The sequence below is a fragment of the Akebia trifoliata genome, chromosome 4 (genome assembly GCF_017979445.1).
Source record: "Akebia trifoliata isolate Shusen 1 chromosome 4, ASM1797944v1, whole genome shotgun sequence".
Classification (NCBI taxonomy): Eukaryota; Viridiplantae; Streptophyta; class Magnoliopsida; order Ranunculales; family Lardizabalaceae; genus Akebia; species Akebia trifoliata.
Genome location: NC_141378.1, coordinates 2,159,327 through 2,211,925, shown reverse-complemented (window position 1 = coordinate 2,211,925; position 52,599 = coordinate 2,159,327). Strand labels below are relative to the sequence as shown.

General features: G+C 34.9%; 4 protein-coding genes across 5 annotated transcripts in view; all 4 read left to right on the top strand.

Moving 5' to 3' along the window:
• The window catches only part of LOC147402886 (F-box/RNI-like superfamily protein), a 1,916-nt gene extending 1,734 nt beyond the window's left edge, over positions 1–182 (top strand). The window contains exon 3 of the mRNA XM_086438270.1: positions 1–182. This exon is cut by the window's left edge and continues 243 nt beyond it. The gene's annotated coding sequence lies outside the window, so the exon portion shown is untranslated.
• A 5,265-nt stretch (positions 183–5,447) lies between these two features.
• TOP3A (topoisomerase 3alpha) lies at positions 5,448–31,815 on the top strand. 2 transcript variants are annotated; one of them, XM_086438268.1, is made up of 23 exons: positions 5,448–6,247; positions 6,335–6,407; positions 6,986–7,108; positions 7,252–7,373; positions 7,464–7,536; positions 7,648–7,764; positions 8,393–8,476; positions 9,886–10,065; positions 10,210–10,338; positions 11,472–11,546; positions 11,670–11,759; positions 11,910–12,014; positions 12,840–12,874; positions 14,089–14,218; positions 16,119–16,171; positions 16,248–16,347; positions 19,536–19,574; positions 25,279–25,357; positions 25,521–25,592; positions 27,631–27,708; positions 29,266–29,439; positions 29,686–29,806; positions 31,277–31,815. In XM_086438268.1, the coding sequence occupies exons 1-23, from the start codon at positions 5,775–5,777 to the stop codon at positions 31,518–31,520; spliced, it is 2,769 nt and encodes a 922-aa protein (XP_086294394.1). In that variant the 5' UTR covers positions 5,448–5,774; the 3' UTR covers positions 31,521–31,815. The 2 variants fall into 2 exon arrangements, with proteins under 2 accessions (XP_086294394.1, XP_086294395.1); XM_086438269.1 differs by having other exon boundaries at positions 6,178–6,247; positions 6,335–6,403; positions 31,277–31,814.
• Positions 31,816–41,937: 10,122 nt separating this feature from the next.
• Positions 41,938–45,856, top strand: LOC147402884 (protein kinase STUNTED-like). Its single transcript, XM_086438267.1, has 10 exons — positions 41,938–42,302; positions 42,751–42,848; positions 42,949–43,192; positions 43,270–43,989; positions 44,068–44,316; positions 44,395–44,558; positions 44,650–44,729; positions 44,815–44,962; positions 45,056–45,205; positions 45,282–45,856. The coding sequence occupies exons 1-10, from the start codon at positions 42,122–42,124 to the stop codon at positions 45,522–45,524; spliced, it is 2,277 nt and encodes a 758-aa protein (XP_086294393.1). The 5' UTR covers positions 41,938–42,121; the 3' UTR covers positions 45,525–45,856.
• A 6,504-nt stretch (positions 45,857–52,360) lies between these two features.
• LOC147402883 (uncharacterized) overlaps positions 52,361–52,599 on the top strand; it is a 1,866-nt gene continuing 1,627 nt past the window's right edge. Inside the window, exon 1 of the mRNA XM_086438266.1 lies at positions 52,361–52,599. This exon is cut by the window's right edge and continues 610 nt beyond it. Within this exon, the coding sequence (XP_086294392.1) occupies positions 52,464–52,599 (136 nt within the window). The 5' untranslated portion in view covers positions 52,361–52,463.

Genomic DNA, 52,599 nt, shown 5'->3' with positions numbered 1-52,599 from the left:
AGGAACCAAATAATAACCAGTTCTTCTTTCCATCCACCCCTTAAGTTCCCCTCACTTGTTTTAATTCAAATTGTTGGATGTCTGATGTCATTGATTAATGCTTAACTTGTGATGTTCTTCACTCCAATTAAATTGAAAGTTGAACATTCTTTACTTGAGTGGTTCATCTGTTGTTCTTTGAATTTCTCTTTTATCTCTCCCCATTTGTCGGTAGCAACCAAGACAGATTGATCGTACCACCTTTCGATTTGTATGCCAATTTAATCTGCACTAGTTTCATTATAATGTTTAATGGGTTTAGAAGGAAACTGAAGTTAAGTTAGGATTTAACTTTGCATCCTTTAGGATGATAACAATTGGGTAGATCCAAAGGATAGCTTCCCATACTGTTTGGAACAAATGTGGTTTCAAGGATAAAGAGAGTAAGAACATCATTTCAGAAATTGTCTTAACTTGTATGAGCGAATTTTATGAACTTATGTGAACCAGAAATGGCATGATTGGGGATTGTAAACTTCATTTACTTTGACCATTTGCCATATTTATTATAAATTACTTGAAACATTGAATAAAATTTACTTGTTAATTTTATCAATGGAGAGATTAGTAAAGATAAACTGTTCAACGAAAATATTTGGGAAGAATAATGACGAATGCACGTGGTTTTTGTGTACGGTTGGGTACATTGCTGATGTGGCAAGGGCACACAAAACCATAGATCTTTTTCATTGGGATAAACTGTGTGCATTCATCACGACTCATTTGGGAATCGTACGAGTAGCTTCAATAGGTAGTGAATTTACGATAAAATTGGTAGAGATGTTTTAAGCATGTTCAATGAAGGTCATTTATAGTCTCAATTAAAAGAAATATTTAAGTTGAAGGATTTAAAAGTACGAGAGGAAGACCTCGAAGAACTTGGTTGGAAATAGTAAATCAAACATGATCTGAATCGGTGTATAATTACGTTGGTTGGGGGTGGACTAATGAGGAACTTCCACGTGGCCTCAAAAAGCATAAGAAGATTGAGACACGTGTTGTGTCATTAAAGTTAGTAAACATGCTCAACAGATATTTGGTTTAGTTGAGATATTTATGTGTCAACTTAATTGAGTTCTCAAAAGGGCCCAAGTTTAGTGAGATGTGGTAGAACCCAAAGCACTCATTTGAATATGATTGAGTGATGAGTTCATTAAGGAGAAATCATGGAAATAATAAGATACAATATTAATAACAAAAGATATTTTGGACAAAGTGGAATGGAGGAACATCAATTTATTTAACCCACTCCAAATCTTTGGGATAAGGCTTATTGTTGTTGTTATGAAAGAGTTCTCCTTTACCCATTTGAGTGTTGGTGTGAAGATGGTAAGCTTCAATCCGTTTTTACTCATTACATGCCTTGGTTTTAAATTGAAGACATAAAAATTTGACAAAACACCTAAACAAAGCATTACTTTAACAAAATTTCAATGTGATGACTCGTGCCTGTTGAACTTTTTCAAGTATTGACTAATTAATTTTCTATGATATGTGTGGCAATGGGTGCAATCATACAAGCATTAATGCACTGAATCCCATTAGAATTCCCCAGTTAAGTGTTTTTAGGCGAGAGTAATACTAGCCTCCTTTGAGCCACCCTCCAAGGTTTGATTGATCCTCGACTCAACAAGTTTCACCCATAGTAACAAATAAACCTGTCTTGTACCTCTGATGATTAAAACAATTAAAAAAAAAAAAAAAAAAAACATGATGTTTTGAAAAAAAGTCGCATTTTTTAATGTATTTTAAAGTCACATTTAAAAAAAAAACAAACTTGTTTTGTATGTTGTAAAACAAGCTTTTTTTTTTTTTTTTTTCATTTCGATAGTTCATTTTTTTCAAAGTTTTCCTTTGTCGTTTTAAACCCATACTCCAACTTTGTGATTATGGTTGCACGTACGACTTTCTCAGATGGTGGTGTGTGTGATTAGTCTCACCCAAAGGGTGTGGATACCTATGATATTCACAGAAAAAAAAAAAAAAAAGATGTAGTAACAGGTGAAAGCCTAATAAAGACTATTTTACCAAATTGGGCAAGCAGGAGGCCAATATCATCATGTCACATGCATTCGAATGTTGTAGAAGATTGTCAAATGATCGAGATTCAATCAAAATGATTTGTTCTGGCAGAACAAAACCCAGTAAGACTAGGTTGTTTCCATAACCACTGTATAAGGGGGCATTTTCAGATGCAAAGACACATGATGGGAGACTGAAAAAAGAATAGCGAGGAGGCAAGGGCGGAGCCAGGATTTTACTCATGTGGGGCAACTAAAGAGTGGAAATTTTTTTGTGGGGGGCAACTAAGAGTGTAAAACAGATTGTGAGGGTAATAACGGCATATTTCTTTATTCGCGACTATCATCTGTCGCAATAGCTCATTGCTCTACAGAAAATTTGAAAAATCTTATGGGGGCAAGTGCCCCCATTGCCCCCACTCTAAATCCGCCCCTACGAGGAGGTATTGTTGGTTGATCCCTCTGGGAGTGACAAAGTGCTTTCATGTGCTAGTACTTGACGTAGAATGAAATTTTGAAAAATTATTTAATGCCTCTTGTGGGAGTAATTTCTTTCCCAACTTTACCCTAATTTTTTTAGTGCTAACTTGATGGTCCGTTTAGTAGATTTTTTTCTTTCTTAATGCCCCCTAATTCCCATTTCAATTGGTGACATTGATGGTTCAAATTATAGAGATGGACAGAAATGGTTGAATTGACATTTATAATCATCAATCTCAACATTTAAATTTTAATTATCAAGATCAATAATTTAATTTGTTGATCTAAATGATTTGAATCTCCGATTTTGTTGGGCGAGTGACATTAAGAAAGAAAGAATTCAATTAAATGGGTTGTTTGGATATCAACCCAACTCAAAACTCAAGGAGCATTTAGAAACATGTTCACTCCCATTAGGTTCCATCAAGTAATTTTCCCGAGTTATTCAAATTTAAAGACATTTGGATAAAAAACCCATGAATTATTGGGGGTTTCATTAATGTATATGTTCCAGTGATTGAAGAATGAAAAATTAATACTTTATAACAATTGAATGGATAACAAATTACTCAATAAATTAACGAGGAAAAATTAAAAACTTCATTTTTCGTGAAACCTCCAAATAGTTAGAAACTCAGTTATGACATGGTTTCCTTTGAGAAACATTTTCCTTATTAGCTTTGTAAGATTTTAAGCCTTACTAAGGGTCGTATTGATCCAAGGTTTTGAAAATGGGCGGTTATTGAACTTCCATATAACTCCCAAACTTAAAATTAGAATTAAACGGTGAAATATATATATATTGTTTTTTTTGCATTTTTTTCCTTCAAAATTCGTCCTCTACAACCTTGAAGCGGATCGTGGTTTTGATGCCACAAGATGAGTCCAAGGACCCTTAGTGAGGGTGAAATCCTTACCAACTTAGTAAAGCTAATCAAATTCCTTGAGAAACATTTTCCATACTGACGTAGGCGGTGTTTATTTGAGTTATTTTTCAGCGTTTATTGTTGGAAAAAATAAAATTCAGTATTTTTTTAATCAAAATAACACATTTGTTTACTCATATTTTTAACGCTTATAACTGAAAATAAGTGAAAAAAATTCAACACTATTTTACTACTTAATTTTTGCGTTGAAGCGGTAAGGACTACGTTTTTTTTTTGTACGGACAAGTATGCCCTTATACTTAAAAGAATATTACTTCTTATATCTTATAGATAAGTATATAAGCACCCCATAAATTAATAAACCCACATCATGTCCAAATTATTCTGTCTTATATAGGTAAAAAGTTTTGGAGTGAGTTGATTTTTTGTGAGGATGATATACGTACAATGAGGAGATCATCCTCGCCAAGAATCAGCCCATCCCGAAACTTCTAACCACATCAAAACAAGTTCAAAAATCGTAAATCGTAAATTTTTTAAAAAACTAGTTTTGACGTGGTTAAAAATTTCAGAATTGATTGGTTTTTTTTTTATAAGGATGATCTTTAGACCATATAGGTTATTCTTACAAAAAATTGGCTCATTCCAAAACCTTTAACCCATATAAGACAAAAAAAAATATAAATATGATGTGGGTAGCCCTTATTAATTCGTTTTATGCTTTCATAATTACACATCCTTCATTTCCATTGAAATTTATTCATCCCAAATTAAGGTCTTTCAATGTTGATTTCAAAATTTGGTGACTTGCATGACATTATTATTTTTTATTTGAAATTTGTGGGCTTTTAAAAATAAAAATTATTATTTATAAATTAAAATTTTGAGTATTACTTATTATTAAAAAATGAATTATATTTTAATTTTATAAGAAATAATATATTTTATTGTGTTTGATAAAAAATAAGCATTTGAAACATGTAAACAATATATAATATGATTGTAAAGGTAAAAAAGATAATTTACTAATTTCAGCAATGTGTAACAAACATTATTTTTCATCTAAACAAACAACTTTTTCAACACTTAAATTCAATATTATAAGTTTCAACACTAATTTTTTTGGAAAATTTATTAAAAAAATAAAAAAAATTAATTCATAAAAAAATCAAAAATTTAAAAAATTATAAACATGAACCTTTTTCGACCCTTTAAGGGTTGAAAATGTACAGAAGGATAAAAGCCCAAAAATTTCTCTCTCCTACTACTTTCCTTATGTTCTCTCTCCTCATTCATTTTATCTCTTTATTCATTTTTCTCTCTTACTTACACCTCTTTTTTCTCTCATATATTGAGATATTGATCTTAATCAATGTGATCATGATCCGTATTTTAGGACAATCATGATCATGATCAAGATCTCTCATATTTCTCTCTTCGATTTATTTGTTGATCGATTATAACAACAACACGATCATGATCCTGATCGTGAGATATTGATCTTAATCAACGTGCTCATAATTGTCCTACAATACAGATCATGATCTTGATCTTAATCAATGCGATTATGATTGTCATAAGATACGGATCACGATCATGATCATGTTGATTAAGATCAAGATCTCATGATCATGATTTTGATCTTGATCAAGATCTCACGATCATGATCTTAATCTTGATAAAGATCTTAATATATGAGAGAAAATAGGTGAAAGTAGGAGAGAGAAAATAAAGGAGGAGAGAGAAAATATGAAAGTATGAGAGAGAAAATAGGAGAGAAAATTTTGCCTTTAAAGAATCCAAAAATGTTTGTGTTTATAATTTTTAAAATATTAGATTTCTTTTATGAATAATTTTTTTTATAATAATAATAATTTTTTTTTTTTTTCTTTTCAATTTAACAAACTAACACCTAAGTAAGATTTTAAAATGGATCACCATATCAACAATCCTACACCATAATCCTTTAAGTTCCATCATCCCATTAAAAAAAAAGAAAAAAAATAAAAAAGAAAACAATTCCTTTTGAGCTCGAAGATCTGAACTTACACATTACTCCCAAACTTAAAATTGAAGTCAAAGGTGAAAAAAAACCTCCGATCATCTTTTTGGATTCTACAAGGTGAGCCCAAGGACCCTAGTGAGGGTGCAATCCTTACTATCTTAGTAAGGTTAGCCGGACTCTTTCTAGTTAGGTCAAAATGGCGGGAAACCAAAAACTCTCTTTTATACCCTATAAACCATCTCGCAGAAGCACAGATACATACAGTGACGATGGCCTTGTTGAGAGAGAAACCGAATCACCATTTCTCATACGAAGCTAAGTTGTAGAGAATCAGCATCAACCATGTCAGGTGGACGTACCATCCGTGTCCTGAACGTGGCAGAAAAGCCATCAGTGGCCAAAGCCGTGTCAGGAATCCTATCTAGAAACCAAGGTCTTCGTGTCCGAGAAGGTCGGTCTCGATACAACAAGATCTTCGAGTTCGAGTATTCGATCCGAGGCCAACGATGCAACATGCTTGTCACCTCTGTTACAGGACACCTAATGGAGCTGGAATTCGAAGATCGGTATCGAAAGTGGCACTCCTGCGATCCAGCCGATCTCTACCACGCCACAGTACGGAAATCTGTACCACAGGACAAGTTGGAGATAAAGAGGACATTGGAGGAGGAGTCGAGGTGGTGTCAATGGCTTGTGTTGTGGCTTGACTGTGATCGAGAAGGCGAAAACATCGCATTCGAGGTGGTTGAGGTTTGCTCTGCCGTAAACCCTAATCTTAACATATGGCGTGCTCGGTTCTCCGCGTTGATCGATAGGTGATTATTTACTCAATTGGATTCTTCTTTTATGTTCATTTCTTGTTTGTCAGAATTAAATGATGTTTGGTTATGTGTGAATGTTAGGGAAATTCATGAATCAGTGCAGAATCTTATTCGACCAAATCAGTTGTTTGCGGATGCTGTAGATGCTAGGCAGGTGAAATCTCTTTTATGTTTTCTCCTCTCGTTTTTGGTTCATTTAGAGAAAATGTACACCTGACTCTATAATTGATTGGGTGTTTGTAAATTTACTTGATCGAAATTTTTTTAAATATATTTGGGAGTGTTCATCAATACCTATTCGATGTACTTAGATTCTCAGTTTCGGCATCTTGGTAAGCAAGCAAATGGATTAAATAAAGGTAACAATTGGATACAGAAACTCAGGGGCATACCTCTTACAGTATAACTTTTAGAATTCTGAAGGAAAACAAAAAACTGAACATAAATCTACTCAGACAAATCCAAAAGAAATTCAATAAGTCATCGATTACATAATGACACGTTTGATTACATGATGACACAAAGGGTTTTGACTCGATCCTTTTAGATAAGATATTAAATATGAAATCTAATGGGTACTAAAATAATTTTAATTACTAAGAAGGGCTCATTACAGTGAAACATGTGAACTTCTATGGACCTCCCACCTTAGCTGGCACATAGAATAATCCTAGTCGTGCGGCAGTATTACTCTTTCAATAAACATTCAGGTTGATTTTGAACTTTCTGCAGGAAATTGACCTACGGATTGGTGCCTCATTCACCAGGTTTCAGACCATGCTGTTGAAAAATGCCTTTGTTATTGATTTCACAGGGGACGACAGGAGTCTTGTTCTAAGTTATGGTCCTTGTCAGGTTTGAGAACCATTTGATGATCTTGACTACTATATCTAATGTAACAAACTTGATGTACCTTGTGGCTCTAATGCAATTTCTCAATAAAAAAAAATATTTACTGACAAGTTGGTCTTATTAGATTCCTCTTTTATGCTATGTAGTTCCCGACACTTGGGTTTGTTGTAGAACGATATTGGGAGATACAAGCACATGAGCCTGAAGAATTTTGGATGATCAATTGTTCTCATACCTCAGAGGAAGGCATTGCTACTTTCAATTGGATGTAATTTGTTACCGCTACTGACATATTATAACTCTCTCTCCATTGTTTGCAATCATAGTTCTTATCTCATTTATTGTGTCATTATTGCAGGCGTGGACATATGTTTGATTACACTTGCGCTGTTATAATTTACGAGATGTGTGTGCAGGAACCTACTGCCACTGTTAAGTCATATATGAACCAAACACTTGAATGTGATGCTAAGTTCCACACATCAGTTGTTACAAAATATGATTACTTTTTGAAGTTTATATTGTCTTTTTTCTATTTATAGGTTACAAAAGTTAGGGATCAACAGAAACTGAAGTATCCCCCACATCCTTTGAATACGATTGAGCTTGAAAAGCGTGCATCCCGGTACTTCCGAATGAGCTCTGAACACACTATGAAGGTTAGCTTTTTTCCATTTGGCACTTGCTTCCACCAGCCTCACTGTGTTCTGGTTCCATGCTTATTCCTCTTTAAACTTGTATAATTTAAGTGACTTGAACACTGGAATATCAAAATGTATGTCACAACTCTTTATAGTTTCGGCCATTGTAAATTGAAGTATAAAGATGTGGTTAATCCATGCTTACATTTCTTGCAAACCTAAAGTTGATTTCCAGGACTTTTGAATTTTCGAACAACTTCATCTTGATTTTTTTAGCACTTGTGTAATATAGTAACAGGCTGCTTCAGAATCTTCTATTACCTTGTTTTGGTTTATATATTTAATATCCGTTAATACCTGATATTTGACATTTTGTTTTCTTTGCTTGTGCAATAGTGCTTATTCCCTTGTTTTTGTCTCCTTTACTGTTTCTACGGTCTACCATATCCCTTGATGCGATCTTCGATATCATATGTGTTCCATACTATCTGCTATTTATGCAAACTTTTAAACTTACAAGTTTTTCTCAAGCATATATGTTAATTCACATCATCATATTGTACTGATGTCAGTATCTTCTTAATAAACTTAAGTTTCTTATTTACAAATTTTATTCAGGATTGATTCTTGTCTTGCATTGTTTCAGGTGGCTGAAGACCTTTACCAAGCTGGTTTCATCAGTTACCCTCGTACAGAAACTGACTCTTTTTCAGCTAGGACCGATTTGCATGTAGGTAACTTAACAACTTGTTGACAATCATGTTACAAGTTCTAAGAACAATGGTATTTTTAATTGTTACTTTTCTCAAATGTCATCAGCTAATTATTTTTTCCCTTTTCATTGAACACTATACTGATGATTATGAAATTGTGATGATATTTTATTAAAACCATTTACCCTGAACCCATGAATTTCAACTGAAAGTCAACTTGAAGTCATTAGTTGCTTTCTCCTTGGCCCAAAGGCACTCGTACAAACCTTGAAGTAATAATTGGAAACTTAATGTCTGGTGCTTGTGATGCCATACCTCACAATCCTATAGTCTGGTAAAGCTAATATTGGAATGTTATTCATGGTTAAAGTCTCCAAGACTAAGGAGGGTCTATTGGACCAAAATATGGCCATAATCTCTAATACATGCACATTCTATCTAATAACAATTGATAGCCTTGCACTCTTGCGTTGACCACTACAATCATGAAAATCTGCCCGTTACACTTTTTGCAAACATGGCAAGTTCTAGAAAAGAGAGATGATTATCGGGAGTCATCTCTGAGAAATTGGATGATTTTAATTGGGTGGTCAAGTAGAAGATTGCGAGCTAGATAAATGGTTTAAAGTATCAACATAATTTGTATCTTGTATTTACTTGAGTTACATAGTGAAAGTTGTGATAGTCAGTGGCCATGGATGTAGCCCTTAGCGGTGAACCATGTAACTATTGTCTCTTTTGTGGTTGTGTGCTTTGTCTATTTCTTGCTGATAGTATTTCTTGAGGATTCTTTGATTATTCCACTACGCTGGGGACTATGTTCCAACAACTAGTAGTGGAGTGCGAGTGAGCAGGGTCTCATCTCATAATAAGCCAATACCATGGGTTCGGTCGAGCAAGATACCAGTTTTTTGTTTTGATCTCAGCATTGCAGTTCTGCAAAATTGCTTGCTTGCTTTGTCTATTTCTTGCTGCTATTATTTCTTGGGGATTATTTGATTATTCCACTACATGGAACTATGTTCCAACAGCTAGTATTGGAGTGCGGGTGAGCAGGGTCTGATCTCATAACAAGCCAATACCATGGGGTTGGTCGAGTGAGTGACTAGTTTTAGTTTTGAGCTCAGCATTTCAGTTCTGCAAAATTGGTTGCTATTCAAGATCTAATGAGTTTCGTGGTGTTGTCTTTCCAATGGTTTAATTTGGTCATATTTGAGTCTAGTTCTAGTCATTGGTACTTCCTGTCCATTATCAGAATTTTCTGTATTTGCAATCTGTTGGTTTCCGCTGTCTACTCTGTTGAATATTTGAATGTTGGGCAATTTTTTTTTTAAACTAATGTTGGTTCTTGTGTACTTATAGGAATGATTGCTCATTTTCTTTCAATGAATTGAAGTATCATAAAGTCCTCTTCAATTTGATGTAGGCAATTGTGCAAGAACAACAAGGACATCCTGAATGGGGATCATATGCACAACAACTTTCGGATCCTGGAACAGGACTTTGGAGAAACCCCAGTGATGGTGGACATGATGATAAAGCACATCCACCCATTCATCCAACAAAGTTTTCCACTGGAGAATCTGGATGGAGTCAAGATCACTGTGTAAGTATGACTTACCATAACCGTGAAGAGATGAAAGTTTTGCTGTGAAAACTCTTAAGATATTATTCTCTTTTATCTAGAGTGAAAGAACGTGGTTTATAATGTTTTTCTGGAGTTCTAAATTACTATCTTGATTGTATCCAGAGATTGTATGAGCTTGTTGTTCGCCATTTCCTTGCCTGTGTCTCACAGCCAGCTGTGGGGGGTGAAACTACTGTTGAAATTGATATTGCTGGTGAATTGTTTTCTGCATCAGGACGTGTAATTATAGCTGTAAGTGTTCTAATGCAGTATTTGTTTCTCCATGTGTTTTTTGAGGTATCTGATAACAAAGGCAATATTCAGAGAAAGAGACGTAATGACTAGATTCAATAATCGAGTCAGTCTTAGATCCAATCAGCATTTTGGGTTGGATTATAGGAGTACTGTATTAGAGCAGGTTGATTAGTCTATTTTGATCTGTACTAGTGGGTTCGTGGGGGACCAGGACTTACTAGTAATTATTGACAAAGTTTAGGGTCAGAGGTAGTACAGTTGTAAAATTCAATGGTTCTTCAATAGAACTATCTTTCAAGTTGGTATTTTTGCAACTTAGCAAGAACAGATGATATATGTCTCCAGTACCCCCTGTTTTACTTTCCATTATAATAAGTAGAGTGCTTATACACTAGAATTTGTTGTTTTAATTTGCGTCATATGAAGCAAAGCCTATGGGTAAGGTCCAATGCATGTGTTGTCCTCCCTGTAAAGGTCTCTGATACTTCACCTTGGATGTCCACTTTTTAAAGCTTTATGTGTTGCGAACAATATTTCTCATAGTACCGATAAAGTACCATAGCTTTTGAGTCTTTATCCTATTCATAATAACTTACTTTCATTGATGTTTTTTTTTTTTCTGAAGTATATTCATTAAGTAGAAGATAATCTTTTGTAGGAAACCTTTTATGACTTATCATTATTATTTTTGCAAATGATTTCTTAGGAATAGGATATATGAATTAACATTCCATTCCTTCCCCCCCCCCCCCCCCCCCCCCCCCAACTAAATATCATCATATATTCATAATTAATGACATTGGTACTTAAGAATTGTTTGACAGCTGATATTCCAGCATGCTTCCACTTTTTATATTATTTTTTCAAGAATTCTCACTATCGTCTTCAATTCCAATATATTTTTAATGCTTTTATGTGGAGGGATCCCTATGGTGGGCTTTTCAGAGCTTTTCTGGATTGCTCATTTGTGGACAATACTTTCCTCAAGTCAACGTATTAGGTTCCCCTTCTATGTACTCTTGAGCTATGGTATCATTATCCTTCATGAAGGAAATTACTAAAGGCTTTTGCTATCAATCTGCACATCTTTGGGTTTCTGTTACTTAGTTTTGCCTCTGGATGTTTCCCAGAAAAATTATTTGGATGTGTACCGCTTCGAATCTTGGGGAGGTTCTATGATCCCAAAATATATATTTGGGCAACAGGTCTGTTATCGATCAGCACATTGTACGTATGCATTTTCTTATGTGACTTGAAGAACTGTTTTGTGTTTGCATTTCTGGTCTCTAATTGGGAATGCTATTCCTAACTTATTGGCGATGTTGCAGTTCACTCCAACAACATTGACTCTTGATTCTGGTGTTACAAGGCCACCGCCTTTGTTAAGTGAATCCGATCTGCTGAGTTGTATGGACAAGGTCAGGATGATTTCTCTGTTTTGGATCTACCTCGAATTGACTTTAAAAGATGTTGCATTTTCTAATTTCTACTCATACACCATAAGCATTTTATATGTTGTTTGTAGTACTTCTATAAAAAATTTGCATTTTGTTTGCCTGATTATATAGGCAGGCATTGGCACTGATGCAACAATGCATGATCACATAAAAAAGCTTCTTGATCGGTTTTATGCAACTAAAGATGCAAATACTCGTTTCTCACCTACCAATCTTGTAAGTGGTATTCTCTTAGAAAGTTAATGACACATTTTTTTTTGTTCCCTATATGCATTTGAGTTTTTTTTGTGTGTGTCAACCTGAACCTTTTGAGGGTAAGACTGCGATGATGATTCTTTATGTATGTATTATGTGAATCATTTGGTCTGATGAAAGTGGATGGCTTTATGTTGGAGGGCGACTTAGATTCAAATTGTGTTCCTGAATGTCCCATGATTGACTCATACATATATAATTTCTGATGGAGGCGTTTGCGTAGTTATGTAAAGTTGCAACCATACAATGCTGTTAAGTAAGATAGGCACATAATCTCTCTCCCCTCCCACCCATCAGAAGGGTGTGCAAAAGTATTCACATCCTCATGGGTATCTTCAAGTAATGTTATGTTCTAGCTCTAGATATCCCTTCAAGACTACTAATTATCGCCCTCAGAAAAAAAAAACATTCACTACTTTTTCTTTTTAATGGTTAGGAATGGAAATGATCTGTGGCATTGATAACTAATAAGAAGGTTCCGTTGACTCAAGAATGACACAAGATCTTGACCGTGTAGATACAAAATCCAATGGTTGAAAATTATCCTTGAGATGAGTATCATCAGGATATGTACTGTTGAGATACACATAAAAATCTCAACTGTTGGATTTTGTGTTTTCATTGTCAAAATCTTGTGTCATTTCTTGAGTTAATGGTACCCAACCCATATATGTTGTCTCTCCGTCTCTCTCTCTCGCTCTATATATATATATTGGCTAAGTGTATATGCTGTGTATTTACAACACAATGATTGTTTGGCTGATTATGGGCTTTATTGAATTGTAGGGCGAGGCACTGGTAATGGGATATGATGACATGGGGTATGCCTTTTCCTTTTGTTGTTCTTTTAGATTAATTCCTCAAAACATGCAAATATTTTCTATTGGACTGGTTTATTGAAAAGTATGTTTATTTGTCAGTAGTGGATAACTAGTAGGTGGTGTTCCTTTAGATTTCTGGCTCATTTTCCATGTGCATATATTTCCTCTCTCAGTTTGGATGCCCCATAGCTGAGATGGATACATTTACTTCTTGAGCTTGTGAGTTTCTTCGTTTGCTGCCTTATGTCTTTTGTTGGGACATATTGGAATGCAACCGAATTTTAGATAGTTAATGGGAGACTTGGGGGAGGTGTGCAAGGCTATTAGAAATGAATTCTGGGAAACTAAGGATCTGTATGATTGCGAAATGAAATCAGTGGGAAAATGATTTTCCCAAGCGGGTTATGTCTGGTATTTGTACTCAATACTCTAGCTTGAGTTAATTGTTGAAACATAGGAGTTGTAAATGTAACAGTGTCAAAGGTGCCACTGGGGTGAGTTAGTGAAGTAATTATGTTGTAATACCACATAGCTGGGTCAAAACCTACTTTCACCTACTTGGCAATCTAAAAAGAAGAAGAAACAACATCATCCGGATGATAACACCATGACAGATGCAACTTTAATGGCAAAGCATTGGGTTTAGGGTGCATGGGTTTCACACTATTTCTTAGGTTCATTATAATGGTCAACCTTTATGGATAATAGGTATTACTGATTGGTTGTTTCTTGAGACTAAGATGTTATAGATGCAATTGACATAAATGTCTTGATGTCCATATTTGATAAACTACACAAAAATACAGAGAAATCTTTGCTACCAGTCCAAGCTGTTTACATCACTTTGATGATGATGATCTGATCTATTTTATTATACCGCAGACACATGGATCCACTGTCTTTGTTTTTAAACTTTGAATTGTGTTGAACTTGATGTATCAAAGAACAGCATTCCAGGCAATGATATGTTTCTATTTGTAGTTTGACTCAGTTTGAAAGGAAGTTATTACTTTTAGAATTATATTAAACATGTTATTTTGATATCCTGGTTTTCAGATACACACATATGAAATGGATATAAAAGGGGAATGATTGATCTGTTCTCTTTCTGTTGATATAGACATCTATGGACTCTAGTCCTCCAGGTTAAAAATTATATTCTTCACCATTTGGGTGTTTATTTGTTGTGATGATATTTAGAATTATTGTTTTAGGTATGAGCTTTGGAAACCATACCTTAGATCTATGATGGAGTGTGACATGAAAGCGGTTAGCATAGGGACAAAGAGAAAATCTGAAGTTTTGGAGACTTGCTTGCAGCAGATGAAAGCTTGCTTTTTAGATGTAAGTAGGTACAAGACCTGATTTTGTTAAATTAATACTGAATAATTTTTCTGTGAAGTCATCCTTTAACTTTTAATTTCTCCTTGTCTGTTTTTAACTGTTCTTTCTCTGTTTTTTTTTTATTGATTCCATGATGGGCTAGCTCTCTCTTTTCTAATTTTTCTTTTACCAATCTTGTGCAACTAGTTGAAATGTCCTTCATACCCTATGTGCTTTGTATTCTGAGCTGAAATTGACCAGGTAAACACTTAATAAAAAAAATTGGCCAGGTAATATGCTTATATCCTTGTTCTATTCTTCATAGTTCCTGTACTAATATAAAATACAATTTTTCTCACCCACACCTCTACTATATCAATATTTAAGTGCGCAACAAACACTTCTAGAACAATTTTCTAAATTACATATGGACTTGATTTAGAGGTCATGGGCTGCATCTAGTGATGGATTTTTCTTGGATCTAAAAGAGATGAAGCATCCCTTTTGTGGATGAGTTTGATTCGAGTCCTAATTAGAAAAGCCTAGAGATGGATTTTTGAGCTTTTTTGTCATTGAGATATATTACTTATAGCCACCAGTTTCATTCTTCATAATTCTTGGCAAGGGTCTTTGGTTTACTTTAGGTTTCATATTGAGAAAACCCCATGGGAAATTTAGCGGGAACAAAAAAGGGAAAAAATAAAACCAACTTAGCCAAAAAAGGAGTATATTTAAGGCTATAAATGCACATTAGGCTTTATATGAAGTTTATAATAATCACTAGAAGTTTAAATTACATATTAACTTAATAAGAGGTTCATAATTTCATATGATGATTTATGTAATGGATTGAGCACTAGAGAAGGTGAGAAAGATGCGTACAAGCTGGCATGAGAGAAAGAAAAACTAAGGGCCTAGAAAATGGTAGGTTTATTAAAGGCAAAGATGGGAGAGTATTGCTACGAAATGAAGATATTTGATGAAGGTGGTCAGGTTATTTAAAAAAATTATTAAATGAGGACTATCGAAGGGTCATGGGGTTAGTAATGAATACATGGGAGATCCAGACCATTCATACTAACCTAGAATTAAATTTTCACTAGTGAAATCAGCCCCACCAATGATGAAAACAGGTAGGTTTTTGGACCAAATGGTATTTCGATAGAAATAGGGAAACACATGGGAACTTTTAAATTGTCCTAGCTAACTAAAATATTCGATAGTATTTTAAATATTAAAAAGATGCCAATTAATGGAGAAAGTGTATTGTAGTATCTATATATAAGAATACACGAGACATACAAAACTGTACCAACTATTTAGGTATTTAACTTATGAACCAACTATGAAACTATGGGAAAGAGTGATCGGACAAAGGTTAAGAGTTAAGGCAAAAAATTAATATATCGGAAACCAATTTGGTTATGCTGAGTAGATCAACCATCGAGGCAAGTCTTTCTACTTTTTTTTTTTTTTTGAATAGTATAATATATTGAAAAGTGGGAAAACAAAATACAAGGAGGCCGAGACAGCCTCACACAGATCAACAAGAAAAAGAGAATGAAAAAAACTAAAAAACTACAGAATCATGATAGAGAAATATTGACATATGGTTTTTATTGACCTAGAGAAAACATATGAAAAGTACTAGAGAGTACTTTGCACTGTATGAAAATTTCCCATTTTCGGGAGATTGAAATATATCTTGACGTCAATATTCAATATCTTGGTTCTATAAAATAAATATTTGATTCTTGATTAGGTTGTCACTTGTTCACCACCTGCTTTTTTCTGAACCTTGAGCAACTTATGCATTTTGTTTTTTTTACTATTGTCAGACATTGTATTTCCACTGTAATTTGAAGTATTTATATGTGTGGTTAGATGTGAATTGTCATAACAAATTTGGATATGTTTGCAGGCGAGGGTGAATAGAGTTAAACTCCTAGAAGCCATGGCGATTTTTTTTGATAGGTTCGACCTAACCTTCTCTAGCGATTGGGGTTGTTGTTACTTTTATGGATTATTTAACTTCTATCCTTATATTCAGGTCTAACCGACCAGGTGGAGATGAGCAGAGTGTTGTTGGAGATATTGTTCGACCATGTGGTGCTTGCCATGAATCTGATATGACGCTAAAGCAAAGACCGGTAACTATCTTATTAGCTTTTACAGGAGCTACATAATGAATCCTTCTTTGGTAAAGGAATCATAAGTTTCCTTTTTTTTTTTCCTCTTTTTTTATCATTAATCATAACTAGTCATTTGGTTTCTATGAATTCGTAACACTTGTCTTGGAACTTTATGTAGACTATAGTGTCCATGTGCTAATGATATTTCTCATCTAATGTATGTTCTGACCAACTCATGAGCAGAAAGCTATGAATTATGCAGGTGCAACCTACTTGAAGTATTTTATTGACTACATTGTCTATATGTTTTAAAATTACAGTCATGTGACTCTAGTAGTTACTTAACATCATATCACTGCAAGTGTAAGTTGTTGCATTTGGGAATAATGATATTCTATACCTGTGTCAATTGTCATTATTTCCATACCCGATTGCTTGCTTTGAGGTGTTATTTTATTAACTTACCAATGGACTATGATGTGTAGATATGCATATGGCAAGGTTTATGTTCTTGCTTATTTTCGTTGTCTTGGTCAGCTGACGGATTCAGGTTGAACGAGATGAGAAAAAAGCATTGGAATAATAATTATATGTTTTTATATGCAAAGTTATGGATATATTACAAGAAATCATTCTATGGTTCATATTAACCTTTGATTTTTCTACTTGAAATTTCCAAAACTAGTCATGTTTTCATCTTATACTTCAAAACTTCTGTCTTGTTCTTGAAGGTTTAAGGTTGAAGTAGATAGAATCTTGAGGTTGAAGATGTCCTTAGATGTTGAAGACCAGTGTTGTCAAATGAGATCGCTTATGCTATTTTCTATGAGTAAATCGCATATGCCATCATGGCATATGCGATTTAGGGTTTCTGGTTCATTATGCGATGGCATATTACTCCAATAGGCAATGATTTGACTATTGGAGCACTAAATTCAAGTTTTTTTTAAATTTATCTTCTCCTACAACTACCCTATTTCCACCCCCTATTCATGCACTATTCTAAGCTATTTCTTTTATTCTTTCACTCGCATCTATTCACTTTAAATCTTATTTTTAGTTTATTTTTTCAAAATATTGAGTTTATGCATTCTAACATAAGATCATAATATCCAATGATTAAACTATTAAAGCAAAATCCACTTTAATTATCTAGAACTAGAATTTGATAATTAAAGTAGGCCACCTTCGTATCATGAATAGTTTATATATTATTGACTACTTAGCTTCTTGAGTTCTTTTATTCTTGTTACTAAATGACTAAATGTAATCAATGTTATTCAATTTGAAAAATGAGTGCTATCCAAAATCCAAATATATTGTTGTAGGTTTGTTTTTATTTTCTTATATTTTTCTGATTTTTTAAATATCCCCCCCCCCTTATTTTTATTTTTTACTGTATTTATTTATTTATTTTAAATAAAAAAATATTTTGTGCAATATGCGACCGCATATGCTATTTGATAACATTGTTGAAGACAGTGAGTTACATGGTTAAGATGGGGGCATTTCAGTTAGTTTTCATTACTTTAGTTAAAGTTTGCAAATTCAAAACCCTAAGTACAGGGCGTGTAGTGAAGTAATAAAATACACGAGAGTCCGAAGTCAATCCCCAAGGATTGGTATGTAACCAAAACTATCGGATTATGAAATCTAAAGGGAGAATAATAAAAAAAATCTGAAATTTGAAATTATTTTTGAATGAAAACTAAATCTAACTATAAAAAAAAAAAAAAAAAAAACTAGAAGTCAATTTGGGAAAAATGTTAAGGAGTCAAAAAACCCACCACAAAATTATAGCAGATATTTTTATCACTCGATTAAATTTGAATAAAAATTCGATTTAATTGGAAAATCTAGAATTGAGATTTGCACCGGTTAAGTTTTCCATAAAAAAATTTGAATTTATTAAATATATTTTTTAAACAATTTCCACCCTTAATTTACTACAGGGAATCTCAAGCATCTTATGTAATCAGAATATACATCAAATCAATAGATTTTATAGGTAAGTTAAATTACTAGTACTTAAATCAAACAATAATTTAATAAATTCAAGAACAATAATCCACTAATTTATGCATACAAAAAATTCAATTACAATCCTGTGGCTTCCTTCTCCCCTTAACAATGATTTTAGCCGTCCATCTTAAAATGTATCATTTTTTTTTATTGACTTAAACAAATAAAATGACAATGATTCAAGTACGTGTCTCATTACCACAATGACCCAAGCACAACACTTCCAACACTTCCTCCATTACCATCCCTTTGTGTCCATCATATAAAGCCATTCCAATGAACCAACTTTCACTCGTGGCAATTGATGTTCAATCCCTAAGAGGCGGATGAGATCTTCAGATACATGTTTTTTATGATCTGATAAAGGATCAAACTTATTCCAATGTTCCTGCTATTCTATATTTTCTTTGGGAATCACTCAACCTATAGGAACCATTCATGATACCTAAAGGAGGCAGAGGTTTTTCAGGAACAAATCTTCAAATTAACAAGGTTTCAGCTTGTGAAAATCTACCTGACCTATTTATTATTTTTAATACACCCTATATCTGGAAAATAGGTCAATAGCTATTGACATTTTCCCAGAATTTTTCGTAGTGAGATCACCAGTGAATGCTACCCCAACTTTACTGCTTTCACTTGAGGAACCCTCATCAATGATGTTTAACCAAAGATTGGCCTTCTCTATGAGTATTTGATCAATGTAATGGCCTCTGCTATACATATTTGAAGACTTGGAATATATACTGTAGGAAAAGCAACCTTCGTCGGTTTCTTATGTAATCTATGTTGTCCAACAGAACGTGTCATGGTAAATATCTGTGGAAAGTTTCATCATTGGCATTATTTTATTAGGTTGTTCCCCTGGTTCTTTGTTTGTATCACTGATGATTTACTACAATATGGAAACATTTAAATCTCATATTTTTCTTTTTGATCTGGACGTGCTAGAACTTTTGGTATGGCATGTTTTGTTTTTTTTGCATTAGCAAATTCCAGTAATGTATCTACCTTTCAGTTGATATCTGTAGTTTTACTTGTATATTCTCTCCCACGCGCAATCATTCTTGTTCATATTTTGGATGAGTTGCAGTTCAAAATAGTTTTACTTTTGAAGTAAATTTTATTTTACAAGTAACTGTTTCCTAATTTCATTTTTGTACAATGTTCTTTCCCTTTTGCAGGATGGTAAATTTATGGTTGGATGCTTGGGCTTTCCACAGGTTGGTTTTAGTTGGTCCTTGAAGTCTGCTGTTTCTAGAATGTTATACATCCAAATGAAATATTCAGTTAACTTTTACAAATGAACTAGCTAGTTTTCTTGTTCATTTTATGTTTTAACATGATCTATGTGATACCCTATAAAAACATTTGTGTGTGTGTGGGGGGGGGGGGGGGGGGGGGGGGTATGCTATCTTTATGCTTGAAAACTATGCCACCTGGAAACTTAGATGTGATCCAACGTATTTGTATCTACAAAATATGATATAATAATTCTAGATTTTCTATCGATATTTTTACATTAAAAATTTCTCGTTTGATATTGCACTCTTATTACTTTCTTAACTCTTAATGATTTTCTTGTTTATTGTATCAAAACAATGTATACAAGTTTTTTTTTCATGACATAATCCCAAAGTAATGATGCTTACCTTACAAAGCTAGGAAGTAAGGAACATTAGCACAATATTACATGGGATGTCCATTTGTGCCTTGGTGTCACAATCATGGACTATTTGGCAACGGAGGGACCATGTGATGCACTAGTCATGGCTCAACTATCGAAAGCCTTGACTGCCTGTATATGCCTACTACCTGATACGATGTTTTGATGTTTCATGCAACACTCACATACGCGCAATGCTATGTTGAGGGCTCCCCACACCCATGACAGTGTAATTGGCCATAACCCTAGTATTGATGCAACATATGCATGCTATGTTGAGGGTTCCCCCACTGCCTTCCTTTTTTTCTGATAAAAATAATAAGGTATGTGGACTGTATCAACAACATAAGTATGAAGGAGTAGGGAAGAGAATCCCCTATGTTCAACAACTCCATGTGCACAATCATACCATAACCAGGACCCCAAGCTATTGATTTGGGGGCCATGACATCATGGTCAGAGGTGAGTTATGACATGTTTGACCCAGGCATTTTATTTGCATTGAAGTGTATTTATGATAACTACATATTGTAGGAAACTGAATTTATTGATAATTCTTTTTCTATTGCTATTACAAATGCCTTAATAGGGTATTTATAGACCAACTATCCTATTACAAGAATATTCTAGAAAACTATCTTATTGTAGAAGATTACAAGAATATTCTAGAAACTATCCTATTGTAGAAGATTATAAGAATATACAAGAATATTCTAGAAACTATCCTATTGTAGAAGATTATAAGAATATACAAGAACATTCTAGAAAACTATCCTATTTTTCTAAAATAAGTGTAGATTTTTCAGCACTCCCCCTCAAGCTGGTGAATGTATGTTTTCCATTCCCAGCTTGCCAATGACCTTTTGAAATGTGGTTCCAGGTAATCCTTTAGTTAGAACGTCTGCCAGTTGCCCTTCTGTTGAAACGTATGGGGTGCAAATTAAACCACTGTCTAGTTTTTCCTTTATGAAATGTCGATCCACTTCCACATGTTTTGTACGATCATGTTGCACTGGATTATGAGCAATATTGATGGCTGACTTGTTATCACAATACAACCTCATTGGACTGTCCCAGGTGATTCTAAGATCTTCCAGAATTATTTTGATCCACAGAAGTTCACAAATTCCTTGTGCCATTGCCCGAAACTCTGCCTCTGCACTTGATCTTGCTATAACCGGTTGCTTTTTACTTCTCCATGTAACTAGATTTCCTCCTAGAAATGTACAATAACCGGACGTCGATCTTCTATCCACCACAGACCCTGCATAATCTGAGTCTGTGTATGCTTCCAAACGCAAGTTTGCTCCCTTTTTAAATAAAATTCCCTTACCTGGACTACCTTTTAAGTATTGGAGGATGCGGTATACGGCTTGCAGGTGTATACTCTTAGGATTGTGCATGAATTGGCTAACCACACTAACAGAATATGCTATGTCAGGCCTAGTATGAGAGAGATAAATCAGTCTTCCAACCAATCGTTGATACATCCCTTTGTCTACAATCTCATCTTCTGGAGCTTCACTTAGCCTATGATTTGCTTCTATCGGTGTCTCCATGGGCCTGCAACCTATTTTTCCAGTTTCCTTGAGAAGATCTAGCACATACTTCTGTTGTGAGACAAATATTCCTTCTTTGAACGAGCAACCTCTATACCTAGGAAATACTTCAACTTGCCTAAGTCCTTTATTTCAAACTCTTCTGCAAGACGTTTCTTGAGTGCTCCTTCTTCCTTCGCATCATTACCAGTGACAATAATATCGTCCACATATACCAGTAGTGCAGTTACTCCCCCAAAGGCCGAGTGTTTTATGAATAGAGTGTGATCACTTTGACTTTGTTTGTAGCCCATTCCTAACATTGTCTTTGTAAACCTTCCAAACCATGCTCGTGGAGATTGTTTCAACCCATACAATGCTTTCTTCAACCTGCATACCTTCTTATCTCCTGAATTGTCATCAAATCCTGGAGGCCTCACCATATAAATTTCTTCCTCTAGGTCTCCGTGAAGGAAGGCGTTTTTCACGTCGAATTGGTGTAAACTCCAATCTAAGTTGGCTGTTAATGACAACAAAATCCTTACTGTGTTCATCTTAGCCACTGGTGCAAATGTTTCTTCATAGTCCACTCCATAGGTCTGTGTATAACCCTTTGCAACTAACCTGGCCTTGTATCGTTCAAGTGATCCATCAGCTTTATACTTCAGAGAAAACACCCATTTGCATCCAACAGGTTTCTTTCTTTTGGGTAGCTCTACCAACTCCCAGGTTTTGTTCTTCGCGAGTGCATCCATTTCCACTTTCATAGCATGTCTCCATTCTTCTTTGCTTAGGGCCTCGGATAGTGTTTGTGGTATGGTTGTGGAGTTTAGATGGGTGAGAAAGCTTTTGTGTGATGGTGACACTTTTTCGAATGACACAAAATGAGACAATGGATATTTTGTACAATTTCGGGTACCTTTTCTAACTGCAATGGGTAAGTCAAGATCATTTTTTTCAAAAACTTCAGAAGACAAGTTGATGACAGGGATATCAATATTTACCTCATTTCCGAGAGTTGGTTCAGACGCTTGAGTTAGCTTCGGCTTAGCAGTGGAACCTCTCTTCCTTGAGTAAACTTGCAATGGTTTCGTGATAACTGATTCAATACAAGTATGTCCTGGGGTTATAGGTTCAAGCTGTCCAACTTCGGGTTGTTTTGAAGGCTCAACTTGTTCTTGTTCAAGTTGTTTTGGTGGTTCAATTTCAGGCAAGGGAAATGGTGGAGTGTTTTGGGTTGGTGGTTGGCTAGCTTGAGCAGGAAAGTCCATTAGAAAGCCATGATCCCCTTGATCCTTATCTTCACTAGTAAGTGTCTCCCCCTGAAGAGAAGGTTGGAAAAAACTTTCACCTTCAACAAAAGTTACATCGGCGGACACAAAGATTTTGCGAGATGGTGGATGATAACATTTATAACCCTTTTGAGTTGAGGAATACCCCACAAAGACACACCTAAGAGCTCGAGGATCAAGTTTACTACGACCATGAGAATGAATATGAACAAACGAGACACATCCAAAAACTCGAGGTGACAATCGATTGTGAGATGCAAAATCAGGAAAAAATTTGGAAAAGACCTCCCAAGGACTTTTAAAATCAAGAACTCGAGATGGAGTACGGTTTATTAAGTGGGTTGATGTGAGAACTGCTTCACCCCATAAGTATTTGGGGACATTCCGTTGGAATAACAGTGCACGAGTTGTTGACAAGAGATGGCCATTCTTTTTTTTTGCCACTCCATTCTGTTGGGGTGTATCTATGCAAGAGGATTCATGTATTATCCCCTCTTTTTGAAAATATGGAGATAATACTTTATTAAAATATTCTCTTGCATTGTTAGATCTTATTTTTTTAATTTTAACCCCAAATTGATTTTTGACCATGTCATGAAAGATAGGGAGAACCGTACAAACATCAGATTTTTGTTTTAGCAAAAAAACCCATGTGACACGAGTACAGTCGTCAATAAACGTGACAAACCATCTAGCCCCTGAAATATTTGAAATTCTTGACGGTCCCCAAATGTCACTATGGATTAATTGAAAAGGAAATGAGGATTTTTTATTACTCAAAGGAAAAGAAACTCGTTTGTGTTTGGCAAACTCACAAATGTCACAATGAAATTCACGAATATCAATATTCTTAAATAAGGAAGGAAACATGATACTCAAAGTCCTAAAGGAAGGATGTCCAAACTGAAGGTGATAAAGCCAAATCTGGTCTTTTATTGGAGATCTTGTATTTGACAACAAGGAAGATGGATTGTCAATCCTGCAACTCTTATTTTTATTCTGCACATCAAGGTAATAGAGGCCACTGCTTTCCTTAGCATGCCCAATCGTCATCCCCGTAACTTGGTCTTGAAAAATACAAGAGGTGGATGAAAATGTCAAGCTACAATTCAAATCCTTTGTAAGATTTTGGACAGAGACTAGATTTATTGTAAGTTTTGGAACGTGCAAAACATTTTTCAGAATTAATGAAGGACTTATGTGAATATCTCCTTGACCTGCTACAGTAGCAAGTGACCCATCGGCCAATGTAATTTTTCTATTACTAGAACATGGACTATATGTGGAGAATATAAAGGAGCAATGAGTCATATGGTCGGTTGCTCCTAAATCAATGATCCAAGAGTCGAAATAGTTACTATCCGAGACATTAAAGGCATGAGAAGAAGAAATCATACCTGAATGTGCAAATGAACACATACCCGATGGTTTCTCCAAGGAGTTGAGAAGTGATCTTAGCCATTCAATGTCTTCTTTGTTGATCTCCTTGCTGTTAGAATTCTCTTGAGCACCCGAGCCATCACTGCCGGTTCGTGCCAGATTAGCATGTAACTTTTGTTGCCAATTCTGTTGCCAGTTTCTTGATCCTCCATCATTTCTACCAGAAAAGTTTTGTGGTCTTCCATGAAGTGTCACCATCACAGACTGATTGGTGGCTCTTGACTCTTTTGATATCGTGAATTTAGCAAAGATCACAAGGGAAAAATAAAGGGAGGGTAAAAACAGATGAACAACGAACAAGATGGAAAAAAAGAAAAAAAAAATCGATTCCTCGGATATGAACTTAAGGCTCTGATACCATGTAGGAAACTGAATTTATTGATAATTCTTTTTTTATTGCTATTACAAATGCCTTAATAGGGTATTTATAGACCAACTATCCTATTACAAGAATATTCTAGAAAACTATCTTATTGTAGAAGATTACAAGAATATTCTAGAAAACTATCCTATTGTAGAAGATTATAAGAATATACAAGAATATTCTAGAAAACTATCCTATTGTAGAAGATTATAAGAATATACAAGAACATTCTAGAAACTATCCTATTTTTCTAAAATAAGTGTAGATTTTTCAGCACATACCCCTAGAGAAATGATGGCATTTGCAACCTAAATTCTTTAATGAACGCTGCGTACATGTAATGAATAATAACTGATAAAATAGCTAAATTTAAAATTTTCATGGCAAGCATGATGACCATAGCTACACATTTAAATAATGATAAGTGCAAAAGAAAGGTTTTCTACATGTATCTGTCGGATGTCATACAAACATAGGGTGGGACCTAACATGCATAAAGTATTCTTATAAACAGAAGGTTTCTTTTTTTTATGAAGCCACTGGAACTTTTATATCATTCTCAATGACTTCTTCTGTGACAGTTTCTTTGTATTAAGTGTAGTGACAGTTGTTTCCTACCCCTTTCAGTGTAGGAATGTTGTTTGGCTTCCAGGATCCACATCAGAAGCAGCTGTTACCACTCAAGTTTGCAACTCATGCACTCCTGGTACATATTTGCAGTTCTTATTGTTCTATTTCTATTCACCTCAATTAACATGGTGTGGTTTTCACTGGCATGTTCCCTTAATTCTCTATTTACTTCTTGTACTTCGGCCACTCAGTTTCTGTTCCAGATCTATTTACATTGTCTATTTAAAATTTGTTTCCAGGTCCTGTTTTCATGATTCAACTTAAGTTTCGTCAGATGGAGATACCACCCAACTATGATACTGATCATTTGGGTATGTGCACCATTTACATTCTCTCTGCATAATTCAATCTTTGCATGTTGTTTTCAATAGATGGAAGACGCATCCTTATTTTATTTTGTTGAAGTTGTAGACCATCATATTGTAAAAGTTTTAGCAATTGATCTTGACATTTGGTACTCCACATGTCAGTTCTCATCTTACTTTTTGGTAGTTCATGGCTATAGATAAATCTTTTTCATGAACACAGAGAAGGTGGTTAAATGCCAACCAAGCATAGAATTATTAAATATTCTACTATTGAAAGAGGCAATAAGAACATACATGGAATAAAATCCAAAATTTGTATCTTTTAAGACAATTCTAACCGTTTTAGGTTCTAACAAGATTTTTCGTTTGGTTGGTGAAAAGTAGTGTCAACTGCCAAAATCAATGGGACACCAGTCAAAATCGTCCTGATGGAGCAATTTTTTTTTCCATGGTTAATTTGATGGAGTAATGGAAAATTGCTCATCTAACTAAACACCCTACAAGGCCATGTGTATGACATCCACATCACCACTAGATGGATTATTGTCTTTCACTGACAGGGTACCTTTTCAATAAACTAGTAAAAGTTTACATGCATTGCAGTTGATAATGTGGGTCCGCTCGCGTGGGTGGAAAAACAGAAATTCTAAAATGCATATTGCGTTAGGACTAACATGCCATGGGTAATGTTCAAAGTAAGCACGGAACACAAAATTTCTACATAAAATATTGGACCTTACATAGAGGTATTGGAGGTGTTTCCTTGCATAAAATATCTAGACGTTTGGGTCTAGGGGAAATGTGTATTTGTAAGATTCTTACGCTCTATAAGGGGATATTGAAAGGAGCACAATTGTTGAATCTTTAAAGATCGTAGTCAGACGGTGTGAAATGAGATTTGCTACAGTAAATGTGGAGGGGGGTTAGGCTTTGGCCTTCAAGGAGGTGGACACAACTCTGCTTGAAAGTTGCTTTGGAGGTATGGTATGGAGCAGAAAGAAATAGCCTTTGGAGAATGTTGGTTATTCTTATCAAATATGGTAATGAGGGTAAGGAGTGGTACCTTGAAGGTACCACTTTTCATTTCTGATGAGGCTTGCTAGGGATTGTGAAGCAGTTGTAACTTTCAGAAATGGTATTCAATTCAAAATAATTTCAGAGAACCCCTTCAGGTTTTGGGAGGTTGTGTGGTGTGGTGAATCTTCATCGAGGCTGGCACCCCATCAATTTTTTCTCAAATGGAATAAGGGAGGATCTCCTTTATGTTAAAGATTACGAAGATTGACGATATGGCTTCATCTTAGGACTTGGAGATCCGGAAAAACCTGAACAATTGGGAGATTGTTGTCATGTAACCCTTCTTGATGGATCAGTGGATAGAACTTACAGCCACTGGAAGATTGTTTGTTCCTTTCTGATGAAATCTTCTTCCGTCGATAGAGAAGAGTGCTATTTGAGAATGGCTCTGTTTCTTAATGCAGGAAATTCAGTGAGGACAACAATGCAATTTTTACTTAGCAAGTTAGAATTTACTGGACTCAAATAATATTATTATCTCATAATATACGAAAATATACATTGTTAGGCTATATTGATTTGTTGTGTATCCATGCACTTTATTGTCATGTTTTGCCCAGAAAGTCAATGTGTAAAAGCATCTATTATTCACGGCATTCTGAGCTCGTCAAGTAACTGCTAATATGGCACAGTTGGGATGGTTTGTGCATGTAAACTGAAGACAATGACAACACTTGTGTGAAGTATTGATTTGGTGCAAGCTGAGGATTCTAAAAGACATGAGAAAGGATGCGAATGAAAAATGATACGAAGGCAGATGTTTTGGCTGAAGATAGCGCTAGATGTAGTTGAATGATGAAAATAGATTCGTATTGTTAGGGCATTGGTGATGTTGATTTGTAACTTGTTTACATGGTTTATTTTCCATATCAGTAGTTATTAACTTAAAATGTTCATTTTATTTAATGATTTTGTGGTATGTAATTGGCATCATTACTGAATTACTCACATATCTTGTTGTCAGGTTGCATTGGTGGCTGCGATGAGACACTTAGACAATTGATAGAAATTTGCAGAACAGGTTCCCGCAATACTGTCCCAGGTCTGTGTTATAACCTTATTTATTCCCCATGTATAAATCTTATACGAACTAAGTTGTTGGCAACCTATGTGCTTGACCAAGTTTGAAGTATTACAACAAATGAAACTTATTTCTAAAGCCAAAACAGTTCAAACTTAGTTCTAAAACTCATTTTCCAATCTGAACCAGGAGTTGATTTGCTAAATCTACTTCATCTTTGCTAAAGAACTATAGATAACTGCAAGTTTGGGAACCCTTAATTGGAATGTAATATGCCATACTGATGGCTTGTAAGAACTATGATTTTATGTTATTTCATTATCTTATCTTTCCTAGTCGAGGATAAATGATTCTCGTTTGAGATAGCTTTTCTTTACTGAGATATGACTTCAGTGATCAATATGACTGTATCCTGAATCTAAGTGTAGCTTGTCGGATTTTTGCAAGTATTTGACTAATTCATAGCTCAAGTTGATATGGCTTGATCTAGTACATCCTGACCTTTTAGACAAACAGTTGCAAAAAAATCAAGGATTACGTATTCCACTTCAATGTTTGTTCTTTATGGGATTTAAGAGTTTTGAGGGTCTAATTTTTATTCTAAGCAGAACTTCATATCCTTCTCCTTCCCTTCCTCTTTATTATCTCATGTTTCTTGACTTTTATGGATATGTTAGCGAAGAAAATTGCAGTTGTATGTGACTCGTTGTGCTTTTCTCCAGTGTAAAAAGTAATTGTTTCGTGTAAATCTGAGGATCGTGTCAAATGAGCAAAGAAAATGTAAAGCTGAGAAATTGAGTTCATAGCTATTATAATCTTTGGAAACTTAAAACTAAAGATAGAGAAAGTTTCCGTCAGTGTGTATATAGCAATCACAAGGCATATATTTTTTCTAATTGGAAATAAATGATCTATTAACTATTTTTTTTAACGTTCATTGCTATTGTGCCTTTCTGTAATTCTGTCCATTCCCTCTTATTTTTTCTACCATTTTGAACATTTCCATTCGAGTTTGTGTGGATTTAATCACACAAAAGGTTGGTTTAAAAGCTTTCATTACCCAATACAATATGGTAACTTGCACACCATCAGAGCTGAAGAATAAGAGGAAAGCAAAGTGCCAGTTGTGTGCGAAGTGCATGCAGAACAGGCACTTTTGGAGCTAGGGTGAAGTTCCATTATTCAAGTTCCTATGATTTAGTGACCAGTGATGCCACCATGGTTTAGTGACCAGGATGCTTCTTATAACTCAGATAAGCATAAGTCTAGTTGGCATAGTGAGCTAAGCCCCCCAATGTAAGACACTTGACTACGTCATACCCAAATACAAATTTAACAGCACATTTGTAATGCCAAAGTGTAACATTTTTTGGTGCTGGCTACTCAGACATGGAAACAGAGATTCTTAATTTTGAGTGCAATCGTCTTGAATATGATAATCCCTAAAATTCAGGGTACAAAAGTCATAGATCCACGCTGTCAGAATTTTTTGAGAATACTATATCATAGTTAGGTGGGGAGGGGGTTAAGTAGTACTTTTAAGATGTAATGCACAAATCTCTGACTATTTTTTTACAGTTAATGCAGCAAGAGGGCGTGGACAAACAACATCCTCCAGTAATGCCCACAGAGGGAGCACAAGGCAGAGTGCTTGCATCCACTGCAGGCAAACAGGGCATTCTTCAAATGATTGCCCTTCCCAGGTTCCACATTCCTCGAGTGTTCAGTCTCGCAGAAGAAATTCACAAAGTGGTACGATAGATGAACTACCTTAGCTCCTTTGTATCATTTTGAAGATCCGTAGAAGCACTATCACATGCATGCCCCAATAGTCATTCCTTAAGAAGGCATTTGCCAATACATTTATCTCAGGAGCTTTGAAAACTTTGAGAACTCTTCAATAACCTCTGCTTCATGCTTACATTTCTTTAGTAGCATCTTCTTCCAAAACTATAGAGGTTGAACTGAAAAGCTGATCTTGTGTTTCTGACAATGTAGGAGAAACTTCGATCCCATGTAATATATGTGGAACACCATGCTCTGTGCGAACTGCTAATACAGCTAACAACAAGGGAAGGAAGTTTTACTCATGTCAAATACGGGAGTGCAATTTCTTTGTGTATGTATACTTACTTTTTCTCTCTGCTGACCTGTTTTGGCTTCTCAATCCTAGCTCCCTTTTTGGTTTCCCCCGTCTTCCAGCAATCAATCCCGTCCAGGGACTTAACACATATAAAATGCTCATAGTTTTAGCTTGGTTCCATCTTTTGTTACATTCAATACCATGGGATAAAATGTGACATTTTCATGAAATTTACCAAAAATTTCTATTTCCCCAGGCCTCAATAGGTAGTTCAACTGACATCTTCTTTTTGTATATAATTAGGTAGAGATAGCTGTTCATTTCGTTAAATATTTCAATAAATAATAAATTTTGACTGATTTTCTGAAAAAAATATTAATATAATTTATGAAGTAGCAAGCAATATATTAGAAAAGACTTTTTAGTTACTCATAATATTCATTAATTAGTAGAGGTGAATAATGATCAATTAGTTATTCATACTTACTTAGATTTATTATAACGTACATATGCGTAATTTAAAATCTTGTCTCGAGACCATGTCGGTTAGGAGAAAAGTAATGTAATTAGGGAGTGATTGTCATTTGTAGCTTGTTGTTTATCAAAAAAAAAAAAAAAAAGGTCTCAATTTAAACATTTCGAAACAATCAATGTTTTGCTTCAATCTCAGTTGAAATCATAATGTTCTTTCAGAACATTCCAAAATGAGATGAAACTTTGGACCACGAGCACCCACATACAATCATTCATGTTCAATTAATTACCTTTATAGGTAATTTTTTGTACACATTTAGAAAATAAAAATAAAAATAGTAAGGCATGAATGGAGTACTTAATAATTTGTTAACAAGTATTTTACTTGTAAAGGTGTATATAGTTAATGTGACAAGATAATTCTCATTTCCTTGTATACTTGTTTTTAGTGTCATGCTCTTTAATTCTTGCATCATTGTGCATTAGAATGTTATTAATCTTCATTTCCACTCTCCATACAATTGTTTCTATTATAGTTTGGCGACTTGTTTGTCTGTTTTCATACATGTTTTTTCATTTTCTGCAGTTTCATCATTTCCATGAAAATGGAAATGAAAACGGTACTAATTTTCACTGATTGAAAATTCTCTACAAAATGTTTTCATTTCAAAACTGGCAAAACAGACACTGAAACCAAAATTTTATACCTTGGTCAATGTAACATGACAGAATATGTTTGTCTTTATTTGAAATATGCAATTCCTGACTCTTTTAGGTTTCTCCATAGAAATTGTACACTTCAAGTCCCTTTCATATATCTCAGTGTTCTATATTTGGTGGTTTTTGTACATATTTCATGGTCAAATGACCTCTACTTGCTTTCTGAAACATTCTGATCGGCCAACTTGCAAATCCTGTTATTTTCTTGGTTGGAGTCTGGATTACAGATTTGATATTTTTAAAAAGTAATTATGAAGAATTGAGGTGTTGTAGCTGACCAATATCATATATGACATGTTGTATATGGTGCAGATGGGAGGATAGCATTAACAACAGCACAGCAGGAAGTGCACCGCATGCAAACAGTGGTAGGTCAGCTTCTAACACCAGATCCAATCCCAGCAGGAGGGGTGGCCGTGGAAGGGGTGGACGCAGTGGACAGAACACAATAGACGCAATGTTTGTGTCAGCAACAGGTGACCCCATTTCTGGTAGGTGTTATGTTTGTGGTGATCCATCACACTTTGCAAATGTGTGCCCAAATCGTGGTACATGACCTATAGCCCACAGGATACAATCAAAGAAATTTCCTGATTATCTGCTTCTAATACAAGGAAACAGTTCAATTTGTCACAGACCATTGATGGTTTCTTGTGGACTTAAATTAGAAAGATCTATTGTTATTGGTACTTCAAGTCATATCATACATGACCTGTTGTATATTGTTATTGGAACTATTTTAAAGCGATGACTGTCACAATGTTCCCATCCTTGCATGATGTGAGAAGCATTCTTTGTAATTGAGAAACCTTGTATCAAATCTTGAAAATAATAAAATCTAAAATAAACAAATACAAAATACAGTAAGACTTGATGATTTTGCAGTGCCTACGTCCACAGATGTATGTGTAGGAAAATAAAATTTTAATCCTGTCGTTCGTTCTATTTTATTTTTCTCATACAACTCCGAAGGACCGCTTGTGATTAGGGCTGCAACCTGGGCTGGCTGGCCTGAGCTCAACCCAATTGATGAGTGAGCCTGGGCCGAGTTATGTAGAAGATAAGTTGAGCTATCTTAACCCGAGCTCTAACTTATTGCAAGAATATCACGTTTAGTGGGGTTATCCAGCAAGCATGCAAGTTTGGGAAGTAAATCAAGCTCCTGTTGACTCCACGTGAGAGGATTGATGTGGTACATCTAGTTCATTCATGTTTAACAGGATCAGATTAACCTCGACACTCAAAATGCGAAACATACCAACTTCCCAGTTTGTAGATTGACTAGTGGGGATTGCAGATTTTGTCTAATTTGTAGGTCAAATCACTGTGACTTGAAACAGAGCCCATTTAGGAGAAGAGAGAGAGAAAGGGGCTGGGCTTCTTGTCAATTGAAGTTTGATATGAAGTGACGCAATACATATGAGGACACAGGTGAGAGATTTATTTTCAAGCTTCTTGCATCAAGAGAGGCCTACAAAGGGTAATGGACTTGTTTTGCAAAGGTAACCCATGAGTGTAAGTGCACGTGTCAAAGTATCAACCCTAATATGTGTGGGTCACAAATACTAAAATGAAATAACCTCAAATTTTAAAGTATCTTCATCAACCGACACTGGTCCCTCAAGAGAAACATTATTGATGCCCTACACACACCTGTTCACTTGAAGTACTAATAAATGTAAAATGCCCCTTTTAATACAGTAAGGAGTCCGTATCCCATGATGCCCTTGAAGGCCCACCACCCATATCACGCACCTCTCTCTCTCTCTGTAATAATTTTGACCAAAATGTAATTTTGTAACAAACTGATTGAAGGGCACATGAGAAGAGCTTGTGAACTCCCTATCTAATGATGGACCTCCAAATCTAATCGGTGACTGACTGCCAATACACACACACCTCAACTCCTCCCAACCGACAAATATTATATATTTATTATTATAATATCCCACCTTATTATTCTTGATATATCTCAGTCCACAACCAAACAAGGAAACGTGGCGGTGGCTCATTGGATATTGTCCAACTAGAAAAAGATTTGATTTCGAGGCAAGCGAAGGTCATTTTCATTTTCACTCATACATTACTTCTGCCTTCGTTCATTTGTCCTTATCTAATGGACATGTATGCATGGACATGGACCCCCCTCCCCTCTCGGAGTAACGGTTTCATCTCCTTTATTTCCTTTTCTTAGTTAAGAAGCGTTGGAGTTTTTATTGTTAATCAGTCGCTTTGTCCACTTAAACAAACTATTGAAATTGAAATTTATTAAGCATGGAACCTACTTACTTCTTAAACATCACCATAATGAAAAACCTCTCGCGCGCTTTTAACTAATGTTTCCTAATTTTCCGCCAAAATTCAACTAAGCTATATTGCTTTAATTTTATTTAGGGTGATTTATAAAGCTGCTGAGATTGCATTTTAGGTGATGTGATGCTCTAAACCTAGGGGAAAAAAAAAAAAAAAAAAGAAGTTATGTTGGACGACACATCATCAAAATAGGAACCAATATCTCGAAAAGTCCAATTGTGGATCACTAGGCCTGACGGAAGGCTTAAAAGGAGAATAGTTGTTGAATGTTGGGACCCACTCAAGGGTAGGAGTATGAGTATCTACGACCAAACGATTTGTTGCATGGTGATGGGGGGGGGGTCCATCCGTACATAGATAGATTTATGTGTATCAACATACATGCATAGATCATCTTTCAATTATTACTACATATAAAGAAACACAATTTCTCTATCATAAAAAGTACAGATGAATCTGAAGCTTGAAATCGTTTTATTAAATTAGTACGACCACCGACGAGAGAAATGACAAATCCCATCCCACTTGATTGATTTGCCGTGGGGCCATTCATAACGTGCGCTGACGCATGTTAGATCGTCCTCGTGTGTTGCACTGTATAATTAAGAAGAATAACTTTAGCAAAACATAGTTATTCTAATTTTTAAGGACCCAGAGTAGGGGCTGTCAATGGGTGGTTGGTACAGGGCTGGATATGGTTTATGGTTGATCCCTGACCCAGCTCTAATAAGACGCGTTGTACTTTAGACCAGTCCAATCAGGCCTAATCATCCTCAAAATCCAATCCGATCCTAACGCGCATGAATCAGGTTTGAGTTGAGTTTTGAATTTTTTTATAATATTATTATTTCTTATCCATATTGTAATTTTTTTTATTATTAAAAAAGTCTAATCTCCGTCTTAAAAAAGACTTAGGGATGAGAGTGAACTTATTATTTATAAAAATTATTATTAACAGGTTAGGCCAGTTAAAATCAAGTTTCTACCCTCTATCTCTCTCTTCTGTTTTTTTTTTTTTTTTTTTTTCCGGGACGGATTGGTTCAGCAGGCCCAATTGTGATACACCCGTTGGAAGACGTAACACGTGAAGATTGATGGTGGTGAAACCAACGTACATGTCTGTGGGATCCACTGCACTCTACCGTTTATTTCTAATTTTTGTGTGGATTTTAACTGTTATATACTTTTTATGGGTCTTTCTAACGTGTGTCCTTAAGGCACTTGTTTAAGGGTAATAAATACACTTTGGAAATTGGAATTTGAGGGTACTTTGGTAAAATATAATTTTTGGTACAAAATCCAATTTCCAAAAGTGTAATTACTGCACTTTAATGAAATCTAGTTTTTTATTTATGTATAAACGAAGGTAAATACATATTAACTCTATCACATCTGGGGTGACACAGTATTTACTATGATTCTCACAATTCTGACGTGGACATGCATATATAATCGTAGATGATTTTTTCTCGTATTGAGAGGAAACACATCTATGGTCATGTGCACATTCCTCGTCAGACTTGTGAGAATCGCAATAAATGCCCTGTGTCATTCTAGCATTTTCCATTTTTTTTTTTAAGTAATGAATAAACATATAACGTGGTCGTCTTCTTGTGGAACACGTGTTGGGACAATGGTTATATTATTTTTAGTCAGTCTAGCCTAACAACCTTGTAAGATTTCAAATCTGACTAAGGTGCGTGAGCTCACATTTTGACATTCAAAAGCATGATCCGAAGTTAGAGACTTGGAGAGGACAAAAATTTTAGAACTTTAAAAAAAAAAACATTAATTCTCTCCATTAAATTTTAATTTTAAGTTTTGGAAGTTTGACAACATACTATTTTCAACACATTGGATCAAGTTAAAATTAAAAAAAAAAAAATTCTTATTTTAACCTGAATTTTTTCATAAAATCTAGAAAGATGTTATGTTGATTGCCAATGTGGTTATCCATGTGGGTTCAACTAGTAAAATTTGAAATCTAATTAAATTAGTAAGAATAGTTTTTTTTTTTTTTTTTTCTAAATGAGTTGAAGTAATTTAACGTAATTGTGTATGGAACTTAGGATATGGGTACGAGGCAAAAGAGGAGCGTGGGATGTTAGTGTGAGCGTTAGAAATTGGACCACGAATAGACTACAAGAATACAAGAGCAGAACTAGGATTTTCTTATAGTGGGGGCAAACTACGATTAATTATATAGTTGAAGAACTTGAAGATGAATGGTTTTAAGGAGAAATTCAAAGGTTTTTTTATTATAAGTTCAAGAAAAGGATATTTAAATAATTTTCAATTAATATAAGAAGACCCGGTCAAGAGGCAATGTAATCAACAAAAAATTGTAGGGAGGGAGGGAGGTGAGGATGTGAGGGCAAATAGGGAGAGAGGTGAGGGAGTGGGGACAAATGGGACATGTAATTAGTTGAAAATATAGGTGTATCTCAAACTTTTGTGGGGCAATTGCTCCCACCAACTCCTTACTAGCTCTGCCGTGCAAGAACAAATAACGCAACACGTGGCAAAATTTTGAAATGAGAGGTGGACATGAATGATGGTACTTGTGATTCGTGAACGATCCCTCCCAACTACAAGGCTCAAAACTTTCAACCTAACATCGTGGTGGCCTATTGAACCGTGATTCCAATAAGTAAATAAATTTTTTTTTTTTTTTCATTTAATAAAATAAAAAATGAAACGTTTTTTTTTTTTTAATCTTTCATTACTACTAATTTGTCCGGATTTAAATTTTTATTATTATTATGGTTTCACGTTAAGGATTTGTAATCCAACTGACAATATTCATCAATCTAGGACTACCCAGATTTTTTACCCACGACGGGCATCGAAGTCCCATTTCTATTTGTCTAGATGTGATGCAAGCAGACCAATTCAAGTGCTTGAAGAGTGTTTCCACCAAAACAAATACGATTTTCTCTTAAGATATTTCTTTCATTTTTCTTTTATGTTGTTTATGAAATTTGATTCGTTTGGAGTTATGCGATTGAAGGTGTAGGGTTTTATATTAGTCACTCATAGAAGAGTAAGTCAAGAATTTGAAGCTTGAAAATATAAAGAGGCATCTCTAATTTTCACCAAAATTTAAGGGAACATTAAAAATTAGGATTTAAGTTTTTTATTTTAAATGTTCTTGTTGGCATAAAAACAAGAAGAGAGATTTATCGGGTAGACCTATCTCTTGCAATTTTCTTAAAAAAACTCTCTTACTTTATCAAGTTTGTACCTAGAATAAGCTTTACTTTATTAATTATGCTCCCGTGACTAATTTTGTATGATTTCAAATCTTACAAAATGTCATTGGGCCGACTTGGATTATCAAATTAGCAAATCCAACAACACATCCATCTAAGAATATTGAACATTTCAAATTAAAAAATATATATATTTTTGAGCTTGATCGTAGGTTTTGAAAATGAGAGGCTATCGAACTCTCACATCTAAAACTAAAATTCAATTGTGAAAATTAACTCTCTCTTTTATTTATTTATTTATTTATTTATTTTCAAGTTCTTAGAAGTTTTTTTCTTTATAATCTCGTGACATCAGATCATGTTTTTGGATGCCACAAATTGATGTGGTCAAAATCCACTCCAAGATATGCTAAGTAGCAAATTAATTGCATAAATTTGAATTTTATGATGTGGATACCCCACTCAAGGGTTTGCTAGGTAACAAACTTCATGAAGTAAGGTTCCCTTGGAATTGTCAGAAGTCCAAGAAAATTTTTGCAATTAAAAATGCAACAATTGGATCTATTGAGTAAATCACTTGTAAAAAATATCAAAAATCAAAAAGTAATGTGCCTTCAGAGTGGTGTATGGTTATAATATTATGGGGTGGTCATATAACACTCGTAAAGAATTATTAAGAAAAAAAGTTTGAAACACGCCATCTTACTTCAAAATTTTGGTAGAACCCTCTCAATTGACTTACATTACACGTGGTGTATGCAAGAAGGTATCACAAATATTAATAAACAGTAGAAGTGTTACAAAAGCCACGTGTCAGAGGAGGATTGCTCCAAAATTTTGAAGCGGCCAGGCTTCAAAGTAGGACCCGGTTCCGCGGTAGCTGGAAATTTGATTTTTTTTTTTTTTTGGTTTTGTTACGTTTCTTAGTTGAGAAGTGAATAATAGAGTTCAATTTGCTGAGTTAAATCCTTGTTTTGATCACTCAGTTTAATGAGGTTTATTAATTGAAGGTACTTAAACATCACAAAAGTCAAAACCCCTTTTAAAATCCCTGTTTTTTTGGAGGCTCGTTCCAACGTATGTTTCTAATTCACTGTGGTTTTAAGTAACCCCCCAACATTTGAAAACTTTTCTTTAGATTCCAGCTTTTGGGCGCCGGCATTTAAATTATGTCCAATTGTTAAGCTTAATGTTGTATTAATTAAAGGTCCGGGTAATATGTTCCTTAAGGCTACATGTTAAGCTGCATTAAATTCACCTTAAAAAAGATTATTTGAGGGTATTTTTGATAATAAAAAAAATCTTTTAAGAGCATATTTGGTAGGAAATTCAATTTCCAAAGTTTATTCAATGTAGCTTAACATGTGCTCTTAGGGCACATGTTAACAAAACCCTTTTAGAAAATGAATGTAAAAACACATGGTCTTGACTATCTAAATGTGTGATTCAATAATGAAGAATTTGCGTATGACAATAATACATTTCGATGACACTAATCCCAAAGATAAATCCTAAATATTGGATTGTGCATTTACACAATTGGAATTGTGTGCTTTTACATGAATCATTGGAACTTGTCCTTAAATTAAATTAGGAATTTATTTAAAAATTTAGCACTACATATCTTGAGACTGGAAAATAGTTTTCAGGTGTTACAACAGCTCAATAATAGAAATAAAAAGATAAGAGAACTACGCTTGTCTCACTAATACCCATTGCCACAAGGTTAATCTTAGGTTTAAAACAATGAATTGAAGATAAAATTGGGAATATAGATAAGTTGGGGAACTTGAAAATAATTAATTTTGAGAAGAAAATTTTGAATTTTGTGTTAGAGGTTGCAGATGAGGGCACTTGAGTCTTTTTTTCATAATCTATTTAGAAGACTGAGATCAAGAGATGCATGTCATCAATTTCAAATCATAGGAGTATATCTAATATTCAGAAAACTATGAGGGGGTCATATCTAAATCACCCATTATTTTTTTTTTTGGCATTTTTTTATATGGGTTGGTGCTGGACTTAAATCCATGACGTCAAAGTTGCTTTGCAAGTCAAAGTTGCTTTGCTAAGTCTAAGACTTATTTTGGTTAATTCGTTACGGAACCACCACATCATAAATAAGATACGTGAAGTTGTGAATAAGACCATCAGCTGAAGGAGCACGTATTGGGACGGTTTACCTTTCTATTTTGGCAAGTATGGAGGGACATATCTATATAACGTCTTTAATTTATTCTGAGCCCACTGACACGTGGCATGAAAGCTTAGGCCGTTTGAATTGAAAGTTAAATTGGGTCACGGATAATTACATAAAGCCCTTTTTCTAGTTAAATCAAAAGACCATACTACTCTCCCATTAAAGACTCACCTAAGAGAGGGTACACTTACACGAGGCTGTATTATGTATTTTTTAATGTAATCCTGATAATATGACTCGTCAGGTGACATATTCAAATGACTTCATGAAGTGGATAAATTTGATCACCATAGATATGTACTCCTTGGGATACACTTTTTAGTGAGGAAGGACAATTGTGTATCCGAAACATATAGATTTATGATATCAAAACTTATTACGTCATGGAGTCGTTTGAGTATGTCATCCGGTGAATGAGTCATATTTTCACGACTCTTTTTAATATTATAATGCTTTCAACCACATGTTTCAGAAGACCGATTTGGAAGGTAAAATTAACTGTTCGGAGTTGAAATTTCTTTAGATATGGATTTTAGTGAAACATAAGAAAGTTTTTAGTGAAATTATTGATTCCTCGCCAGGAGAAACGATCCAGTACTTTTAGGATTCAGCAAAACCATTGCTTTTTAAAAGCAATCAGTCTGTGGTCCATGATCAGGATTTGATTAGGCATTTTCATGATCGAAGACTATGACCAATCACTATTTTACATCAGCAGGCAAAGCCATGTGATAGAATATCCAAGAAGTGGTCTTGGGCCCACAACATGAAGGAAAATTTTGGAAAGTGGGTGGTGGGCCACCACCATCACATCTCCGGTCAAGGCCACATCATGTAATTTCTTTGGTTTTCGACAATACAGGATACATAGTGGAACCCAGTTGAACCGTGGGTTTACCTTTAGAAAGGTTAAAAAAAATAAGGTATTAAAGTTTATTGCTTTTATGTTTCAAAAAGGCTATCTATGGAAAACCAATCCAATCTGTTAATAAGGGTCATTATGGTGAAAGGTTTTGGAGTCCAATTCAAAGATCAAATCTTATTAGATTATGGATCAATTATATTTTGATCCCAATAATGACTTGATATGCTTGTATATATTATTCTCTAAATATTGTATTTGAGTAGGATTAGCCTAAATAACATAATTGAGCTCCCATCCTTTTGATCCCAATCATCATTATTTTATGCAAAATTGGATATTAAGTGTGGGGGTAACCGAGCTGATTTTCCCTCAACATGGTGTGCTCATAAGTAGAAGACTTCTAGCTAGTTTGATTAACATAGATTGGTGTTTCTCAATATATTTCTTTCATAAATATTCTCTGTCCAAGATGAAAAATCGGAATCTTTGCATGCAACTTCGAAACCAGGGTGCTAAGTAAATATTGAGTCTAACATTTGATCCCTGCCATTTTGTAGCAGGAGTTACAAGTTTGACAAGCAGTTAATGAGCACACTGGCATTCATTAACCACCTTCGAAGATTGTGAATGCATGCGATAAATCATACATGGTTTATACGCAACTGATGTGGCAAGGGCACCTAACCGTAGATCTTTTTCCTCGTGTATCCTAAAGAAAAAGATCTATGGTTCTGCGTCCTTATCACGTCAATTGTGGATGACTTACTACGTGCATTCATCATGACTCTTTCAAAAAATAATGCCACCAATCACCAGGGGCAGAGCTAGTAAGGAGTTGGTGGGGGCAATTGCCCCACAGAACTTTGAGACACCCCTGTATTTTCAACTAATTACATGTCCCATTTGTCCTCATCACTCCGTCACCTCTCTCCCCATTTGCCCCCACACCCCTCATCTCCTTTGAATTTTTGCCCCCACACCCTCATCTCCCTCCATTCAAGTTCTTCAACTATACAGCTAATGATAGTTTGCCCCCATTACAAGAAAATCCTAGCTCCACCCCTGCCAATCACTCAACAATTACAAAGAATGGGAGGCTACTTGCTTGATAGGAGAACTAAAATTACAAGATAACTAGCGCGGGAATTATGATCATAAATTCTATAAAATAAGAGAAAAAGTGGGTCACAATCCTAAATATTTTTATTATATAACAAATGAGTTGAGCGTCAAAGCATTTTTGTAGGTTCACATCCCCTAACCTTTGGAGAGCTTAAATCAAAATGAGAGCAAGAGGATCTAAGCATCAAACAAATCCCAAGGCAAAATGCATATATTTTTTTCCTATATAATTGTGTTATTAAATGAACCATCCCAAAAAAAAAAAAAATTGTTATTAAATCAATTCTGGATCATCTATATCTGATCCAATTCATCCAAGATATGTTGGCAGCCATGTGGTCTGACTCAAAGGCACATGTAGATCACTTTTGGTGAATGAGAGTGATATATTTTTTTTCAGTAAAGTTTCAAAGGAATCTCATTTGGACCGGTTCACCAATCCGGTCCAGCCTTACAAACACTTACTAGCATGAATGCAAATGGTGGTAAAGCTACAACTAAAAAACACTGACCTTACTAGCATGAATGCAAATGGTGGTAAAGCTACAACTAAAAAACACTGACCTTTGAGGAAGTAGAGGCTGTGGATGGCCCACAAAGCATACATTCTAGCAAATCATGGAGCTTAAGCCCAAAATATGAATTAAGTGGGGGCCCACTAGGATATGGGTCAGGCTATTTCACTCAGCATTTGTGCTCACTGCACCCACTTAAAACACATTTTTGTATGGTATTGTATAAAAGTAAGTGGGAGGTTGAAGAAGAAGAAGAGGGAATTTAAATCATTTTTCATTAGTCTAGATAAGAAGACCAAGGTCAAGGGTGCATGTTGAGGTTTGAAGATGAAGGCATTTAAATCATTTTTCATTAGTCTTGGTAAGAAGACCAAGGTCAAGGATGCATGTCGAGGTTTAAAACATGGAGGGTTATTTCTAAATCATAAATAGATAATTCACTTCGTCAGCCATATGGAACGATTGGATTCCATCATATCGAATTTTGTATCACGTTTTCTACCAAATTCTCAACTATTTTTATCTAAAATAAATTTTATTATCAAAAAAAAAAAAAAAAAACACTATAAGTCAAAATCTCGGTTTCGTGCATTGACACGTGTGTGTCGTTTTTAAGTGGGCCCTAAGTCTTAATCTTTGACAACCTACTTCTTATAAGTAATATGGTAAAATTTTGTACAAGAGAACCCGCAGTACTTTAATAGAATACTACGAGAAATACGTTAACAAATTGATTTCCCTTTCCGTTTTGGTGGGCGAGGGCGACGAAAAAGCAAAATTAAAGCAAGAAATAGCGGTTAAGCTATTCCTTCTCACAATTAAAATACTAGCTTTCTAGTTTCGATTGATTCTTTATAACTGACACATATATATATATATATAAAGATTGATGAAGCTGTGGTGAAGGACAAAGTTCTGATTGAGCAGAGGATGAAGAATCTCATAAGAAGCCAACCAGAAAGAAAAGAGGAAGACGAAGAAGAAGTTGGTGGAACAGTTGTGGTTGGAGTGAAGTTGGATCAACAGAGCAGAGAGTTACTAACATGGGCTCTTGTTAAAGTATCTCAACCTGGAGATCTCGTCATTGCTCTCCATGTCCTCAATAACACTGGTAAATTTAAATTTTAGTAGAAAAACAATCAAATGGGTTGTTTTCAAATGCTAAAATTTATGAATTTTCTCTCTTGAACTGTGATGGGTGGTGGTTTTTTTTTTTTTTTTTTTTTTTTTTTTTAATTTTCGAGAAAAATCAAATGGGTTGTTTTCAAAATTTAAAATTCATGACTTTTCTCTCTTAAACTTTTAATGGGTGGTTGTTCTTTTTTTCCCCAATGCTGGATTTAAATTTTATATATAAAAAAATAGAATGGGTTGTTTTCAAATGATTCATGAATTTTCTCTCTTAAATTTTGATGGGTTGTTGCTTATTTTTCCAATGCTGGATTTAAATTTTATAAGAAAAATCGAATGGGTTGTTTCCAAATGTTTAAATTTATGAGTTTTTTCTCTTAAACATTGATGGTTTTTTTTTTTTTTTTTTCTTTCTTTTTTTTGCACAGAGGTTCTCGATCAAGATGGGAAATCTTCATTGTTATCTCTCATTAAAGCTTTTGATTCTGTTCTCGCTGTGTATGAAGGTTTCTGCAACTTAAAACAGGTATACCTTAGTCCAAACTTCAAATCAGTTGATTTCTAATTCTTCCCCTCATTCTGTTCCTCTGTATCTGGTTTGACTGAAGAGATTGAAATAATTTCAGGTTGATCTCAAACTTAAGATATGTCGAGGCTCATCAATTCGAAAAACTCTGGTTCGAGAGGCGAAATCCTATGTTGCCAGTAAGGTTATTATTGGAACTGCCAGGAGGAGCTTTCATTCAGCTTCGGTCGCTAAGTACTGTGCGAGGAATCTATCGAGAGATTGTTGTGTGCTTGCTGTTAATAATGGAAAAATTGTGTTTCAGAGAGAAGCAATTAAGTTAGTCAATAATGGGTCAAGAGAAGGTGGGTTTTGTTATTTTTCTTTCATCAGTTTGTGTTTGGGTTCTGGAATATTGCTCACATTGAGTTTTTTTGGGCAGGAGCTGATGATCGTCGGCCTAAAAATTTGATCTTAGCGATTAGTCGAACATTGATTAAGAATTCAAAAGTAGTAAACAATGCCACTGAAGCAATATCTAATGAAGATACCCGCCAAAATTCTTTGCTGGAATTATTTAAATCTGGTTTGGATTGTTCTAAGACTGCCCTGAAACAGAACTGTTCAATTTGTGAACCAAATTCTGTTTTCTCGGATGCCCATTGCCCTCAACCTGAACAACAGTCCTCTAGTGATAGTGTTGAAGACAAATCTTTGGCTTTAGTACCCGTACAGAAGGTAGAGACAACATCGAGATCAATCTCACTGTTGATTGGGGAATTGCCTGAATCGAGACCAGGTTGGCCCCTACTACACCGGGCAATTTCACCCCACCAACAATCCTTGGAGAGATCTTCAATTAGGCAAATTTCTGTAGTTCAATGGGCAATGCAGTTGCCTAGCCGGCATTCTTCCACATCAATCCATCCTGATCACAAACAAAGTACTAGTGATCGAGGCCAATATGGGTCTTTGAATTTGGATGGAGAGAGTGGTGCCATTGTTCCAGTAGAGAACAATGTTGCCTCCCCTCCACCCTCTTTCGAGCAAGGGTTAAAGATCCTTCCCAAAGAATTGGAGTGCCTTCACGAGAAGTACTCATCAACTTGCAGATTGTTTGGTTACAAAGAACTCCTCTCCGCAACATCTAACTTCATGCCTGGTTTGTTTCCCTCTTGGTTTGGTTAATATCATCTTCAGTAAATGTGGTTTTCTCTAATTATTCTTCCTGTAATTACAGAGAAGTTGATTGGAAAGGGAGGTAGTAGTCAAGTCTACAGAGGTTGTCTTCCCGACGGTAAGGAATTAGCGGTGAAAATCTTAAAGCCTTCTGCAGAAGTGGTGAGAGAGTTTATTATGGAAATTGAGATCATCACTGCATTACACCATAAGAACATCATCTCCCTCTTTGGGTTCTGCTACGACGATAGTAATCTTCTCTTAGTTTACAATTTTCTCTCAAGAGGAAGCCTAGAAGAGACCCTTCACGGTACATAATTATAAAATTTATTTTGTTTAAAGGTTTGATCAAATTTATAATTATCTAATCGACTGTTTACTAAATTAGGAAATAAGAAAGATAAGCTCTCATTCGGTTGGGGAGAGAGATATAAGGTTGCCGTGGGTGTAGCTGAAGCACTGGAATATCTACACGGCAACAATACCCAGTCTGTTATCCATAGGGATGTGAAATCATCGAACATCCTTCTATCCGAAGATTTCGAGCCCCAGGTGATGCATTTTAGTCTTATTTACTACACTGAAAACTGATGATGTAGTTCGGATCTCTTAATATTTATTCAATTCTTGCTTCTGTATTCAGCTTTCGGATTTTGGACTTGCTCAGTGGGCTTCAACCTCCTCATCCCACATAACATGCACCGATGTTGCAGGAACATTCGGGTTTGTAACTTCTCCTATACTTTCCCCATGATCTATACTAACCGTAGATTAAGTTGGTATCAACTAACAAGTCCTTCCATGGCAGATACTTGGCTCCCGAATACTTTATGTATGGAAAAGTAAACGATAAGGTCGATGTTTATGCATTTGGGGTCGTACTACTCGAGCTTATTTCTGGAAGGAAGCCTATCAGTACTGAGTATCCAAAGGGTCAAGAAAGCCTTGTTATGTGGGTAAGATCTACTACTTAATCCTATTGAGATCTACTTAATGTATTAAATTTACAACTTGAGCATAACTAATGGAGGATGGATGGTCATGGATAGGCAAAGCCAATCCTAAATGATGGGAAGTTTGTACAATTGTTGGATCCAATCTTGGGAGAAAATTACGAATGTGATCAGATGGAAAGGATGGTTCTAGCTGCTACCCTATGTATCAGACGATCACCTCGATCTCGACCTCGAATGGGGCTCGTAAGTTCTCTCTCATTCCACCTAAACTTTTCCATATTTTTCATTGTTTCTAATAATCTTGTTTTTGACTCCACAGGTCTTAAAGCTTCTCCAAGGTAATGCCGAGGTAACCAAGTGGGCTAGGCAACAGGTTAGTGCGTCTGAGGAGTTTGATGGGCTAGACGATGAGTCAGCTCCACCTCCTGACATACAGTCCCATCTTAACCTTGCGTTGCTCGGGGTGGAGGAGGATTCACTCTCAATCAGCAGCATTGAACAAAGTATCTCATTGGAGGATTACTTGCAGGGGAGGTGGAGCCGCTCATCAAGCTTTGATTGATAATGTATCATCTGTATATATATATTTTTTTACCTTATGATTCTTTTGGGTTTGGTTATAAGTGGGTTTTGGATGAGAGGTTGTTTGCTGAAGGTGTGCCCTCCTCCTTTCCTTATAATTGTTTCTCAGTCCTTATTTTGTTTGGGCTTATAGATACTTTTGGTGGTTGTTTGTTGAGTTTTCTTGATTGTAAAGATTTGAGAAGTGATGGGTAGTTGTTATGCTGTATTAGTTGTCTGTTTAAATGGGCACGAATACCCTTTTCAGCATCTGTTGTTTCCAAAGAAAGCTAATAAGAACATGCCTGCTGAATGCTTGGTTTCTTTACTTCATTATTTTCTTCTTCAACTCTTTTAAGATTCTTCTTAAGTTGAATGAGTTTTTTGTTGTTTAATCATTTGTAATTGTCTAGATCATCACATACATCTTGGTGGAAAGCCTAATTCTTGGAAAAAATTTGTGCAATTTAGGATTCTGATTGTCCAAGATATCTTTCACATTACTCAATCCTTTCTCACCCCAATGTTTATATCTGGATTTATTTGATGGTTGAATGAAAAACAGAACAAGTATTTGAGGTAGCTTTAGAGAAGTTATTCCATCATTTGTTTCAGAGCCTATACTTCTTAACTTTATAAATCTACTTAGTATCTAGAGCAAAAATTGTATTGTATTATGATTTTGGAGAACTTGAGGAATACTTGGTACTAAATTGCCTTGCAACCTAGTAGTCCAAATTCTCGCCCTATGTACACTTGTCTCTTAAGGTTCTTGATCTACTGAAGTTCAGTTCTTGGCACATAGGTGGGACTTCCCTCTACCGGACCCTGTTTTTTCACCCTCTCTAGCATCAGTATGAGCATTGGCATCGAAGTTTGATAATGGGTTTCAAACCTTGAAAGTATTGAAGATCGACACAACAATAAGAATAGGCTTTGATTTCTTTCCTCTTTTCCTTCTTCACATCAAAGCATGAAGTCACATGAGAGAGGGAGATGGGTTCATGACATGGGTGAGCTGGTTATCCAGAGAGGACTAACGTCTTCCCATAGCACCAAGCATGCTTAAATGCAAACCTACTTAGAATGCATTCCAATTCTCATCCGTCCCATAGAAATCCCAAATTGCATAAAAAAACAAACAGATTGGTGTGGACTTATCCACACAATTATGCATTCTTCCAATAGGAATCTTCTTCTTTTTTCTTCTATAGATCCTCATTCAAATCCCTTAATCTTAGGGGTGCAACTTGGTTCGGGTTAGAGCAAAACCAGAACCGAACCGACTAGTTCTAGAACCGAACCAACCCAAACCAACCTTACTTCGATTCGGTTCCATGGTTTGGTTGTAAATCGCAGTCCCAACCGAAGAGAGAGAGAGAGGAACCTATTGGTTGTTGCAGGTCGCAGCCGCAGAGATCAGTCGACAGCTGCTGGCAGCCAGTCACAGAGACAATGATAAGGGTTTGGCAGCCGCTCATAGAGACGAGAGAGACAGAGAAAGAGATGAGAGACGAGAGAGAGATGAGGTGTTTTGGTTGGTGGCAGCCGCTGGCAGAGACAATAGAGAGATGAGGGTTTGGTTTTAGCCGGTGGCAGCCACTCGCAGAGACAAGATAGAGAGACGAGAGAGAGATGAGGGATTTTAGCCGGTGGCAGCTGATCGTAGAGACGAGAGAGAGAGAGATGAGGGTTTGGTTTAGTTTCGTTAAAAATGAAAAATCAAATAAATATTATATATTAAATTAATATTTTTTTAAGAATAAATATTAATTCTGTTTTTGGTTTGGTTCGGTTTTTTATATTATCTGAACTGAGAATCAAATCGAATTCATCGATTTTTTTTTTTAAAACTCAAAACCGAATCGATATAAGTGTTAACCGAATCAAACCAATCCAAATTCCATGGTTTGGTTCGATTCTCAGTTTGAATCGAATTAAGTTGCACCGCTACTTAATCTCACATAAAGTCACGCATTTTTGTATATTAGTTACAAGGAGTGGCGTGTTACTATTCTTGGAGATCTATACACCAAAATCAGTCTGGGCCTGGATCAAACATTACCTTGCCAAGAAACATCATGATTTATAAAAATTTGTGAGGATATAAAAAAGGGTCCCGTTCGACATCCAAAATTTGTTTTATGTGGGTTAAAAGTTTTAGGCTATTTTTTATTAGAATAATGATTTTTGGACGCTCTCTTTGACTCACGCCCCCATATACTCACTAATGTGGCATGTGCTACAACCATAGATTCTTTTCCTCTGGAAACACAACTGCACATATTTACAAGGATGTCCAATTGTGTATCCCGAGAGAAAATTCTACGATTCTAACTCATGCCACGTCAAGAGGCATATGGGGGATTCAGAAAATCACGACTCTTTTTATTAGGATAATCTTTACCTTAGAGACCATTCTCACAAAAAATCAGCCCATTCTAAATTTTTTAATCCCATCAAAAATAATTTGAAAATTAACAGTCCACAATTCTTCAATTTGTAAATTGGGTTGGAAGTTTCAAAATGAACTAATTTTTTAGAGGATGATCTCCTCATCATAGAGATCATCCTCACTCAACATCAGCCCATTCCAAACTTTTAGTCCTTTTAAGACAAATTTTAGCTGCTTAAGGGAATCTTAAAAAAAAACTCTACATATTTTTTAAAGAGAGATTCCATTGCCACACCAACTTTGCTAACCACACCCCATTCATACATATGTAAGTCATCCAAGAATCAGCATGTATTTGGGGTGGTGTTAGCAGAAGTTGGTTTGGCAATATAAGCTCTCCTTTTAAACTTTTCATAATTGTGCAAGCCTATTTCAAATAGATCCATTAGGACCCCATTTGAACCTGATTGATGCTAATTAGCTCAAATAATGGGGTCTAGTGACATGGGCAAGCCCGAAAGTTGCCTGGCTGCTCTTACTTCCTTATTTTAGACGCATGTGCTTACGCCACACACATATTTAAATATTTTATATCTAATTTTGAAAAAAAAAATGACCTTTAAACCTTACAACGTCGGTATTATTTTAATATTTAATTATCTATAACTCAACCGTATTTGATACACCTCAAATCGTCTTTAATCCTCGCAAAGAAATTTTTTGGAGACAACTGCAGAGTTATCCTTGGTCCCCTCAAGATCCCCATAAAATCTACTCCAAGCTAGGCATAAATGGATTAGATTTTCTCCGAAATTCGAGTGATCTGAATCCGAATTTAACGAATTTGATTCAAATTTGATTTCTTGGAGTATATCCAAATAAAAATAGGTCGGATATGGATTGACATCCCTTGAATACAGATCCATCTCTATATCCACTTAGATCAAAATGATAGTTTACTTTGAAAATTATATTTTTATGTTTTTCTAGATATCTTTCTATTTCTACTTTAATGTAACAAGAATTTTATAAAATAAAAGAATTATAATGATAAAATGCAATAGTGTAGTAAAAAATATTGAACGATTCAAAATTATTCAACTTAATCAAACTGAATCAATCAATTCGATCGGTGAAGATCTGAATATGAGTTTAGTGAAAATAAAATGATTCGGATATGATTTTAATTAATAGAATTTGAGTCAGATTTAAATACAGATTTGAATCTAAATAAAAAAATTTGAATATAGATATTGATGTACTCAAATCCAACCCAAACCCAACCATTTACTAAGATTTAAAATAAATAAAACTAATAGAACAACTTAATTTTTAAAATATGATTAATGGTGTTTAATCTAATACTAATAAATAATTTAATAACCTTCATTTTCATACATTGATGTATTTTGTTAACTTGATAAAAATAATATATTAGAAATATGATAACTAACACTGTGATCTGATATGACATTACATGGGGAAACAAATTTTGAAAGATGACCATCCAACTTAAGCAATGTGATGTGGTTTTAATATTTAATTTTCGTTGACTTAAGCCGTGTTTGGTGCACCTCCAAATGTTCACAGATTATCATAAAGTAAACTTTTGTAGACAATTACGAACGCTTGGTTTCATTTCTGCAAACAACCACAAACTTTTGCACACCAAGAATTTTCTCTGTACTCTGTACAAATTAGTTTTTCCATACTAGCCTTTTTTTTTTTTTTCCTTGGAGTACAAACAAGGTCTTCATAAATAAAACCAAAAGAGATATCTTAGGGATTAAGATAAGATTAATAATATCTAACCTATTATTAATAAATAATAAATAAGCTGTATGGGTAGTAGTGTCCTTTTAAATAAGTTCAGTATTAGATGTATCTTTGACTTGTAAAAAATTATATTATTATTAGAAAAATGAGAACTATAACTAGAATGGGTCGGGTGATCTCAAATGATATTGGATGAGATACCAAAGGTGCGTGGGCATTAAAGTAAAGTGTACACCAAAGTCATGATTTAGAAGATATATTATAGATATTAAGCATTAAGTATTCTAAAGAGTCTTGAGATATTCAATACCTAACGTGACAAGTTCCAGAACTATAGATATGTGCTCCTCGGGATACATGATTCCCTCGAGATACATTTTTTATGGGATAGTGCAGCCGCGTATTTTGAAGAGTGCAGATTTACAATTCTTAAACTTGTCATGTCAAAGTGGTCGATTTAGTTTATCACATGGGATAGTGAGATGATCAAGATTTATGTAGAGTACTATTTCTGATATGCCTTGAAGTTCAAACTTTGGACTATCAAGAGATTACAACAAATGTTGGACACTCATCATATTAAATCATCTTTTATAATTTTTTTTTAAAAAACTATTTTTTATTATTAAAAACAAAATCAATCTTGTTTTTGCTAATTTCCCATAATTATTAATGTTTGATTATCAAAGATCCATTCATCAAAGAAAATCATATTATTTCCTTGAATTATTTTTTTTTCAAACAATTTGCTGGTATAACCACTTGTTCCATTTAAACGGGTGATTCTTTCACATATATATATATATATAAATTATCTTACTATTAGAGAATTTAAAGCAATTAAATATAAAGTCTACATTACTGAATTTAAGATAATTAGAATAGTTTAGTATTTAACAAATAAATATGATATTCAGCTATGTAATATTAAAATATTTTGTATATATTAACAATTTTGTTAGGTTTTAATTGGGTTTTTAGTATAGTAGCAATGGCTAACATTTTGCCATGAAAAGAACCATTGTATGGCTATCATGATAGGGCCCACCACTGCAAACTTATTTTTTGAGTTTATTACACCGACCAATTGTTGTTGGTTACTAGTGGGCCCAGCTGCCGCTCCATATGATGGAAGCTTTATAGGCAAGATATTCCAATTATCAAATCAGAATCAAGATTCATGATCTCATTTCATAGAATTATATTTTAGTATATCTCTTAGCTTTAATTTAACATATATTTTTTGAAAGAAAAAAAAAAAAAAACAGTAATAATAATATTAAAGAAATCTTTTTTATTGCTCACTAATTCTGCTCTTTGTGTTGGTGAAGCCAAATATTGCCATGTGGCACTTTTTGTTTTACTTTTTTCTATCCATACATGAATGTATCAAACGGCTAAAATGGTGGAGCCAAACATTCATAGGATAAGTATGATCTTTGATCACAACACGTGGAATTTTTTGATAGGGCTAACATATGGAACTGGTATGTGTGGTCAACAGTAAAGGTTGCCTCTAATAACTATATAATTTGGACTTTATATAACCGGATCCAAGCAATCCCTAGTTTTTCGCATCCTGCTTTGGATCGATATGGAGATCCGGAAAAGAGTCTTATCCATCTTTATATTAGATTTGATTAATTAGACGGTTCATATCCAACCCGAATCAGATTGGGATCACAACAAAATCTACATACATTATCTGGGCCTGAAATTAATTAAATACAATGTTTTAAGAAAATTAATTTTCTGAGAAAATGTATTTTTAATAAAAAAACTTCCTCAATGTTTAATTGCATTGCACATAGAACATTGTTGAAAGAGTGGTTTTAGTTTTAAGGGTGGGGATAAGATTTTCCAAGGGAATTGGGAAAAATGAATTTTTAATGTATTGTGAGCATTTGCATTCTAGAGAAACTTACAATTTTCTGGGAAAATTATTTTCCTCCTGATTTTCTCACTACTCATAAAGCTCCTTACTACGATTATAATTTAACCCAATTTCAGAGAAATATTAATTACCTGTTTATCCCTTTTTACACAAATTTTCTCTGAAAACTAATTTGATGTCTTTATCTTGAAGTCTCCTCTTCCACATAAATAGTTTAATCATGACGACCCACCTGTAGTTGCGACAATTAGTGCAATTTCCAATTACCCAATCAATTGGTCACATCTTAGATGGGCCATAGCCCACAATCTAACTCAACCATCAGATCCACAGATGTTTTTGTGGACCTTTTACTCTCTTTTTTTAATTTCCTGAGAATAAACTTCAACATAACATTTTAATCCGACTCGGTGAAATTTCAAGTTGACCTGGTCGAGTTACTGAGTTTACTCCACAACTTAGTTGACACTTGAAAAATCTTTCTTGGGAAACAAAACACATCCAAATTCTACAAGCCCATCTAGAAGGATAAAAACAAAGTAGTCATCCTGGAGAGGATATCCTCCCTATGAATCATAGACCATGATGACAAATCTCGAGGGCCATCCAAAGTTACAACAATAGGGAGGATATCCTCCTCAGAAATAATAATCGGTTGATTCCACCATTTTCTTTTTTCTTTTTCTTTTTTTGGATTTTTATGTGATATCCATCTAGAAAGGCTTGACTTTATGGAATTCATGAAGCATACATTAAGTTTTGTAGAGGAAATGACAAGGACCTTTGTAGGTAAAGATAATGCACATACACCTAACTTCTTCCACACAACCACAAGCACCCTTTCAATCTCATTTTCTTCCATCTCTTTTCAAACCATGCTTGATCTCAAGCAAGGACTCAATCCATCTGAGCTAACCCATAGATTAAATGGAGATTATCAACCAAAAACAATGAATTTCGATAGGAAAACTCGAAGAACACCTCGAAATTATGAGAATTATGGTGAAGGAA

Bases quoted from the DNA above. Each gene is read 5' to 3' on its own strand.
- TOP3A (XM_086438268.1), top strand. From the start codon at position 5,775: ATGTCAGGTGGACGTACCATCCGTGTCCTGAACGTGGCAGAAAAGCCA. The intron at 6,248-6,334 runs GTGATTATTTAC...TGTGAATGTTAG, and splicing joins TTCTCCGCGTTGATCGATAG to GGAAATTCATGAATCAGTGC. The intron at 7,765-8,392 runs GTTAGCTTTTTT...GCATTGTTTCAG, and splicing joins GCTCTGAACACACTATGAAG to GTGGCTGAAGACCTTTACCA.
- LOC147402884 (XM_086438267.1), top strand. From the start codon at position 42,122: ATGAAGAATCTCATAAGAAGCCAACCAGAAAGAAAAGAGGAAGACGAA. The intron at 42,849-42,948 runs GTATACCTTAGT...AAATAATTTCAG, and splicing joins GTTTCTGCAACTTAAAACAG to GTTGATCTCAAACTTAAGAT. The intron at 44,730-44,814 runs GTTTGTAACTTC...CTTCCATGGCAG, and splicing joins GATGTTGCAGGAACATTCGG to ATACTTGGCTCCCGAATACT.